At 40.4% G+C, this 72,089-nt stretch overlaps 3 protein-coding genes and 1 long non-coding RNA gene across 5 annotated transcripts; 3 read left to right on the top strand and 1 right to left on the bottom strand.

The window, feature by feature from the left end:
* Window positions 1-17,988: 17,988 nt before the first annotated feature.
* On the top strand, window positions 17,989-24,360 carry LOC148374364 (transcription factor HES-1-A-like). The gene is made up of 4 exons (XM_088335610.1): window positions 17,989-18,225; window positions 19,251-19,346; window positions 19,419-19,506; window positions 23,857-24,360. The coding sequence occupies exons 1-4, from the start codon at window positions 18,133-18,135 to the stop codon at window positions 24,276-24,278; spliced, it is 699 nt and encodes a 232-aa protein (XP_088191736.1). The 5' UTR covers window positions 17,989-18,132; the 3' UTR covers window positions 24,279-24,360.
* Window positions 24,361-34,993: 10,633 nt separating this feature from the next.
* Window positions 34,994-40,572, bottom strand: LOC148374363 (uncharacterized). Its single transcript, XM_088335421.1, has 2 exons — window positions 40,517-40,572; window positions 34,994-38,980 (listed from the first exon to the last, which is right to left on the bottom strand). Exons 1-2 carry the CDS (start codon window positions 40,538-40,540, stop codon window positions 37,406-37,408), a joined length of 1,599 nt encoding a protein of 532 aa, XP_088191547.1. The 5' UTR covers window positions 40,541-40,572; the 3' UTR covers window positions 34,994-37,405.
* A 3,108-nt stretch (window positions 40,573-43,680) lies between these two features.
* Window positions 43,681-54,882, top strand: cldn1 (claudin 1). Of its 2 annotated transcripts, none has more exons than XM_088335335.1 (4): window positions 43,681-44,068; window positions 49,944-50,108; window positions 52,070-52,154; window positions 52,234-54,882. In XM_088335335.1, exons 1-4 carry the CDS (start codon window positions 43,846-43,848, stop codon window positions 52,379-52,381), a joined length of 621 nt encoding a protein of 206 aa, XP_088191461.1. In that variant the 5' UTR covers window positions 43,681-43,845; the 3' UTR covers window positions 52,382-54,882. The 2 variants fall into 2 exon arrangements, with proteins under 2 accessions (XP_088191461.1, XP_088191469.1); XM_088335343.1 differs by lacking the exon at window positions 43,681-44,068 and adding an exon at window positions 48,776-49,086.
* A 2,914-nt stretch (window positions 54,883-57,796) lies between these two features.
* On the top strand, window positions 57,797-59,158 carry LOC148374361 (uncharacterized). The gene is made up of 3 exons (XR_015852921.1): window positions 57,797-58,017; window positions 58,115-58,203; window positions 59,005-59,158. It is a non-coding gene; the product is annotated as an uncharacterized LOC148374361 (long non-coding RNA).
* The last annotated feature ends 12,931 nt before the right edge of the window (window positions 59,159-72,089 follow it).

Below are 72,089 nucleotides of genomic sequence, written 5' to 3'. Positions count from 1 at the left end.
GAGCCACCCAGCAAGCATTTGAGTAGTGAAACCAGGGGCTTGGGCCTGGTGCTTGTGGCTCACATGCGCTAACCAGGGATTATCTGCATAACCCATCAGCTTTAAACTGGCAGGTGAAGAAGGGGAAGCTTGGCTGCGAGGAGGCCGCTCTGCAGCTCCCTTTTCAGACCAGGGACTTTTTCCCAAGTGGGTCTGAGCTTTCATCTGAAGGGGACTCGGCCAGAGGTCCTCTAGTGCTGAAAGGGCAGCCCCCAGGGCGCCATTCAATGTATAAGTGGCCTAAAACGCTGGTCTTGTGAGTCATCTTGACAGCCAAGAATGAGCCATCTTCAGATTCATAAATCCTAAACAAACACACTAGGGTATGTGGCCTAAATATGTATGAGGATTTGACAACGCATGCCGGGTCCTTTCTTCAGTAAAGGTTGGTCATGCCAAAAATAGAGGAGATAACTTTATGATATGATGGAAAAAAATATTACATAAATTTGTGGACTACAAGGAGCACCCAAAATACTCAATTTGGAAAGAAATCTGTGCCTTATAACTCTGTGAGCCTTCTAGACAGCAGGTAAGATCGGAAATACATACAGTGAATATACTTGGGTGTTACTACGCCACGTTTTACAGTATACTACCGTATTTGTGGAATGATTGATCCATCGAAATACGTTGCCGACCACCATCGCAAAACATTGTATCCAAGATGAATAGAACCAGTGTTGCTGCAGTGAGTGAAGCAGGTTACATATGAAAAGGCATTGGATCTTATCTCATTATTACACGATCTATACAATGCCAGCAACGAATGTTGGAGAATAGAAAAACTGAAGTTTAGTCCTAAAGTATATACTGTAAATAGATGCAAAGTCCAATTCGTCGTCAGATACATCAGAGTTTTTTCGTTTTCAAGCTTTTTTTGCGTTTATTTATATCTTTCAGAATTACTCTGTTTTCTCAATTCTCTAGTATTCTTTTTTTTTGTTACCGTGAGTAAAAAAAGTGTGATAGTGATGTTTGATGCAACCGTTCAATCTACTGAAGCTCCTCCAACAAGTTTCACACCCTTAAGCTTTATAGTAACGTCATTGTACATAAAGAAACAAAAATGAGAAAGACATCACCACCCTAACACTTAGTGATTAACTAGCAGTCTTATTTGTAGAGTCAACACATCTTCTGTGTAAAGAGAAAGGCACGTGTTTGAATCAGGTTGAGGCAAGACTGGGCTAAAAATAAATCCAGCACGACGAAACCCAAACCTGCAAGTGTTAAAGCCCGACCCAGCCCGAGCCCGACTAATTACTTTGACTTGCAGGACTGATCCCAAGGCAAAATCGAAATTTAATATTTAACCTAAGAGGAGGAAAGGTGACTTATGATAACAAATAAAAGCACATCTTTTGTAATGAAATCTAAGTTAAACAAAACTGTATAAACATTTACACTTTTTCTATTTATTTAGAGGTTACATAAACTGACATATTTTCCATCATTGACGGATTTTTTTAAGAGTTAACAGAAAAATTTTAAGGCCGGCCGTCATTTTGATGGGTTGAAAAGTGAGCCCATGAACCACAGCAGCAATTCGTCCTTAAGAATCAAACGTGGCACTTAAGATGAGAGAGAGACAAAGAAGAACAATGACGGGTGGATAGTGGACAAAAAGGAGTTCTTTGAATTGTCATTGCAAAAGTTTAATACAGTATATGTTGTGATGAGACAACTTCTGTTTTCTATTTTAGTTTACTATCCATACATCATTTTACTCTGAATTTTTATAAATATATATTTATTTATTTTTAAAAGTCAGCTAGGGGGAAGCCCGACCTGACCCGAATGTAATGATTGACATTTTAGGCCCGACTCGGGCTGAAATTCTGATCGGGACGAACTCAGAATTACTGTGAGTCTGAATAATAGCACCCAATGATTACGTTAATGTAAAGAAAGTTGACCAAAAAAAACGGCCATTTTTTGGGGAATACAAAAATGTTGCAATATTCTAATGTCGGGTTTTACATGGATCAAAAATGATAAAAAAAAAGCAGCATTCCTCAGCTTCATAGGGATTTGAGAACTTAGCACGGCACTGTATTTCTCATGAATTCCCGAGGAGGGATCTCAGGTTCAAAGGTTAGCCGACGACCGGGACTAGCCGTGAGTGTCCAGGAATGTGTTTGAAGGCCTTCAGAACAAAACCCCTTCCGTCCCGTGAAGCAAAGACAGAAAAGCGCATTTAATCAGCCTCCCAAACGTACTTTTCAAGGCGACACGATCCCTGAACATATTAGCATGTAAATTCACTCCAGTGAAATGCATATCATCTACATGATAAGTAACGAGTCTTTTAAAGACCCCTGAATGCGTCGCGGTAATACTTTCATGTCTAGGTTTTTAAAAATTAAACACAAGGCCTCTATTTGACGGCGTAGAAAGGCGTTTTTTAATCCCATGAGGGGGAAAGTGACGAGTTGGAGCCGGTGAAAGACTTCGAGAAGATTCATTACTGTGCTGATGCTGGATTGAATCTGTGTGGTCACCGGGGCAGACCGTGCATTTTACACATAGGCCTTCAGCCCCACTCTGAATTAGTGATGCGTCGTTCGCTAACGGACCCCCTCTATGAGCCGACTCTTGGAAGTTAAATCTCCCAATTTATTTGTGAGAACTCTGGTGGAGGAGAGGTGAGTTTGAGCAACCTTGTGCGCAGTTCGCTGGATCCCCTGCCGCCGCCAGCGGCAAGCACGGTCCGCTTAGGGAGCCAGCAAAGCATACTCCACGAGAGGGGGAGGAAGAGTAGGGTGACACAATGGGCCCTGCACTTCATGGACGCGTGACACACTAAGCCTGTCTTTTGTAACAAAATCTAAGTGAACCAAGACTGGAAAAACAGAGACAGACCAAAACAATGACGGGTGGATGATATATCCCAAAAAAAGGGGAGAGAGAAGCTCAGACTGACCTGAATATAAAGATGGTCATTTAGGGTCCGACCTGGCCCGAAATTCGAATAAGATTGGGCTTAAGATCTTACCTTTAGGCAGACAAAACTTTTTCCCACGTTCGAAAGGCATGTTTGTTTCGGGGTTGTCCAACTTTTGGCTATTAAATCAATACAATATATTTCCTTGTGCACCTCGGTCTCTTCAAGTTTAACGGCTGTTAGCGCAATAGCATTGGTGCATACCACCCAAACATAGTTTGTAAAACCAGTGACATTTCTTAAGGCCCACTAGCAGGCGCGCCAACAGCTTTCTCTGAGACTCATATTACAGTGCACAACCTTCAGGATTTTTTTTCCAATGCTTCTGGGTAGATTTCTAAACCTAGCAACAACTAATGGCTGAAACTAGGAGACAAAAAATATATTCTTTGTAATTTTTACCTATTTATCCTGATTTTTCTTTTCACTTCAGTCTTAATATTAAATGTTTTACCCTGGAGGGCCATGTCTAATCTCATTGCATACAATGTTACACAACGTTGATATCAATGACAACAGAGACAATTACAATTCTAAATTGAGATTGGTCAAATGCTTAAATATGAAAGCACACATCTGGAAGCAGCGCGAGCAGGGCGAACTAATGAAGCTGAATGACTATTTGCAATCATGTATTTAAGTATTGATGGTTGGAATATAATTAACATCACATTGTTCAGATATTTTGAGGCCAGCAGAGAAGGCCTTGCAGGCCCTGACGGCCCACCCCTGTTTCAAGAATAGTCAGGTTGGTGTTGACAAATACGAGCGCAATGAGTTTCCTAATCCCAACCAGTTTCTTTGACACCAATGGACCCCCTTCTCATCTCACGCACGGTTTAATCTTTTTTTAAATGTTCATGCCGCCGCTAAACTCCACCATATTTTGGATCCAACCCGTTGCCATGACATTCAGTTATCCCCTCACTGTCGGCTCTTATTCATTGATATGGCAGCCGGCCCATTATCCTTTTTTTTACAGATAAAACAAAGCCTATAGTTGAATGTGCTCTGAGGTAGGTAAATGTATTCAGTGACATCAGCCAGGATGATTCCATTTCGCCGGATTCCTGTACCACTTGTTTCCAGTCTTGTCTGGGGGCTGGACACTCTGTTGGGTCCATTGTCCCCTGTGTATCCCACACAGAAGCACAATTAATGGAGGCCTTGTCTAAGGCTTCTGGAGCAGAAACTTCTGCTCGGGAGGGGGACAAAAGGCGGCTGGAGCCAGCTCTGAGAGTTGCTATGGGTGGGCCCCCTGGTAACCCCCAAACCATACTCAAAGGGAAAAAGAGGAACACTGGAAGATATGTTGAAGTCTCATCCCGCCCCTGCTTGCCTGGTCTTCATGCCAGTTGTTCAAAGGGGTCCCTGGTCGTATTTGATGACGGGAATGGCCATTTGCCTGCCAACGTGAAAGTAGAGGATTTTGTTTATAGGCCAGGTAAACAAGGATTACGCACAAAACACTAGAACTGTCAAGACGCTCGTTAGTGCCGACAGTTTAATTGACCTAACTCTTTACTAATATTGACTTGGATTGACTACAGCCCTCCCGGAAAGCTTTTTAAATGTCTTATTTTTTGGGGGTCTAGTGAATTAAATGTAACAGTCCTATAAAATGTTTGTTCGAAACGGAAATAGGCCCTTTTCACGCAGCGCTTCATGAGTGAAAATACTAAATTAAATGAACGAGACAAACACATCAAATATGTTACATTTGGATAAGTAGTGATTGCAACAGGAATCATACCTGGATAATGGTGGTGAGAGTGCTGAATCCTAACTATGATGGTATTGGGATTGTAGGTGACAAAGGAAAAGGCATTAGAGTATAGCTCATCATCACAATATTTTTACAGTACCATGTATTACAACCCTGTAATGTGGAATTATGGGAGAGAGTTCAGCCAAAACAACGTTGTGCAACGTGGTACTGTGAGTAAAAATATTGTGATGATGAGATCAATTCTAATGCCTTATTCCTATGTTATCTAGGTCCGTATTGGTCTAGTGACTGCACAGTGGACTTGGGTTCATCATTGTTACTCATATTATTGTTGAGATGGGTTGTGAGAATATGGTCAGACATTGTACCTGACCTTTATACGAAAAAGGTTATTTGCAGTCCCTTCTCAAGGTTTCTTCATTTTCCTCATGGTGATTTTGAGCTTTTCCTTGCCCTCATGTAGGTTTTAGATTAGGGGGTGGTGTAATAATTGTCTGCAGTTTGCAATAATCTGTGGTCTGTGCATCCATTTGAGACTCCTTGTGATTAAGGGCTATACGAATAAACATGACTTGACTTGACTTGGACCAATGCATTAGATTAAGTGGATTAACAAAAGTGTAATTTTTTGTGTGTGACAACACCCGTCACCTTTCAGAGTGATTCATTTTTACTCAGAAATAGTGTCACTTCAACACCAGTACATTGATGAAAAATGAACATTTGGGAACACTGAGTAGTGTTGGCAGTATTTTACTTGGTTGTCAACGTTATAAATTATTCATGTGTGTTGTACAGAAAGATACTAGGTAGTGTGAGAGTTCCTGTCTCTCTGTCATCTCAATTAATTATCACACATATACAGCATGTATTTTTTACACAGTAATTAAAGAAAGTGTAGATTTTAGTACATAGACAATTGCACTCTATTGCATTTTAATACAGTTATATTTTACCGCTTATCCTCAGTAGGGTCCCGGGGGTGCTGGAGCCCATCCGAACTATCTTCGGGCGGTGGGCAGGGGACACCCTGAACTGGTTGCCAGCAAGTCGCAGGGAACACAGAGACAGACAAATCACTTGCTCATTCACACCTAGGGACAATTTGGACCGGCCAATTCTCCTGACATGTATGTTTTTGGAATGTGGGAGGAAACCGGAGTGCCCGGAGGAAACCCACGCAAGCACAGGAAGAACATGCAAACTCCACAAAGGAAGGTTCAAACTCATGACCTCAGAACTGTGCCACACACGCTCAAACCACTGCACCGCCGTGCAGTGAATGAGCGAGTGAGTTGTCAGTCTCTGTGTGCCCTGCAACTGGCTGGCAACCAGTTCAGGGTGTCCCCTGTCCACTGCCCGAAGATAGCTGGGATAGGCTCCGGCACCCTGCGACTCTACTGAGGATAAGCGGTAGAAAAAATTGTACTTGTGTGAATTCAAGTGGAGCCGTGTTTATTTGTATAACCCCTAATCAAAAAGAGTGTCAAAGGGCTGCGCAGAACTCAGATTTTTTTCAAACTATAGACTATTAGTACACCATCCCCTGATCTAAAATCTACATGAGGGGAAGGAAAAATTCAAAAACCTCAACATGAGGAAAATGAAAGAAACCCTCAAGAAGGGACCGCAGATGAGGTAATCCCCCTTCCAGGATGACCAGGCTGCAATGGATGTTGAAATAACAAATAATACACAGATATAGTCAACATGAAATATAGTTCACTCATCGGCTATGGAATAGAAGTGTGTTTTAAGCCTAGATTTAAACAGTTCCGCTTAGTTGCAGATTGAATCTAAGGGGCAGAGCATTCTAAAACACCGAGGCCCGAATCTACAAAAAAAAATAAGATACAAAACAATTTGAATCCTATTATACGCAACAAATTTAAAATCAACATCAGTGAATGTTCAGGGTGTCCGCTGCCCACTGCCCGGAGATGGCTGGGATGGGCTCCAGCCCCCCCGCGACCCGAATGAGGATAAGCGGTACAGCTAATGAGATGAGATGAGATCACTGAATCCCCCAGAAAATGCATATTGACCAAACACAAGATAGAATAGAATAGAATAGAATAGAATAGAATAGAATAGAATAGAATAGAATAGAATAGAATAGAATAGAATAGAATATACCTTTATTGTCATTGTTACAAAATGGGTTAACATATTGTGATAAGGAAATTGGGCATGACACACCAGTTTCACACATTCACAGTGAGGTAAAAAAGCCAAGAAGATAAAGGAACAGAGAAGATAAGGTTATAGAACAAGGAGGATAAGGTTATAGTTATAATTCACACAATATTTACACAAGAAATGTTGGCATGTAGGATGTTGTATACAGTTTTGTATCGTAATACAGTTTGGTATCGTAAGGGTTTGAGTAATTATACATTTGGTGCAAAAATAGTCATCATAGTGCAAAAAAATTGTCAACATATGCATTTGGTGCAAAAAATGTTCAAAATGGCGGCTCGCGCGACTGCAGCGGCTTCACATGTCTCTCCAGATAAAAAATGGCATCTCGGAGGGAACCTGCTGGCAATTGTTGGGGAGCCGGCTCCTGTAGTTCACTTCCAAGAGCCGGCTCATAAGGTCGTTTTGTTCGCGAATGACACAAAACACTTGCACATCCACTAATATCAAGAGCACCGGTGGCTCACAATTTTCGCGACTCCATACCTGTCAACATGTACACTTTTGCCGTACAAAGTACGTTTTTTTATGCATTTTAAGATGAGTATGACGTACAAGGAAATCTGTACGGAAAAACGCAAATTTGTCAATGATGGGTATACACTGACTATCACGAAACGGCAAATCAATCAAGTCAAACGAGTTCGCCGCGGAAGCCTCTATCTCGGTATCGTTTTTGTTGTTGCAAACGAAGTGAGCGGTTTGATGCTACTGAGTGCATGCGTCTGCCGCCTGGGCATTTCCCATTATGCATCATTCCGAAAAAAAAAAAAAATATGGTGTACGATTATTTTGTATTTTGTACGGGAAAATACGACAGTTTGTACAGGCAAGCCGCCGTGGAGGTTGACAGGTATGCGACTCGGACCTCATTTTCCTTTTTTTTTTTCCGCTTTAGAAACATGATAGTAACTATTTTGAATGGTGACGTGATAAGAAAACAACTTGGGAGAGCTGAAAACCGCGCCGTCAGGTGCAGCTATAGTAACACACCGCTTTTGAGCGCCAGTAACGGTAATGGCGTTGCAACAGAGGTAAAAACAATTAGTCAGCTATACCCAGTTACTGAAAAAATAACGCCGTTATGTAATTCCCAACAATGGTAATCATGTGTTATATTTGGGTGTCCTTGTAACATCGCACCAAGGTCACATAGGAAATTGCGTGCCAAGTACTCAAAAATGTAAACTTACCAAATAAACCGACCTTCGCAAAAAGTGTCCGGTCTCTGAGCACTGTTCGTTGTTTTTGAATGGCCACTGTTTAATTTTTTTTTTTTCATGTATCGAAGACGCATTCAGCATAATCTTTGTACCATGAGGTAGTAGCCCGCTTTGACCATTTTCCACACTTATCAACTGTTAGCGGAGAAATTTGATTTCACCCATCACTCCCAAGGCATAAGCGAGCTAAGCGGCTGCTTAGGGTCCCGCAACCACTAGGGGGCCCCCAGGAGTGGTTCACTTTTTTGTGGCCAACATTGTCCCTGTTGTCACTTTATGTGTCCACTCGAAAATACTTCTACAGAAATACAAGTCAAGTCATGTTTATTTGTCTAGCCCTTAATCACTAAGAGTCTTAAAGGGCTGCACAGACCACAACGCTGAAATTACAATTCATGAATTTGTTACTTCTCGTCTCAATTATTGTAACATATTGCTCTCTGGTCTCCTGATGTCTAGCTTTAAATGTTTGCAGCTGGTTCAAAACGCTGCAGCGAGACTTTGGATCAGGAGAAGAAAATTTGATCGTATTCCCAAATTTTAACTGACCTGCACCCCCTGTCAGTTAAATGGAGTGTTTGTCATGATTCCCGATTGAGAGCACCTGCGAGGGCTTAATTGGCGCCAACAGCCTGGACTGCTGATTGGCTGATGCACTCTTTTTAAACCCCCAGCTTCCAAGAGATAGCCGTCAGATCGTTAGTCGAACTGTTGCCTCCGGCTCAGTAAGCCCTTGCGTCCGACTCTGTTCCTGCCCTGCTTTTCTCTGCCTGATCTTCGTTACCAACATGTTTCCGGACCTGACCTTGCCCCGTTCTGCCTGCCTGTTACCTGATCTGTTTTGCCCCGTCACCTGCCTGCCTCCCGTTGCCGACCTCGTTTCTAAACTTGACACCGCCTTTGCTCTCCAGTCCAGGCCAGCGACTTGTAATTCCCGCCTGTCTTCGATCCTCCTCGCCCGACACGGAAGTGCTACTCCCACGTTCCCGCCAGCTGCTACCCGTGTTCGTCGATCCTTGGATCGTGGAAGCAAGCCCTTCTCTCTCTCTTATCACTAAAAACGGAGAAAACAAACGCTCCTGGGTCCTGTCTTCGTTCCTGGTTCGTGGCAGTGTTGCTAGTAGAGGCCATGTCTATTTTAAATTCAGTTGAAATTTTGTTTTTTAGCACAATTTGGAAAATAAAGAAAACCAGTTCCATCTGAAGCCTCGTTGCTCTGTAAAATTGTACTTGCTATCCAGCACTTATGCTGATCTTGATCACCATGTACATTATTTTATTTTGTTTTTAAACCACCAACCTTGATGAAAGCGAGGAGGCAACATCTATGAAGCATTTTGCTTGGGACCCATTGTCATCATGGTTGTTCGGAGAATAATCTGTATCCTTCCCTTCGCCATAGTCTTCAAATTTTTCCTCCCCTCACAACAAAAATACTACACAATAACTACAAAACTAAATATCAAATATAGTGCTTTAAAATAAGGACCACATATATTATTTTGCTTTCATTTTGAAAATAAATAGTATATAATTACTCCAAAAATACTACTACAGTAATACTATATTACAAAATACTACTACAGAATTATTTACTCCATAAATACTACCAAAAAAAAGACAACTACAGTAATATTACAAAGAATACTAAAGAAATATGACAAAAAAACGACTATGGAAATACTACAAAAAATCAACAACAAAAATACAAAATACAGCTTTGAAAATACATCAATTATACTTCTACCAAAACACTAAAAAATACCAATACATAATACCATAATATAAAAAACTATTTGAGAAATATTACTACAAAAATACTACAAGAGGTTTACAACAGAAATACTCCACTTTTAGCAATACTACAAAAATTATCCTATGGAACTATTACAAAAACACTACAAAAATAAAATGACAGTAAAACTGTACTACAAAAATACTATAGAAATACTACAGGTATTCAACAAACATTCCTATATGGTAATACTACAACATACAACAGAGATAGTACAAAAATACTAAGAAAATACTGCAGTTATAATACAAAAATACTATAATCATAAAACTAGTGTAATAATACAAAATACTACTACGGAATGATTTACTCCAAATAGTACAAAAAAGACAACTACAGTAATATTACAAAAAATACTAAAGGAATATGACAAAATTACTACTATGTAAATACTACAAAAATTCTACTAAAATACAGCTTTGGACATACATCAATTATACTTCTACTGAAATACTAAAAAAATACCAATACATAATACTATAATATAAAAAAACGATTGGAGAAATATTACTCCCCAAAAAATTCTACTAGTGGTTTACAACAGAAATACTCCAAATTACACCTATAGTGATACTACAAAAATTCTCCTGTGGAACTATCACAATAATACTACAAAAATAAAATTACAGTCACACTGTACTACAAAAATACTATAGAAATACTACAGATATTCACAAACATTATTTTATGGAAATACCGGTACCACAAAATACAACAGAGATAGTACAAAAATACCAAAAATTGTAGTTATACTACAAAAATACTATAATCATAAAACTAGTGTAATAATACAAAATACTACGAAAATACTAGAGATATACAACAAAAAATATACTTTTGAAATAAATACAACAAAAGTGCTAGAGAAATACTAAAAAATACTTCTATGGAAATACTACATAAGAATTACTTCAGAAATACTACAAAAATAGTACAAAAGTAAAACTACAGAATCACTACAAAAAACTACAGAACTTCAATAAAAATCCGACTTCAGGACAACAACAACAAAAAAACCTGAAAAAAACCCTAAAGTAATAATTCAAAACAAAATAAAATATGAAACGCTTAAAACAGCGACCTAATACACTATTTTGCTCTGATTGTGGTCGTTTCAAAACCAATTTGATGAAGTATAACATGGCACGTGCGGCCCCTGACTCCAAATAGTTGCCCACCCCTAGAGGAGGACATGGAATGAGTTCTAGTAGGTATGCAAATCAACAAGTAAGGGGGCCCCAAATCTAATTTTTCTTAGGGCCCCATGAAGGTTTGGGCCGGTCCTGCATCCCTTGCTCTATGTTCCCAGGGATTCTTGTTTTCAATGTGACAGTTGCGCTGGCCGTGTGGCTGTGCCTCCCCTGTCGTCATGAAAGTATAAATCTAAGAATATATTAAACGGTTATATTTATTCAGTATTAAAGGTCCTTCACATTTGACTTCACATTATTTTGTCTTTTTCAAAATTGCAGAATTTTCACATTATACTATACAGGGAGTGCAGAATTATTAGGCAAATGAGTATTTTGACCACATCATCCTCTTTATGCATGTTGTCTTACTCCAAGCTGTATAGGCTCGAAAGCCTACTACCAATTAAGCATATCAGGTGATGTGCATCTCTGTAATGAGAAGGGGTGTGGTCTAATGACATCAACACCCTATATCAGGTGTGCACAATTATTAGGCAACTTCCTTTCCTTTGGCAAAATGGGTCAGAAGAGGGACTTGACAGGCTCTGAAAAGTCAAAAATAGTGAGATATCTTGCAGAGGGATGCAGCACTCTTAAAATTGCCAAGCTTCTGAAGCGTGATCATCGAACAATCAAGCGTTACATTCAAAATAGTCAACAGGGTCGCAAGAAGCGTGTAGAAAAACCAAGGCGCAAAATAACTGCCCGTGAACTGAGAAAAGTCAAGCGTACAACTGCCAAGATGCCACTTGCCACCAGTTTTGCCATATTTCAGAGCTGCAACATCACTGGAGTGCCCAAAAGCACAAGGTGTGCAATACTCAGAGACATGGCCAAGGTAAGAAAGGCTGAAAAACGACCACCACTGAACAAGACACACAAGCTGAAACGTCAAGACTGGGCCAAGAAAAATCTCAAGACGGATTTTTCCAAGGTTTTATGGACTGATGAAATGAGAGTGAGTCTTGATGGGCCAGATGGATGGGCCCGTGGCTGGATCGGTAAAGGGCAGAGAGCTCCAGTCCGCCTCAGACACCAGCAAGGTGGAGGTGGGGTACTGGTATGGGCTGGTATCATCAAAGATGAGCTTGTGGGGCCTTTTCGGGTTGAGGATGGACTCAAGCTCAACTCCCAGTCCTACTGCCAGTTTCTGGAAGACACCTTCTTCAAGCAGTGGTACAGGAAGAAGTCCGCATCCTTCAAGAAAAACATGATTTTCATGCAGGACAACGCTCCATCACACGCATCCAAGTACTCCACAGCGTGGCTGGCAAGAAAGGGTCTAAAAGAAGAAAAACTAATGACATGGCCTCCTTGTTCACCTGATCTGAACCCCATAGAGAACCTGTGGTCCCTCATCAAATGTGAGATTTACAAAGAGGGAAAACAGTACACCTCTCTGAACAGTGTCTGGGAGGCTGTGGTTGCTGCTGCACGCAATGTTGATCGTGAACAGATCAAAGCACTGACAGAATCCATGGATGGCAGGCTTTTGAGTGTCCTTGCAAAGAAAGTTGGCTATATTGGTCACTGATTTGTTTTGGTTTTGTTTTTGAATGTCAGAAATGTATATTTGTGAATGTTGAGCTGTTATATTGGTTTCCCTGATGAAAATAAATAATTGAAATGGGTATACATTTGTTTTTTGTTAAGTTGCCTAATAATTATGCACAGTAATAGTCACCTGCACACACAGATATCCTCCTAAAATAGCTAAAACTAAAAAAGCCCCACTCCAACTTCCAAAATATTCAGCTTTGATATTAATGAGACTTTTGGGTTCATTAAGAACATGGTTGTTGTTCAATAATGAAATTAATCCTCAAAAATACAACTTGCCTAATAATTCTGCACTCCCTGTACATGTTTTTTTAAACAATTAGTATATAACGTATTACTGTGCTGGGTATCTGCAAATGCAAAATGAGGCAGGAAATTCTTTTGCCTTATGGCAGAGGGCGGGAGTGAGACCAAGGATGGGATGCATGGCATATATTTGTAGGTTTTTATTTATTTACACCAGGGGTCTCAAAGTCAATTGACCTGAGTGTTGCCTGAGGTAGGATCCATGTGAAGTTGGGCCAAATCGCAGAATACCACAACAAATAAGGTCAAATAAGACACACTGTCTCTTTAACCACCTTATTGAGGCTGGGGCCTCAAATGATCATTCTGAAGGCCACAGATTTAATTATTAACATTTATTTCCATATATGGGCAGCTTTATCAGTGCTTTTTGGGACTTTTGCAATTAGTACAGTCATTGTTTATTGAAATTATTTGAATGGAATTGTCTTCATTGTCCATACAGCAACTGATTTGTTGAATCAATAGTTACTATGTTTAAGTTAAAAATAGAGCGAAATAATACTACTTCTGGAAAATAGTAAGGTCGGGGTTCTTGTGTCACTTCCTGCTCTATGTTCGAGTTGTCATCAGTAGTCATAAACAGGCTGACAAGACAAGTGCATGTTCTAATCTGTCTCCATCCAAGTTGAAGGATTAACAAGGCATTGGCGTATGTTTGTAAAAGTGTTTACATGATGTATTAACAACTATATCTGGTAATAGTTGACAGATGTTAAGTTTATGTACTTAATTTTCGTGAACTTATTTGCACATGGACTAAGTGCCTTCTAATGTACTTTACAGTTTTCACCATTTGATGAAGGAATTAAAACTTCAGTTAAATGTCCATTGTGGTCAAGTTATTTCTACTGAGATTTAGCCTGGTGTCAAATGCAAATGGCATTAAAGTCATTGATAACAACGTAGCTGTCATGATTTGCCAATTGCCCTCACCTGCGCCCACTCGTTCAGCCCCAGGTGCCACTCGTTCCCCAATTAGTCCTCCTCCAATTTAAAACCGTCATTGTCGTTCACTCCTGGTCAGTCCGTCTGCAAACATCAGCGCAAACAAGGCAAGCACTTTTGACTCTGGCTCCCATTTTGATCCCGACCTGATTCCTGTATCGATCCCCGATCCAAGCTCCGTTCTCCTGTCCAGGCTACCCGTATCCTGATTCTGTTTCCTGTATCGATCCCCGATCCAAGCTCCATTCCCCTGTCCCGGCCACCCGTATCCTGATTCTGTTTCCTGTATCGATCCCCAATCCAAACTGCGTTCTCCTGTCCCGGCTACCCGTATCCTGCCCGATCCTGTTTTCTGTATTGATCCCCGATCCAAGCTTCGTTTTCCTGTCTCAGCTACCTGTATCCTGCCCTATTCGGTTTCCTGTATCATTCCCAGATTCCCTGGCTTCCCGCTCGTTGGCTTCCCGACTTGTACCGATCTCCAACCACGCTCCGTCTCACGTCCCAGCTGCCCGACTTGTTACGATCTCTGACCACGCTTCGTTCGTGAGGGCTTCCTGTTCCTACTGCCCAGCGAGCACCAGATTGCTGTCTTTTTCCTCTCGCCCTGACTTCCCTGATCCCTGAATAAAGCATTGTGTCAAAGATTACGCTTTTGGGTCCTCTGCTTGTACTGGTTGTGACAATAGCAGATATTATAAGCAAGAATATTAGACATGACACTCCAGGGTAAACATGTAATAAGGACTTTTGAAGGGTAAAAAAAGATAAAAGGCAGAAAATAATCTCTACAACATGGCCTGGAAAGGGATGGGCACCCCCTGGCTGTACTTGCCAAAGACACACCAAGGAAATGGCGCCCCTACGAACCGTGGGATTAAGAGATCCAACCAACCGACCAATTTAGAGACTGGCTTTACTTATAATTACAGTGCAATGTTTGTGAATGAAAAACAAAGCGCGTCATAACAAAAGTGCAATGAAAAGAAGGGCAATAACATTTAGTAGCAACAAATTCCCCAAAATAACACAACATTTTTACAGTTTTGTGCAATAACATTCAGCAGCAACAAAAACAGAAAAAACATTTGCAAGATTAGTTTGGCTGTTTTGTGCGCTCATTAAATGTGGTGATGGCCAGGGTTGGGTAGTGTTACTTTAATTTGATTACTTTTAATTACTTTTAATTACTTTTGGATTACTCCAATACGAAATATGCTAATAAAAGACAAAAAGAAACTAAATATGAATAAAATTATGACTCACAACACGGTGTAAGCTTTCTCTCCTGGCTTTGATCTCTTTGATCTCCGGCAAAATTAAGATAAAATGTGACAGAAACAAAATGAAAATATCTCCAAACATCATTTTTGCCGTTCCGTTACTCCCCAAGCCTGCACAAAATTTAGTAATTGTATTCATATTTAGTTTCTTTTGTCTTTTATTAGCATATTTGGTATTGGAGTAATCCAAAAGTAATTGAAAGTAATCAAGTTAAAGTACCCCTACCCAACCCTGGTGATTGCTCTGGGGAAGAATCTGTCTCTGAGCCTGTGTTGTGATTTCCTGTGGACCCAAACGCAGGAAGCAGGAACCATAGAAACTTCTTTACACACACACACACATAGGGGCTTCAAGAAGATAAGGTTAAACTACGCTATCATGTGGATAGAAAAATGTTGTGCATGCAATAAAACATTATCTGAATACAATTTATTTTAGATACATTTTATATAAATCAAGTGAAAATGTGAAATAAGAAGGTAAAATAAAGTGCTTATTTTTGTTTATTGAAGTCATTCAAAGTCAGATGTTTTTCCCAGTTTTTGGACTCAGTCAAGTTAAGAGTAATACATAGCATTGCTTTGCTGCTTTTATTTTGAAACTACACTCAAACCTAGCAAATCATTTCCTGAATCAGTCGTGCGGTAAACATGCTTCGCAGGGCTTCAAACGTCACCACATAGGTCATCAATGCGCTGATTGACTCACCGTTCTTAAACCACTCATCATCTAGATCAGTGTTTCTCAACCAGTGTGCCGGGGCACATTAGTGTGCTGCTGGAATTTGCCCAATTTTATCTTTCCAAAAAAACAGCCCATTATTGAGTATTTTTGCTATCTTCAGACGAGGAACTGTAATAATCATCCATATCAGTAGGTGGCAGTAGATTTGTATACACTTATTATGTACTAATTATCTGCTCATGAGGTAGCACAGTACATTTAATAACTTAATTTGTTTAACAAAGTGGTTTAAGATTGCACTGTAAAAAATAAAAATATGAATAAAGCACATCATTCTTTTTTATTTTAAGTATTATTTTCTTCTCTTTTATACACTAATTATCTGCTTATGAGGTAGTACCGTGAAGTATTTGACATTACTTCATTTTCAAACATTTTCGACAGACGGTGTGCCTCGGAACTTTTTGTAAATAAAAGTGTACCTTGGTTCAAAAAAGGTTGAAAAACACTGATCGGAATTACTCTGCACACGCTTCAGGGAGTCCACTTGAGAAGTACATCACTAGAAAATAATTAACAAACTAACAGCAAATGGTCAAACTCTATAAAACTGTCTAAACTGGAAAAACAAAACCTCTCAAACCAGAGTAAAACTAGATAAAGCTAATCGATATTGATGTTAATGGTCAATGGTCATCCCTAAGAAGGCTTGGGTGATGTGACTGGACACACCTGTCCCAATTCCAAACTCTTTTAGCGCCCTCTGGTGGGAAAGGGCCGTCAGCGCACCTGTTTTGAATTACCGTAACTCTGCAATCGTTGGCCTAAAGAGAAAATTCAAACGTTCTTAGAATAAGAGAAGACGGGCTTTGCGGCGATATATATGAAAACAATCAAATTCAATCAGAGTAGTTTTCCAAAACACCCACAAGGTGGCAGCGAGTTCCCACAATAGTTTCTTACAGGCATCCATGTGTGGTAACAGACCAATCACAGGCAAGAAATGACGCATAACGAGTAATGCATTTTGTAAAGCGTTTTTTAAAAAAAAAGAACATTTGAATTCTTTGAACATTCGGTCATTCTGTTTTTTTTTTTTTTTTATTATCAAGGGGGCAATGAATGAATGAATGACTATCCAGGAATGGCTTCACCATCTACCACACAGGCCCTTAAAACGCCAGGTCATGGTGAAAAATAGTTGACAATATATGGACCCCTGAGAGAGTAGCACTCAAAAAACATTTTTGGTATATATTTATAACAGTGCATATATTTAGTCCATGCTGTCTTACAGGGTGTTTTGTTCGGTTCCAGTCTCTTCTTCATTTTAATCCTGAAAAATCGAAGTCCGTTTTTTGTTTTCATTTTCAATTGTTATTAGATTATCTTAAAACATATCTATGGTATATCTCATCTCATCTCATCTCATCTCATTAGCCGTACCACTTATCCTCATTAGGGTCGCGGGGCAGTGGGCAGGGGACACCCTGAACTGGTTGCCAGCCAATCGCAGGGCACACAGGGACAGACAACTCATTCGCACCTAGGGACAATTTTGGACCTGCCAATTCACCTGACATGCATGTTTTTGGAACGTGGGAGGAAACCGGAGTGCCCGGAGGAAACCCACGCAAGCACGGGGAGAACATACAAACTCCGCACAGGAAGTCTGGAGCTGTATTTGAACCCACGACAGGTTCCCATGACATGAACTGTGCCGCACAAGCGCTAACCACTGCACCGCCGTGCTGCCTCTATGGTATATATTGCCAGATATTGGTTTAATCAGTCATAATTTCTGACTCTTCCAGTGCCAAAAGAACAAAAAAGAATTCCAGGTGGCCTGTGTGATACTTGGTTAATGACGGGTTAGCTAATTGCCAAATTGTTTATTTAATCTCAGAATGTCTTTTTTTGCAATTAATGGAATTATTTGGACGCGAAAATGGACATCAAGTAAATTGACCAGTGTCGGTGAATGCTGCGCGGCATGAAGACCTCTCATTGGTCGTCTGGAGTGAGAAGTACCACGAGCCATTCGCGTGCGCTCCCTCCGCTCCTATAAATAGAGCCCGTGGCTCTGTTGACGTAGTGTCATGCTGGCCAGCGGCAGAAATTTGTCATCATCAAACTGCACCGAGCTTTGCCAGGAGAAGGCGGGACTCGTTTTTTTTTAAATCACCCCCCACCGGTTTCTTCTTCGAGTGGAATTACTTGTGAAAATGTCGAGCGATACTTTGGAGCGAACGACTTCATCAGCATGCATTGACAACTCCACTGTGGAGAAATCACGCAGTCAGACGACGAGCAGAAAGGTAAACAATGTTTTAAGTTTTCTTTGAAGCAGGCGAGAGGTTCAGAGCTTTGAGGGACTGAGCATCCAGAGTGTCTGGATGGTTGAAATCGTTATTTTTGTTTTGTTTAAAAAACACTTTAAGTCATATAACAGGCAAAAAAAAAATTCGGATAACATTTTGAGTAATGTATTTTACTAGAGGCTTTTAAATTTAAAAGTCCCTTTTTGTGAATTGAATTTTCGATTTAGGGCCGTTTTTATTAATTGAATCTTCCATTTTTCTAATTGAATGTTGGCACTCTTGGGCTTCCATACTAACGCTCTGACCGTAATACGCAGACTCTGCCGCTATGCTGCAAGTGAAGTCAGGATTATTTCTATAGCCCTTCATCACGAGCAGTCTCAAAGGGATGCACAGATCACAGATTATTGCAAACTACTGACTATTATGACACCATCCCCTGATCTAACACCTACACGAGGGCAAGGAAAAACTCAAAAACCTCAGCATGAGGAAAATGAAGAAACCTTGAGAGGTAATCCCCCTTCCAGGATGACTAGGCTGCAATGGATGCTGCCTTAACAAATAATAAAAAATAATAAACATTTATGTATAATATGAAATATAAATTAAAGTATAGTATAAAATAAAAAAGTCACAATAGCTTGGTTTGCAATGACTTGTGCAGGCCTTTGAGACTCTTTGTGATTAAGGGCTATTTAAAAAAAAATGACTTGACTTGACTGAGTGAAAGCGGGGAGAGGGGGCGAGAGCGGTCCTAGGAATCAGATGGGCTGAACTATTTAAAGGCAGTGGAGTATTTCCGACGCTGCGTTGTTCACATTTGTTTGGTTTTCTTTTTTTCATATTTAAGCTACAGTTTGTCATGATACTTAAGCCTTTCCTGTCTTTTAATGAAAAGAGTTTTTAAAATGCTGTAATTCTTGGGGTGTGCCCAAGTTAAATTGGTTGGCTGGTTACCCCCATACTTTGAAGACAGTTTAAAAGATGCATATTAAAGTTTAATATGTGTGACTTGAAAGTCTTCCAAACCTATCATGGAAAAGCGGAGGCGAGCGCGAATCAACGAGAGTCTGGGCCACTTGAAGACTCTCATCTTGGACGCTCTGAAGAAAGACGTAAGTTTGCTCACTCGGGATTTAAAAACGAACACCTTGAATTTTAAATTCACTATGATTAAAATCTCTTAGAGCTCCAGACACTCAAAGTTGGAAAAGGCGGATATCCTTGAGATGACTGTGAAGCATCTCAGGCACCTGCAACGACTTCAGATGACAGGTATAATATTGTTTCAATAAATGCATAGCGAAACGGACTTTGGTGGCATACTCTTGAAAAATATAAGTTACCTTCACAAAGGGTGGGAGGTCACAATGGGTTACAGCCGGGGTCTCCATCGTGGTGCCTTCGGGCACCAGGGCAATTCCTGAAGACATCTCAGGTACACGTGGACACCAGTCCAGGGTCATTGTGTTGGTTTTTTTTTTTTTTAGCATTTTTTCTAGTGATTGATTGTGTCTATTTAACACTACAATCAATAATTAACCTGGTAATAACATAGTAACAGCATAGTATTAAAATTATTAGTTGTTATTTTAGAAATGCACAACAAACAGGGTGACCTTTGTGATAATTAGTCACAAAAAGTTCTCAGCTTGAAAAGGTTAAGAGACCCCTGGGTTAGAAGATTTGGCAAAAGGGCAGTTAATTAGGAGTGTTGAGGCACATTTTTACTGCAATTTTTGTCCAAGATAATGGTTTTCAAACAAGGTGCAAGCAAAGTTTTTTTTTGGACAAACGTCACAAAATTCTGCAAACTGGGATACCAAAGTATTTACCCTCAGTGCAGACAGCGCTGGGCGAGGAGGAAAAAGTGCAGCGGCCCTTGGTATAGCTTTGCCCATTTCTACTGCTCACCCAATCAAATTGCTCTAGGTGCTTTGCTATTGCTTTTGGTTAAAAAGTTTGTTTTGGGTTAAAATTTGTTCTGTGGCTTTTCTTCATAATGAGTCTCAACAATGAACTTAGGTAGTTTAATGAGTTTAGATTTAAAGGATTATTTAGAGATTTACAGCCACAACCGGGTTTGTTGGTGTTACACCTTGACTGTAAACCAGGGGTGTCAAACTCATTTTAACTCGGGGGCCATGAATATAAACATTCGCTTGAGGGCTGGACTAGTAGATTAGAGAGAAAGAAAAAAGAGGGAGGGAAAAGGAGCAAGGGTGTTACAAAGAAAGAGAAAAAGAGAGAGAGAGAACCTGATAAGTAGAGAAATAGTGAAATAGAGGGGGAAAGAAAGAGAAAGAAAGAAATCCAAAGATAAATAGAAAGAGAGAAGGAGAGAAAAGAGAAGGGGAGAAAGAGAGAAGGGGAAAGCAAGAGAGAGAAAAGGAGAAGGGGAGAAAGAGAGAAGGGGAAGGCAAGAGAGAGAGAGAGGGAGAGATACAGCATCTTTGTGAGAAGCACCTGGCTTTGACAAGACCAAGTTGACATATTTCGACCTGCAGCTGGTTTAACTCTTTGCTTCTCTCAGTGTTATCTCGCGGGCTGGATTCAATCCCTTAGCGGGCCTGTTCCGGCCCGTGGGCCGCCTGTTTGACACCCCTGCTGTAAACTGTAATTAGCTCAGCTCAGTAGCCTAGATGGTAAGGCGCCCGCTTTGAGACTGGGAGGTCGGTGGTTCGCGCCCCGGCCGAGTCATTCCTAAGACTTAAAAAGTGGTCGGCGGCGCCCTCTGTTGGCTGCGGCTGCATCGGCTCGCTACAACGGGTCAGGTGCAATCGACATTTCGTTCTGTGTACATTGTTACACAGAATGACAATACAAGGAAATTATTATTATTATTATTATATAAACCAGCCCGAACCCTTTGTTCATATGTATTGTTCGGCTTTGCATGTGTTACAGTTGGTTTTGCATGTAACAATATATTGCACAGGTTATATTTGATCTCCAATCCATATGTACTCATAAAAAGAGCAATGAATATGGCTCATGAGCTATAGGTACCCAACCCTTGAGTTAGGGGTTTCACTAATGAGAGGATTGAATAGAATATACCTTTATTGTCATTGTTACAAAATGGGTTAACATATTGTTACAACGAAATTGGGCATGACACTCCAGTTTCACACACTCACAGTGAGGTAAAGAAACCAAGAAGATAAGGAACAGAGAAGATAAGGTTATAAAACAAGGAGGATAAGGTTATAGTTATAATTTACACAATATTTACACAAAGAAATGACGGCATGTAGGATGTTACATACAGTTGGTATCGTAAGGGTTTGTGCAATATGCATTTGGTGCAAAAATAGTCAACATAGTGCAAAAAAATAGTTAACATTGTGCAAGGTGAGCAGTAAACCTAGTGCAGTCAACATTGTGCAAGAAACATAGACATGAGTACCATTTTACGTTCGTATGAGGTAGTGTGTTTGCAAGAGTTTTCAGTTTTTTGTGCGGTGTGTGTTTAGGGTGGTAATGGCTCTGGGGAAGAAACTGTCTCTGAGTCTGTTTGTTTTTGTTTTGTGTGACCTGTAGCGCTTGCCGGAAGGCAGCAGGTCAAAGAGGTGGTGGCCGGGGTGAGAAAAGTTCTTGATGATGTTTTCTGCTCTGCTGAGGTAGCGAGAGCAGGAAATGTCTTCCAGACTGGGCAGAGAGCAACCAACGATTTTCTGGGCTGTTTTGATGACCCGCGTTTTCTTATCTGCTGCTGTGCACCCAGCATACCACAACGTAATGCAGTATGTTAGAATGCTCTCCACTGTGGCTTTGTAAAAGGACACCTGTAGCTGCGGTTTTAGATTATTTTTCCTGAGCACTCTCAGGAAATGTAGTCTCTGCTGGGCCTTCCCTACCACCGCTCTGGTGTTTGCAGACCAAGAGAGGTCGTCGGAGATGTGCACACTCAGAAATTTGAAAGAGTGGACTCTCTACACAGTCTCCTTTTATGATGAGTGGTGCTGGATTCCTGCCATTCCTTCTGATGATGAACTAAAACAAACCAACACTTTTTAATATAAGTATTACGTACTTTTTCTGTAAGCTATCACAAATCTACACCTACCGTAGTTGGCGCAAGCTGTGAAGCACTACGGCAACTAAAGATGGAAATGAAAGTATGAATAGTTTTTTTTTTTTGAGGCATTCAAAATATTTTGCCTTTTTCAAAAGAGATTCCTGTAACGCTGCTGCACCTTCAGTATGGCGGACTGCTTCTGCCATATGTAGAAATAATTGTATTAATAAAGGAATACCTACAAATATCAGCCATATAAATCTATGGAGACATGTATGAATCACATGATGCCTAAATATATATACATGCAATTTATTATATATTTATGCATTTTTGTCAGTTATTTGGTGTTTTTTTCTCCGGTATTTATTTTGTCTTGTATTCTGTCACAACAAAATATTATTCAAATGAGGGGGTCGAACTCGCTGAGCTTTTCACCTCTCAATAATCAACAAGCGCACCTCTCTACTTCAATTCCCCTCTTGGTCACTGATCAACCAATAGATGGAAATCTCAGGCAACTAGGCGGCCTACTCATTTAAATAACATTATGGTGTGACAAAATACACGATGACAAAATACACGACAAAATACCTATATAATAAAAGACAATATGACAGGATGCATGAATAAATAACCAAATTGCATTTATGTCATATATTTTGGTAGTACGTGATTTATGTGTTCAATTGTTTGTATGGTCATTTCGATATTTATCTAGTTATACATTCATCAGTCCTCCATACTTCATTAACCGGTTAGCTATGATAGGTTTTACACTCACAGATTCTATTCCACCTTCTACAGTGCTTTTTCACAAACGATTTCCCTCAGTCATGACACTTAGAAACATGTGACAAACTTATGGCCTGCGGGCCAAATGTGGCCCGTCACATTTTATGTGGTTCGCGAGACAATGTTGAGAGAAGCACGAGAAATAAATGAGCTGTTTCACATCAACCAATGACTTACAGTTTTAGATGTGTCCACCAAAGCCAGGTGCCACTTGTAAAAAGCACACCGTAGTTGTACTTGCTGACTACCATTAATCAACCAGAGAATATTGAGGAAACAATGTTTTTTTTTTTAATAAAAGTAACAGACACACTGTTTAAGGCAATATGAAAAATACAAAATAAAAACTGCAAAGTTCCTATATTCAGCTTAACATTTTCATTTAAAAATTCAAAGTAGAAACACTTTTACATTATTAAATCAATCATTTAAATTAGTATTTGTATGTTATTTTTGTAAGTTTCCAATTTGCATGAGTTTCCCCAAGTTAAATAAACCATAAAGAAAATGGGTTCAATTGTTGTTTTGCTTTTTTTTCTATAAATGCAATGTTGATAAATCCTACAAGAAATTACATTTCAGTAAAAGGAAAGATAACATTAGTGTTCCTTAAAATTGCTATTGGTGTACCTGTACACACAACAGCTGGGCATGTTGTTTTGTTAAAAACGCAACTTAACAGACAAATCTTCTTTCACTCCATTCAAATTAGTACTGCTACTCCTGCTGTTTTGGGTAAACAATGTGCTAATCCGGTGATGTTGGCTGGAAAGCGCTCTATTGGCTAATCTTCCCGTTTCTTTCTGTAGCTGCCGCGACCACGGACCCATTCTTCCTAGGCAAGTACCGGGCCGGCTTCAGCGAGTGCGTCGGCGAGGTCACTCGTTACCTGTCCTCGTGCGAAGGTGTCGACTCTGAGGCGAGGAACCGCCTGCTCAGCCACTTGGAAGCCCGTGTCTCCCAAATGAATGTCATCAGTTATGACGCACCTCATTCGGGCCCGCTCGGATTAACTGGTATCCGTCCCCATCGAGTTCCATGTAAAAGCAACTCAAAGGGTCGATCCCTGACGGACGGCGGCAAACTCCAAGGGGTCTTCCAGGTGGTGCCAACGCCAGATGGAAATTTAGCCTTTCTTGTTCCCAGTGCTGCTCTCTCACCTTTGGGTGCTTCAAGCAGCAGGTCTCCAATTGCACCTCCACTCACAGACTCTGTGTGGAGACCCTGGTAGGAGAGAAAGGCATAAATGGACCGTCACACGATTTGACTTCAGAAGAGATCATGTTTACATTTTATTAAAATTTCCAAAAGTAGTGATTTGACTTTGTTATATCATCTTTTTTACTGTTCCTCCAACTTGTTTAGGCCAAGGCACAATATCAACCAAAAATGCTGCAAAGAGTGCAAACATACTGATATTATTGTGTTGTCTGAATAGCATCTGGGTGGCTTATGCAGAGTTAAATCTTAAACAGGATTTCTTTTGTATTGTCTGTTATTATAATGTTGCTAACAATGATTTGATGAACAAGAATGCATTTTTTTTTTCAGTGTCATAATTTTCAATCAATCAAATGAGATGGCTCTGAAACAATATGGCCCTAATTGTTAGTTAAATGAGTAGATCAGAAACACTGTATTTTTAATGATGAATAAAGTGGTTCATTTTTTTTTTAATCTGCCAAGTGATCGATTTTTTTTAAAGAGATGTGAAACTAGTTATGTTATTTTCTTTTTCTAAGAGGCTTCACAGGGTTGTATATCCAAACACGATTCCAAAAATGATCTAAAAAAAAAAATTCCGATATGAATGTTCAATGTTTCAAGTATGTCACCTGTTTTAGTGCAACACCTCATGCTCTATATGTTTTTCTTTGAGTAAAACAGAGATATACTGCAAGTATACTGCTAGAATAAATTTCTTATTCCTTTAGTAGAAAAGTTTGCTCATTTTATCTATGTGTTTTGTTATTCCAAGACAGGGGTCTCCAACTTTTTTCAAACCGAGAGCTACTTTTTGTTACTAAATAAGCGCAAAGGGCCCCCGGTTTATATGCATTTCTGAAATGTCAACTTATGTCATTACTATATTCTAACTGTTATTATGAGCTTAATTATTTGAAGTAGGGTTGAATAGACTAAGTCAACAGCTCAAAACATTTTTTACTAAAAAATCAAAATGACCTAGAAATGGTATGCTATTTTAAGAACAGATCTGCGGGCACCTCAGCTATCTTTTGGGGACACCCTGGTGCCTGAGGGCACCATGTTGGAGACCCCTCCTATAAGATAACATATACCTAAATAAGCGCACTTGTCATGTCTACATCTAGCAGATAGTTGATCACTTTGCTCATTTTAAGTAGTTTTTTATACATTGAAACTTTTTTTTCCTGATATTTGTTTTTGTTCCCTTTAGAAAATGGAAATGCAGTATTTCAAGATTGGAATATAATACTTAAAAGGATCAAAATTCTCCTGTCTGCTGGTTTCTTTATCAATGTTAAGCCGTTTGGCTAGCTTAGGATAGTTGATGAAATCATTTCCCCCCTATTTAAGTTTAAAACCTCTTCAAAGGGGCATGGGAAAAATAAACCATTGTTGTAAGAGTTCCGATACAATTCCAATTTTGTGAATCATCACTTTCCCTACAATTTAAATCACCATTTTGCCTGATAAAAGCACCCTAAGAGACAAAACAAGCACCCCTCCCACCGAGACAATCTTTGAGAAGACCTCCAAAGTACAAAAACAGAGGTAGGCCCCCTTACAGGCTGAATGGCTCCTCCTTCCATGACCCTCTCCATCTTCATAATGGGCCTTTCCCTTGTTTGTCCAGGAAGAGCTTTAATAGCTGCAAAGAGATGGGGGTGAGCATGCTGTCACTTTAAGAAAAACACGACATTGTCGGCAAAAGAGTCCCAGATTTGTTGACGTCCTCATGCTGGGCACTGCTCCTCAGATAAGAGAAGCTGGAGATACGTGCTAGATTGCCTGAGTCAATGCTGTGCCTGATGTGGCATCAAACACACGATTCTTGGGATTTTTAGTGGGGTCCGACCCCTTCTATCTTTGGTCTTATTGTGTCATCCCCTAACTCTTCGCCCTCCCCACCCTATTCGAGTGCAACGTTTTGCCAAAACAATGCACAGAGAAGAGGTGTAAACATTTGTAGCTGGGCCGGTCTGGCCCCTTTTTGCTGTCGGCTCTGATTGATGGCTCACCGCGGACGGTCGCATACGCCGGAAACTCGTCTGTCTTTTCCACGCCGGATGAATCGGCGCAGTCTGAAGGGTTGTTATGGCGCTCGATGGGGGTCGGCGGAGAGAGACATGTCTGTGTAACGTGAATGAATCGAGGCTCTCGATATCAATGGTAAATGCTCTTTGTGCCATTTTGACTGAGCAAGTTGTTTTGAAAAAACAACTCCCGACATTCCACTGGAAGTGACGCTTCAACATGCATGAATCAAGCGTCGGCCTGACACCAGAGCAATGGGAGATGGGAATTTATCACTTCAAACCCGCACAGAGGGCATAATGGTCACGGCATTCAATGTGAGTAAGGCTGGTGATGCATCACAAGTCATGGAACATTCAAAGGGGAGGCTGGATAGCAGGAAGCACTTGTATGGCCAAATGCCGAGCAAAGTGTTTTAAGAAGTGTAGAAACGTCCCATAAAAATTACAATGTCAATTTCAGCCAGCCTAAAAAAAACAGAAACACAAGGGAACTTAAGCGCTTTCGGTTTTTGTTGTAGTTCATGGACACGAGTGCGGGAAGCAGGATCAGGAAGGCTTAAAAAGGTTTCTAAATTGGAAAAAAAAATCTTCAGGTTGGTATTTTTCTAATTCATCACGTCCAATAAGGTTTATGTTTTACTCTATTGTGCAAAAAAACATAAACATTTTTAAACAGGACCTTTATGGGAGACAACGGAGTGGAAAAGAATCACTATTTCAGCAACAACTTTGGAGCTGACTTTCAAATAAAATACAAAATAAACACGGGAAATATTGCCAAATGTTCCCACATACCAAACAGAGGGAAATTAATCAAATTGGAACTTGCTAGATTAGGTGAGGAAAGTTTTGATGTAGTAAAAGTTATTTGTACTATTTTTTCCTAAGACTCCTGGAAGAACCAAGAATAAATCTGCGGACTTGAGAGCTTTTTCCATTCGGGCCCAGGTGCTGTTGAATACTCTGACCCCTGCTGTAAGATGTTCAAGCTCAGTTGAAGTGTTTTAATCTTGACTTTAAACACAATTACACTGTATTTTCAATGGCTTACGATTAATGCCAACCTCATACTTTTCTTTAACTGTCCGTTCCGGCTGCCTGGCTGGTGCCAGAACGCAGGAGAAGGAAAAACTTGGATGAGTCAGTGGAACTGCTCTTGGACCTAAGACATGTCATCATCTGCATTGACCAGCTGGTTGAGATGAGGAGCTTCACTGTCACCGTTTTGAACTCCTTGAACAATTTACCTATGTTTATTGCTGTTATCCAATGCATCATTTATTGCAACCTGGTCATCCTGGAAGAATGATCACCTCTTGTTTCTTGTTTCTTTTCTCCTTGGGTTTTTGAGTTTTCCCTTGCCTGCATGCCAATTCCAGATCGGAACAGAGTCTAATTGTGATCTGTGCAGTCCTTTGAGACATAAAGGTGACTTGACTAACACATTCCTGCCATGTTTTTGCAACACAAATAGTATCACTAAGCTGCTATCTCAGTGGCAAGAATTATACAAACGGTTTAAGAAGTTTTTCAAAATGTTCTTAAAGCACCGCCGAATTCATAATTTCATACTATTATTGTAAATATTGTGAAAAGCTAGCTGTATGGCAGAATCTAGGCACTTGTTCAGAGTTATTGAGCCAATTAGACTTATCTCTGGTTTGTGACAAAGACCTCTTGAGAACTCACTCGTAATTGGACAGCAACCACTAAGTGAAGAACTTGCATGAATAACAAAACCCATCTGAAAGGCGGAAAACAAAAGAAGGACGTATGCATCGCAGGAGCGAGTCTTGGGTCTCGTTAGGGGTGGCATCATCATCTTCCATACTTGTTATGTGACGATAAGGAGCTTATGGCCTCTTGTTATCCTCAACACAAAGGGCCGTGTACCAGAATACCATTCTAAGGACATCCCCGCATCCACTTAACACCCGCATCAGGTCAGCTGTTGATAATTTGGGAAGCCAACCCAAGAATGGGGTCCACATGCATTGTGTGGGAATTGTTGACCCTAGTTTGTAAGCAAGGCTCACATTTAGAGTGCGCAAAATGGCCTGTTTGTAGTCTCCAGAAGTTTGGGTCACCACTGTCACGGAGGCGGCGTGCGAGATCTAATTGCTACCTGGCAATCGTAATTGCAGCTCGTGCTGTTTGTTGCTTCACACATGATTGAGCTCTTTCAAGAAAAACATGGATTTTAATTGTTGGCCTGGTTTTTGAAACGCAAAGGAGTTAGTGAAAATGAGTTATTTTTGACTGTCAAACTAACCGTTTATTTATTTTTTATTAAAAATACACGGTCAATTGTTAATCTAACACTGGATTTTTTTACTGTGTGTACCAATAGGGACACAGTGTCAGAATTGACCAGTTAATGTCGCTGCATTGTTGCAGTATTTCTAATATTTAAACACCAATTTAGCTTAACACTAGTCTAGGCTAGCTGAAATTTTGGAAAAAAATATTCGTATCTGAAATACAGCACAGAAATGACATATTTTGTTAGGTGACATGTTTCTTTTTTTGGTGTGTTAGATTTCATGCTCATTCAGTTTTTTTTTCGTTATTGTAGCCCTACGACCTGGTGGTAAATGGATCTCAACAAATGTAAGGGTGAGGGTAAATAAACAATGAGCCTGAAATGGTAAAAAAATGGAAAAGGCCTGTTTTAAATACAGTCCAAACGTCAACACAATCCCACAAAAAGATGAAAAAATAAAAGTTCATTTATTAGTACCTGTACATGAGGAATGACTCGATTGAGGCTGCAAAACATGACTTTAAGATTAGAGATGGCGACAGAGAGTAGCTAAATTTCCTTTAAAGAAATTGATAACAAAATATATCAAGATGAGAAACATAATAAAGTTTGCAAATAAATTTGGATTGCATATTGTATTCTTATTGTGTTAGATATTCCAACAATGCTTTAATTTCCACTCATGAAAAGTACTATTAAATAAAGAAAGGATACATGCAGTATTATAAAATAAAATAACTGATAATCTTTCCAAGTTAAATTTTCTTATTCCGTGCTCATTTTATGGAGTAATTTTCTTTGCTATTATTTCTTATCTGATTTTATTTTATTGCTTTGCCAATGATTGCAGCGCCATGTTGCAAAATATGCAAGTGGACATTTGTATTTCAGCGAAATGAAATAAGATTAAAAAAATACAAATACAGACGCTGCGCTACTTGCGAACGAGATCGTTCTTGAGATGTATTTGTTCGTAAGTTGCTTTAGTGCTATATTTTTTATGTTTAAGGTTTATATAAGTATGTTTAAGGCTTGTAACCTGCATTGTTTTGTACTAAAGAATAAACATTTCATAAAATAATATGCTCTATAAAGATAAACAAAGTCTAGTTTAACTTACTCCTGGAAGATGCGCTTCAAGAGGTTCTCCTCCAAGTTAGAGAGTGGCCAGAAAAAAGCGATTCAACCATTTTCTCAACCGCATCAATCTTTCTTATTCCACTTTTGTTTCAAAAGAAACGGCTCACCTTTACTTTACACTCTACACCAACCATATTGAATGGATGCACGAGATATTGAACAATAAAAACGTCAAAGTTATTGGCGTGCTGGTGATAGTATAGACATAGACAGTTGCAGACTCAAAGTGACCATAAAGCCCAGCCTTTTGCCAGGTTTTTGTTTTTTTGGTTACCCGTAACAGCAAGATGGTGGACTATCAAGTCAGATCCATCTAGTTTTGACTCATGTTATTGTCATGATTACAGTATTTTCCGCATTATAAGGCGCACCTAAAAGCCTTTATTTTTTTCAAAAGCTGACCATGCGCCTTATAATACAGTGCGCCTTATTTATGGATCAATATTAATTCGCAAAGTCTTGCAACTAATGCAGCAGCCGCCGACTAGATTTTCCCCCGAACGCCAGTAGTCCGCGGTGTATGCTGGGATTTATTTACCGGCATTTCATTGGCTAACCAATGTGTCAATCATCATTTGAATCGATCACTATTGGCTTAAGTTATTTGGAGGTAAAGGGGGCGGATCGTTTTTATCATTTACAGGCTCACATGGGCTAAGGGGCAAAACAAAGCCTGCAATTGGCCAAAAAAGATGTGTCAATCATCAGTTGAATCGATCACTATTGGCTAAAGTTATTCGGAGGTAAAGGGGCGGGTCCTTTTTATCATTTACAGGCTGGCATAGGCTAAAGCGGCGAAACAAAGCCTGCAATTGGCCGAAAAAGATGAATGTGAATAGCAAGTGTGGTTGTCTACGGCATAGAGGAAACATGTTAAACCATTCTGAATTTGTAAATATTTTATTCTCCTGGATTTACTACACTCACGGATATAAGAGGACCTTGGTTGCACATTATTATTGAACACAACGACTTCGGTGAGCTACTCCGGCTATATATTTTCCCAGTATCTTGTTTCAGACTGAACTCGATGTTTCTGTGATAAGCGGTGCAGATAATGGATGGATTGGAGTGTCTATTTTTAAATTAAACTCAATTCCAAGTGTTTATTGCCATATGCACAGTAAAGTTGCGAGCGAAAAAGAAAAAAATAGAAAAATAGAAACTAAGTAATGGTTGGCATTTCTTGAATCCCAAGACTTTAACCTTCCGAATGATATTTGGAACGATGCATTTGAGTGACATCGTACGGACACCGCATCCGCACGTGTCTACGACACGTATTTGCTTCTTTGCAAGCTTTGGGAATGTTAAGGGGGTAATAAGTTTGACTGAACTATCTGACTGTTTTGTCCACGTTCCCATTGTAGCGCCTTATAATCCGGTGCGTCTTATGTATGTCAAATATAGGACCAAAAACTATTTTTTTCGAGGTGCGCCCCATAAACCGGTGCGCCTTATAGTGCGGAAAATACGGTACTGATTCGGGACACCTGCGTCTGACCCTGTGGCGCCAACAGCCCTGGTCGCTGATCGGCTCCTTGCCACTTTTTGAACCCCCCGACTTCCGAAGCCTTCCGAACCTGACTCCCTGTTTTTGACTCTCATACGTTTCCCGGCTTCGACCTGTTTCCGTTTGATCACGTCTCCGCTCCTGCGCCCCGGTAACCCGACCTGCTTTTCCCTCTTCGACACCGCTATCGCTCGCCAGAGAAGTTCCACTTCAGCGTCCCGAGCGACCTGCTCCCCACAATCAACGATCACTGGATCATGGGTGCCAGCTTATACGTCTCCCCCTCAATAAAACTAAGAAACTACCGCAATTAAATAGACATTTCTCGACATTTCGAGTATTTAAAAACAAAGAACATCTACATGATAGTTTGTGTGTTGTTCCTTCTTATTTAAATCACTATTCTTATTTTAATGGATGATGGAGGCACTGAATTTGGATTGGTGGTATGCTGGGAGAGCGACAGCGGACAGGAAAAACCTACAGAGAGTAGTCAACACAGCCTTGAATGAAGATGGTTGGCAGCTCCCTGTCCAGTCTAGTCCTCTTCTTCTGTTACCCGTTTTTGAATTTAAAGGCATACAAAAACCACATACTTTTGATTGTATGACCATCGCTTCCTGACATTGTCAAGAATATCTATTTCAACAAAATAAAGAAAAAATATTTTTCACTCCAATGTAAAAAAATCTCTAAATGAAATTAGGGTCGGTTTCGACCCGGCTATAAAAACAAGTTATAAAACATTAATTACACCCCAAACTGAAATAATAATTGGACTGTCAGTCAACACAGTCCCAGCCAGCACCTTTTCCACTCGATTGAGCTTTATTTTGGATTCTTTTGTTGCTGCCAAAGGTTTTTCTATTGCTTTTCATTGCACTACTGTTACAATGCACTATTCTTTCGTTGCACTATTATAACTTAGGCGAAGGGTCTCTAAGCACTTCTTTATAATTGTTTTTGCCTGTTGAGAATCTTTACTCTCTTTAAATTCCTTATTGCAGTTTACCCTGGATTGTTATGTCTTATTTTGATGCATGCAATGCTTTACAACGTTGATATCAAATCGAATAATACACACTCTCTTTAATTACTGATGGATTTCTTTTTTAGTTGTTTTTTTCATCTATTTAATTTTGTGTAGGGGTTAAAACATTTTTAAAAACAGTGGAAGGTTCGGCAGATCCCAGGTAAATTGCCCCAGGTTAATTGCCCGTGTAGTGTCATCTATATGAGACCAAACTAGACAACCAAAGAAGGACCATGACCACAGGGCACGTGTGTTTGAAGCTTAATTCCTTCTCCGGATGGTGAAAACTGCAAAAGTACAATACAATACATTGAGACAATGTGCCAATAAGTTCACTATTGCAAGATATAGTTGTTTATACATTGTATAAACATTTACGACACTGCCCTTTTAATCGCTCAACATAGGTGAGGATGGATTGGTCATGCAACAGTCCTGTCATCCACTGGCCGAGTCTCTGTTCATGTTGAGCTGGTGGAACCAGGAGTGACACAAGAAACCCGGACGTAGTATTATTTCGTTACCATTTTCAACTTGAAGCTCAAAAAAACACAACATTTTTATGTAGGACACATACTGATGAACTTAGCTGTGTAACACTATTTAGATATTCTATATAACATTTGCACGTCACACTGGGTATTTGTATATTGTATTCTTTTTGCTTTATTATTGTATTGTTCTCAGCTCAGGGATGCTGCTGGAAATGTGAATTTCCCTTCGGGGATGAATAAAGTATCTATCTATCTATCTATCTATCTATCTATCTATCTATCTATCTATCTATCTATCTATCTATCTATCTATCTATGTATGTATGTATGTATGTATGTATGTATGTATGTATGTATGTATGTATGTATGTATGTATGTATGTATGTATGTATGTATGTATGTATGTATGTATGTATGTATGTATGTATGTATGTATGTATGTATGTATGTATCTATCCATCCGTCCGTCCGTCCGTCCGTCCGTCCGTCCGTCTGTCTGTCTGTCTGTCTGTCTGTCTATCTATCTATCTATCTATCTATCTATCTATCTATCTATCTATCTATCTATCTATCTATCTATCTATCTATCTATCTATCTATCTATCTATCTATCTATCTATCTATCTATCTATCTATCTATCTATCTATCTATCTATCTATCTATCTATCTATCTATCTATCTATCTATCTATCTATCTATCTTACAGCACACTAACATATTCGTTAAAGAAAAACAGGAACCGTAAGGGCTACACACTACTAACTTGGCCTCGTAGGCCACTATAACTAAACTTTGCAAGCGGGCAAAACAAACCTTGCTTTAAAACCCTCAGGTTTCACATTAAAATGTACAATCTAGCCATTAATTTTCCCCATGAGGATTCCTCACCAAACAAAAGCTTTGCAAGACATCTGAAACCGCAACTAACTTTCTTCACGAATCTATTAGGACCAGTAGGGAAGGTCATATTCTTGCCCGGGGCACTCAGGCTCGGATGACCTCTTTGTGGCCTTGTCACCTCACTCCACGCTGGACACTCTAAACTCTGTGGGAACCTCCTCCCTCCTTGTACTTCTCACAGCTTTGTGTTCTTTCGGACATTGTTTGTCCCGCCAGATAAAGTGTCCTGCCCTCTTTTCTTACAGAAGCTGTGCGGAGCGCTTACTGCCCACTGAGCGGGTTCGGACCAGGGGGTTAACGTTCGCTTTTTATCTGACATCACAGGAAATCTCTCGGGACCTGCTGCCACAAGTCGGGCCGGTGACAAGCGCTGATGGATGCCGATAACTCTATTGAAGCCTTTTCAGTAAAACTGTATCATTCTCAGCACTCTTTCGGAATAAATATACTGCATGAGAATGAGACAATACTCTGAAGTGACGTAAGGGACTCTTGCTCTTTAAAATTCATAAATCACACAAATGGGCCTTGTTGAGTTTTCATATATAATGTTAAACGGACACTGCATAATATTTGACCACTAATGAGTAGTGTTACCCACAACAAATGCTACAAAGCACAAGGAAGAATAAAAACTAGGGAGACTCAAAGTGAGCAAAAAGCACAATATTTATTCTCATTCCCCCCCAGCCTTACCAAAGTTTTTGGTTTCTGGTTGTACCAGTAGCAGTAAGATAGCAGACAATCATGTCACCTCCTTCTATGTAGGCCTAATATTAAGTAAAATAAATTGCAATTTCTTAACCCACGTGCATAAAAATGCACTTTTTTATGAAAGTGCATGTATTTTTTTCTTAATATTCAAGTCAGTGTTTTTTAAATAAAAGAAGTTGGTTTTACCACTAGGAGGCACTAATTGATACACTATGTTCCTTAAAAAAAGGTGAAATAATCTATCTAAATCTATCTAAAGTACTTTATAAATCCTGGTGTGTGTGTGTGTGTGTGTGTGTGTGTGTGTGTGTGTGTGTGTGTGTGTGTGTGTGTGTGTGCTTTTTAGCACTCGTTTTTGGTTGTACTACTTAATACAGCGACATTAAGAGGTCAAATTTACACAGTGTCCCATTAAGGGGGAAGCCAGCCCCCCAACCAAAAAAAATCTTTACATTTGAAATATATGTTTTTCTCATTGTTTTTGTTTCACAGAGTGAATGAACCAAAATTATCTATTAAAATAAAAATTAAAATAAGGTGGCGGGATATTTCAAATACATTTAAATTCCATTTATTTCTCAGTGGAAAACATAACAAGATTTTCTAATTGTAGTTATTGAATAATTTCTTGGTGTTTTAACATTATTAATATATTCAAATATTTTTTAAACACATGTAAATTTTAATATTTTTTTAAATGAAACCGTTTTCAAATAAATCCAACCATTCAAAATGTATATGAATCCATTTTAATAAGTATTTTAATGAAACTTTAATTCCATTTTTTCATTATGAAATACATGCAAAATATATAAATGATATTCGGTTAGTATAATACCATTCTCTTCTTTCCGAATCAACGAAAAAGTTGTGAATTGGATTTTGAGTGTGCACTTCTCTGGTCGAGTAAGGATTACGTCCTGCGGAGGTCAAGCCTTCACACTTGTTTTGTCCTTTGAATTGCGATGTCATTGCGCAGGACAGACGAGCCAATCCACCCCTCTGACCTTTGTCCCTTATTAAGCGCGGGTTAGCATGCCGTAATCGAGGTGGAGCCATCTGTGTGCCTTGTTGTGTCCATGTTTGTCTCCTCCCTGCTGCCTTTTTGCATCTTTATACCTTCTCGCTATTCACAAGCACCGGGCTGAACAGAGAAGGTTCATGGGATGATGAGAGGCCAGTTGGACCTTTTTTACACAGGATTTTCTCAATGACATTACTTTGTTTTTCGAAAACAGACAGTCCTACTCGGGTGGAGTTATTTATTTTCCGTTGACAAACAGATTCTCTAAAAAACTCAAACCAAAGTCAGCCGATGCTGCAAAAGGAGTAAAAAGGGAGCCAGGGATAATGATTGCTGACAATGCTAGCTTCCAAAGTGTTATGTACAAGTAAAGAGGTCTCCAATGAAAAAAACAAAATCTGAAGAATCATTTTGGAAATAACTTGCATAAAACTGTCCGTATTCATGCGTGGACAGCATCAAGTACCAGTATAGTCAGGTTTAGGGTTAGATACTATATATTGATAGATACATTTAGTTTTTTTTTCACTGGTGCCATGAAGAACTGGACTTGTAAGTGCAGGATTGTATAATAAATGCTAACTCTGGTGTACTGGCTAAAAATGTGTACTGGTCGATTTCTTTGTGACGTTTCCATTTTAATATTCTGACCCCATGGCAAAGTGGCCATGGTTGTATCCATCAATATAAAGTATAAGTCCATGCTTCCAGCAAGCAACGTACAGTCACAACTTGAGGAGAAAAACAAGCACGGTACTTAGTTGATTTTGGTGAAATAGTGTTTTATTTAATGTCAAAATTGCAGAAAACGATGTCTATCTATCATCACAAACGCAACTTATACGAGCTATTTGTTAGTCACCCGTCCTGTAAACGATAAATTCGGCTTGGTCCAAAAATCTGATTTCTGATTCAAGTTGCACTATTACATACACGTAAATGTAACCACTATCTGACCTTTTGAAACTTGTAGAAAAAGGTTCATCCCCCCACCCCCTTGTGCTTCTAATCTGCATCTTTGTTTATTTGCAGAATTGAGTGAAACTCGGAATACATCTGGCAACTCTTCACAAAACCTTGTATGAAAACCAATTGTAAAGGAATCTATCGAGTAGAGTTTCTCAACCTTTTTGACCATGGCACACTTTTGTTCATTGAAAAGCTCTCAAGGCCCGTCAAAAGCAAAAACAAATAAAAAATAAACTATTCGTGGCTCCATGTTATCTATTGACTTTTTTTTTTTTAAATTAAGCCAACATTAACAAAAGGTTAGCAACATAAAGTTGCTCTCATTATTGGTTGTCACCTTGACTAATTGAGGTAAAACAGGTTTCTTTGTTTTGGTGGGAAATTGTTTTTGTCTGGAATCTGGATGGATGTACTCACCACTAGAGGCAGCTATTGTATCACTATTAGTGATTCTTCACTTGGAACCAACTACTGCGCTTGCCCTGATGACTGTTATCTGCAACTCATTCAGGTTTTGTGTGCCAACTATTGCAATTATATAACATTTCTAACACGTTAGTATACCATCTTTTTACCTTTTGGGGAAGAGTTCAGCAGGGCCACATGAGCAAAATAATTTGCCACTGGAACATAAACAGGCTATTAGTCACTCATATATATTGTAGCATTAATTTACTCCTTTTTTATGGGATCTACAATATTAAAAACTAGCATACTTATCCGCCAGTGGAATCAGATTATTCTCGTTATTTTGGTGTTGTTTAGCAGTTCAAGATCAAAAGTCTTTATTGAGCAACATAACTACCTCATTAACAGTTATTTGTTAAAAAACAAACAAAAAACAATCCGCTACAACCTCCTGAGACAGAAGAGTATTATGCTTACAGGAAGGTACTCCAGTTAATGTAAAATAACAGAGACACTCAATAAAGGCTTCTTTTTTTTTTTTTTTTGCAAATGATTGAATTTGTTGTCACCAACTTGATAAAATTGGTCAATTTCCTACTGCACCCCTGGTATCACAGAGCAGTGGCATAGCAATATGGTGGTTGAGAAACTCCGGTCTATGGCATAGGCGCTGTAAATTCTGTCGAATTGGTGTACTGAGAACAGTTTTTTTTCCAAATGTGCTCTTGAACACTGCCATTGCGCTCCAGAAATTGTATTTTTACCATCAGCGGAGAGCATATTTCCACTTGGCACTTTATAAACAGTGATTCACCAGACTTTCGAAGGATACAGCCGCTCAGGTCGGTCGTTTCGTTTAACGGCAAACGGCACAGAAGTTCGTCTTTGCCTAAGGACGTCACTGGTCTCCTCCGCAGGAAGTCTGGATTCTCGCACTGCACTCGGTCTGGCATCTCAATGTCTTGGTTGTTGTTAAGCACCAAATCATGAACATACCACATGTGGCAGTCGCACTTCCAAGGGTTTCCGTGCAGTCGCATGATATGCGGGAGAGTAAAGTGGTCGACGAGGCCCAACGGGAGGTTTTGCAGTTGGTTGTCGGACAGGTAGAGTTGCTGAATGAACTCCTGGTCGTGGAACAATCCGGAATCCAGCTGAGTCAGACGGTTCTTATGGAGGTGGATCGTTTTGATGCTTTTGAGGTCGGCGAAAATCCTGTCTGGTAACTCTGTCAGCTGGTTTTCAGAAAGATCTAGATTTTCTAGCGAGGTGATGTTTCTAAAAACGTCTTCAGGAAGTCTCGACAGACGATTGGATGACAGGAGAAGGTCCGTCAGGGATGTCAGTGTTTGTAAAAAGGACACATCTGCCAATCTGTTTCCTCTGAGATCCAGATAAGTCAAATTGGACGCAGCATTCCCAAACACTTTTCCACTGAAAGTTATGAGACTGTTTCTGCGGAGATTCAGCACCTTTAGTTTGGTGAAAACGGGAAAGACTCCATCAGTAAGTTCTGATATTTTGTTTCCCTCCAAATGGAGCTCCATCAGCTGCCCAAGGTCATAGAAAGTGTCGGATGAAATATTTCTGATTTGGTTGTTGTTCATCTGAAGAATCTCCAGGCCAGACAAGCCAGAAAATGTGTCTCTTTCCACTGCCATGATTTTATTCAGCGATAAATCCAACATTTGCAGATTTTGAAGGTACCTAAACAATAATGTGGGTAAACTTGATACCATGTTACCCTTCATCTGAAGGCTTTCTAAAAGTTTTAGCGAGTTAAACATACCCGGGAGAATAGTCTGGAACTTGTTATAGTTAAGCTGTAGCTTGGTGAGATTGCTCTGCTTGAAAAAGGTCCCCAGAAACAAACGGTCCAGCCAAGGGTTCCCGCTAATCTCAAGTTCTTCAAGACCCGAAAGGTTTCGAAAAGCCTGCGAATGAATACTTCGCAGTGGGTTGTTGAGCAAAATAAGTTTGTTGAGTTGGGGACTTTCTTCAAAGGAGGTGGGGAGCAAATACTGCACAGCTGATGTCATGATGATGACCTCTTTCGCCTCTCTAGAAATGTTCTTGGGCACCGATGTCATGTGTTCATCTGCACAGAGGACTTGGGCCGGCGTGAAGCACTGGCATTTCTGTGGACACGTGATGTGGGACAACACGGTGAATTTAGGACACAGAAGCAAAAGCCAGACCAAAATTGGATATGGTCCGCTTTCCATTTTCCCCTAAAAAACAGAAGGTTTATTAACAGGTATCGATTACGTAGTTTTTCCCCTTTGCCTTTTCTCTTTTGTTTTTCAATTGCCAGTTTTTAATGAGATTTTTAAGTTTGGTGGGCGTGATTTTTTTGAGTGTTCAACCCAAACTGCTTTAAATCAGTGGTGTCAGACATTCGGCCCGTGGACCGGGTCAGGCCCGCCAACAGGTTCAATCTGGCCTGTGAGACAATAGTGAGAGAAACACAACAAAAAATATGACCTGCAGTTTTATATATGTCCACTGAAACTGACCAAAGATAGGCCATTCCATCCATCCATCCATTATCTGCACCGCTTATCCTCAGTAGGGTCGCGGGGGAGCTGGAGCCCATCCCAGCTATCGCAGGGCACACAGGGACAGACAATTCGCTCGCTCATTCATACCTTGGGACAATTTGGACCGGCCAATTAACCTGACATGCATGTTTTTGGAATGTGGGAGGAAACCGGAGTGCCCGGAGGAAACCCACGCAAGCAAAGGGAGAACATGCAAACTCCACACAGGAAGTTTGATCTCACGACCTCAGAACTGTGCCGCACACGTGCTAACCACTGCGCCGCCATGCTGCACCAAAGATAGGCGCCATTCGCAAAACAAACTTTGAAGAATCACCCAATGTTATTTTACTCAGAATATAAGTCACAGACACGCTTTTTAAGGCAAAACGATTGCACTCTTGTGTGGTGGGTGCATGCCTCTTTCAACTGCAGCATTTGCTACTAAACTTCTGTATTTTGACGCCCACGTGTGCACATAAAAGTCTCAGATTGTCTTCAAATTGTAGGGCGCGCCCTATCGGACAGTGCACCCAGTTTCTCATGAAAAGCTGCATATGGAGAACTGTCCAGTGCCCTTAGGTTTGGACACACGCTCCAGAGAATGGGAAGTCACAGGTTTGAGCCTTGGCCAAGTCAAGACTTACGCTAAAATTGGGTGAAATCTGATGTTTTTGTTCACATTTGCAGCTAAAAGTAAGTAAAAGTCTGCTACGTTGCGTTGCTCACAGCACTCAAACGGTAACATGTTTTTACACACACTTACGGAGTAAAGCATCCATGAATTGCAATTGGCATGAAATTAGGGTCTCGTCTCCTATCTCTATTTGGTGACAGTGGGCTGTCGGTCCAGTACCCTTTCTGGTCTGTAGTCGCCCTCTAGCGATTCATGAAAGAATCGTTGGAGCCAATGTACAACTTATATACTGTAATATTTGTGGCACAAGCTGGCAGTTCCGATGTATTAAACTTTCGAGTACAGTACATTTGAATTAAGTCATTTGAACTGTGTTAAGAGTACGAATTCATGAAAATAGCACATAATGTTGAAGCAGTGTCAGCTTTCAGTAGGAGTTATAGTACAGATTCATTATAAAGTCCATATAGTTTAAAAAAAAAGCGTGAATAAATGCAATCAGAATGCATTTGTATTTTGTCGTTTGCCACAATTGTTTCACAATTGTATAAGTTTCACAATTGTATAAGCTACGATACAGTTCAACTCACCTTTCTTGCCTGATCTTGGAGCATAGAAATGAAATTCAGCAAGCAGCTGACTGAAAAGCAAATAACACACAGCAAGTCGGAATTGGGCAAGAGCAAACCTTTGGTCGCTGGCCAGTCAGTCAATTCCTTTTACCCTTAATACAGCCACTTTCAATTACTGTATTGGTTACGAAAACGAATATGACAAGCTTCAAAAAGAAAACATTTAACAAGCCGATTGTTTGCAGTTTTGGTCACTACTTTGACGGAGTACTTTGTAATTTATGATTTATATTACAAAGTGAATTTACCTTGTTATCAGTGTTTAATCCACTGCCTTATGAAGACAGCGTCAATGGTTATGGTATAAATCAGGATAGGTCTAACCATGGGCCTAACCAGCCTGTTTTTGGGGGTGGTTTGTAGTGGTGTTTTTGTTGTTAATCAAGTCTTTACGTGCAATCACGTAACAATTTGGCTGGATTTGGTTTCATTGTGGACATCACCAGTAGCCACATTATAAGTCACCGAAACAGATTCAGCGTTGTGGTGGAGTGTCTATCTTGAAACTAGGAGGTCAGGCGTTTAATCCCTGACCAAGTACTACCAAAAACACAAATGCAATTAGGTAATAATATTTACAAGTACAAAAAACTGCATTTTATGAAATTACTCACGTTTTGTGAATTTATTTATTTGGATGCATCAGACAGTTCTGTATCTGATAAAAAAAAAAACATTGACTTAAGCAGTTATGGCGGTAAGGTCTGTGTCTGGTGAGGCACAGTCAGATTTCCAAATGAATGAACAGAAATCTTATTCATCATTTGACTGTAAGAGCAAGAAAGCAATATATAAATTCTAGCATAGAGAAGAACGTGTTATTGTCTTGAGATCCAAGACTGCTTTGTTTTGAATAAAAGCATCAATAGATAAGGTAATTCTTTATTCAGAAAAACATACACACAACAAGAAAAAAATGTATCGAATGGCTTTACCTACCGTTAGCTTGCTAATACTATCACTAATAATATTGTTTTTGGCTGAAGTGTGGGCGAAATCAGAATCATTAGTGTCACTATTGCCCTGTGCCATGAAGCAAAGGAATTGCGTGCCTCATTCTGCATCTTCGATTTTCAGACCGGTACTATGTTACATAGTAATAGTTACATTGTAATATTAATAATATACAGTGGAACCTCGGTTCTCGACCATAATCCGTTCCGGAACCCTGTTCGAGAACTGATTTGTTCAATCACCAAAATCGATTTTCCCATTAAAAATAATGTAAATCGTTTTAATCCGTTCCAACACCCTGAATGTTTACCATGAATGTTTAACGTAAACATGAAGCTAACCAAGGCTAATCGTACGTTCGCGTTAGCGTGATCTTCGGTACGAAAGATTACACTGATATGAACGTGTAAAAATAAAAAAATCAGGTCGTTTACAAGTCATTTAGCACCACAAGTGGCTAGCGCTTCATTGGAAAGGGGGCTCCGTTCCAACACCCTGAATTTTGGGCTCAGTTCCAACACCCTGAATGTTTACCTCGAATCAAAAAGCTAACCCAGGCTAATCGTACGTTCGCGTTATCGTAATCTTCCGTGCGAAAGATTGCGCTAACACGAACGCTTAAAAAAAAAAGATAAAGAAAAGAATTATGAATAGGATTTCTTACCTTTGTGGTGGTCAGCAGAAGGCGCATGCTGTATTCCCTCGCAAAATCGGAAACTCTTTCATATTTAGCTATTATGTCTTTCTTAAAGGCAATAGTTTTCCTTTTTCACCTGTCCTGCTTGCACCGACCTTCTTCTGAGGCATAGTTAGGGGCTAAAACACTCCGTTCACCGATATTAAAAGCGAAAGCAAAAAAAGGGAAGTGCGCACGTGATAACAGTTGGTCACGAGGGGTGGGGGCGATCCACACGATCTACACCCGTACGCCACTCAGCATCGCACTCTAGCGTACGCACTCAGGTATTACCGGCGTTCGAACTCCAAATTTTTGACCGAACAGCGAAGCAAGAATTTCTCGAAATTTTTGGTCGAACTCCGATTTGTTCGAACTGAGAGGCGTTCGAAAACCGAGGTTCCGCTGTATATAGTAAAATGTGAATGTTAAAAAAGTGTGACATTAATCAAGAGGGAACTTTAACAGAGTATAAATATTACCATTTAATATACTTTGAAATTTGTATTTCCATTTTCTCTCTCTCTCTCTCTCTCTCTCTCTCTCTTGGATCAGTGAGAAAAACTTGTCAAGTTTGTTGATGAAACATCAGAGCCATCATAAAAAAGGTCCTGCAGTGTCTACACTTCCTGAAAGTCCTCGGGACTGACAACCTAGACAGTAAGCTTCTGATGACCTTCTACCACCCATCCTTTGAGAGCCTGCAGACCGGCGGCATTTTCACCTACAGTAGTATTGGAGCTGAACTGGGGTGCACACAATGAGGCATTGAAAGCAGCCCTTTTCCCTCTCTGATGGACATCTACTCCAATGGTGTCTTAGCAGAGCCCAAAACATCATTCAGGACAGGTTACATCCAGCTTCCCCGATCTTTGATCTGCTGCACTCTGGAAGGTGCTTCAGGTGTATCAGAGCAGGAACTCACAGAGTGAGGAACAGATTGCTTCTGAAATCCCTTACCACCTTGAACTCCCACCTGAAGCATTCATGAGCATGATGTTCCATACATCTGCCTCTGTGAATATGTACCTATTTATATATGAAATGAAATGAAATGATCTGCATCTATATAGCGCTTTTCAAGTCAAGACTTCCCAAAGCGCTTTACATTGTGCTTCACATTTCCCAATAGCGGCCGTGCAGCCATGTAAGGCGCTAACCTGCTTATTGGGGGTATTAGGGCTTCAGTGTCTTACCCAAGGACACTTCGACATGCAACACTATTAACATATTGGTTTTTAACGTTTTTGATAATTTTTCTCATGTTTACCGTTTTTATTGGTTTTATTTGTACTGAAACTGCTGCACCGTCACTCTGTAGATTTGTATTTTTATTGGCTAGCTTATAATGGGGAATAGGCCAATCACAGTCACCTACAGGCACAAAATGGAAAATAAGCAATTTGATTCCTTGCAGAATGCCATCATGGCCACTAGAGACTCATGCACAACTAACCTGAAATGCACCTCCCTTTTTTCCAGGTCACTCCCCAAGAGGCACAGCTCAATAAATCAAAAGTGTGTGCTAGTGTGTGACAAAGAAGGAATAGAAACACCTAGCTCATTTGTTTCATATTTCCAACTCTTGTATTATTTCAATTTATACCTGAATTTGATTTTGTTTGTATTGATATTTTTTTTTCTGTGGATTTGCAAGATGGCCAACTCTGGAATTCAACTTCTTGGTTTCTCACTGGCCTTTGTGGGCTTCATTGGCTCCATTGCATCCACCATCATGGTGGAGTGGAAAGCATCGTCCTACGCAGGGGACAACATCATCACAGCTCAGGCGCTTTACGAAGGCCTTTGGAAATCCTGCGCGTCCCAGAGCACGGGGCAAGTTCAGTGTAAAGTGTATGATTCACTTCTTCAATTACCAGGTAATATTTTATTGCATGACATTTTCTTTTCACAAATATAATCTGATTGCAAGGGAAGAACTAGGTTGAAATGCACACTTTTTGGGAGCAGAGGCATGTCCCATGAAAGAATTCTATGTGCTTTTAAACCTTGCTTTCAATCTGCATACATGTAGAGACATGTCAGTCGAATACCTCATCCAAAAGCCCCAGAAGTGGGTGGGTAAGAGAAGGAAAATGGAGAGCAAAGTTGAAAAAAAAACAAAAAACAAAACCTTACTATGTTCTCCTCATCTTGACCCAAACACAATACAGTGACCCCTCGTTTACCACAGGGGTTACGTTACAAAAAGACCCTGTGATTAATGAAATTCGAAAAGTAGAAAACCTTTAATTTTTTTACAATTAATAGACAGTAACATACAAGATGCTTAAGGTTGAAATCAACGAACAAACTCTTACATGCCCAAACATTTCCTCATCCAATACAAGTGCTCTATACTGTGCCTGTAAACATTTATTTATTTGTTTTTACCAATTCGTCCTCTTTTGAGGAATATTTAGCCTACGGGTCACCAAACTACAGCCCATAGGCCACATCAGGCCGGCCAACGAATTTTATTCTTCCCTTAACACAATGCTGAGAGAAGCATGAGAAAAAAACAAGCCTCTTTAATCCAAACAATGAGTTGCAGTTTTTAATACGTCCACTGGATAACAAAGCCACGCGCAACTCCTTCCGCTATAGCTGTATATGCTGAGTACCATTTATCAAACGGAACATTTGTGCTAGGTTGAGAAATTTGTATTTCCTTTACATAGCCGAATCCATACCTGGAGGTCACTGCCATGTTTTTCTGCCTTCTTGCTGCTAAGCTGTGCTCATTTTCATTCACATTAGGCTATACAGTGCCATTTAGTAGTCAAATTACACAATATACCATTAAGGCAGTAAGATTGCATTCTTCTGGATTTCTTAGACTATGTCCCTTCGTGTAACATTGAACATTGAAGTAACTGTCTACATTTTTCTGGTATTTTAAATTAATTATATTTATCAAGAAATTAAATTTCATACAATAAAATACGGGCAGCACGGCGGCGCAGTGGTTAGCGCATGTGCGGCACAGTTCAAGTCATGGGAACCTCCTGCGTGGGTTCAAATCCAGCTCCAGACTTCCTGTGCGGGGTTTGTATGTTCTCCCCGTGCTTGCGTGGGTTTCCTCCGGGCACACCGGTTTCCTCCCACATTCCAAAAACATGCATTTCAGGTGGATTGGCCGGTCCAAATTGTCCCTAGGTGTGAATGAGCGAGTGAATTGTCTTTCCCCGTGTGCCCTGCGATTGGCTGCCAACCAGTTCAGGGTGTCCCCTGCCCACTGCCCGGTGATTGCTCGGATGGGCTCCAGCACCCCCGCGACCCTACTGAGGATAAGCGGTGCAGCTAATGAGATGAGAGATGAGACAATAAAGTACTTCTGAAGTAGCCCTATTGCGTTGAGTTTTTCAATGCAAATGATCAAAATTGGTGCTGGACAAAACATGCTGACTGCAAAAGGCTAACAGGAAACAAACACTGTGAAAAGGTGAAGCAACTGGAAGTTTCACAATATCCTGCAAGTCAAATGAAAATACTACAAAGGCGAGCTACAATAGTGTCAAGAACTGCAAATATTTCATGGAGGGTGAATTTATTGAAGACTCTACAAACAATGCCCGGCTGATTAGTCGGCCTTCACAAATCTGGCGGGCTTTCTGAAAAGGTTGGACACCCCTGGTTTAAGGTGTTCGATGAGAAATTCTAAATTTGGGTAATCTTGGTTTACTAAAACTGTTTCATTACTATTTCAGTTTCAGGACAGGTCATCTACTCTGATTTAGTTTGATAAAACCATTAGTAGTTGCAAAATTTACTTTTTATGCGTACCGATAGAATTTTAGAATCATCCTAAATCTGTTTTTGTGTCAGAATTTAAAGTCACACAATAATACACTTCATATTTAATCTTAAATGAAAATTCAAATAAATTTCAAGAAGGTTCATTCAATAAGCAAAGAAAACACTATTTCAATGTGCTCCAGATTGGAGAATCCCGAATCCATGGGTATGTGCTTTAAGCACACGCTGGTGTCTCAAAGTTTAGCAGCCCACAGTCAAAACTAAAGAAATAATTCAATTCAATTTTTGGATTCCTAGTTTGGGTAATCCACCACTTGGTTAACCGAGACCTTGATGTGGAGTTTTATGATCAATCAGATCCTTTTTTGTCATGAACCAGAACAGACTCACGGATCCAATAGCGTTAGTTTCTGAGTTTTTATTAGAAAGGATCGTTGGAGCAGGCGCTTGTTGGTCGATAGCCTCATCGGGCGGAACGGCAGCTCCGTGACGGAAGACGTAAGGTGCAGCGTAGCGGGTAAGTCGATGGCCGGGGCGGGAGAGTAGGTCGCAAAACTTGTAACGGAAATAGGTCAAACAACGAGAGGCAGGCATGAAACAGGCAAGAGAAGTCGTGGGTACTTTATAATCTGGAGTCACACTCAGAGATACGAGGAGTACACTCGAACATCCATCTCTGGACGCTGACAGCTTAAGTGGGGAACACCATTCAATCAGGAAGCGCGCTCCAAACGATTGCCCCAGGTGGCTTCACTTAGGCAATCACGACAGAACCCCCCTCTCAAGGGACGGCCCCAGAAGTCCCCCAGAAAAAAAAAATAATCCAAGACACGTCACAGGGAAACACAGGTAATCCAAGGGAACAACATGTCATAGGCAAGTCACAAGGAATTCCCCCCCAAAAAATACGTCACCGATAATCCAAAATAGTGCGTCCAGTAGTCGTCCGACGAACCACAGAAGGTCCACAAATACCACACCGGCGATCCCCAGGAATGGATAAACAATCCGTTGGTTAGAACAGAAAAAAGAAATTGCACAGGTAAACGGAGGAATATGTAACAGCACAGTACCTCTCAGAATTCCTCTGAAAGGACGGACACCCCATCGTCAGCATCCGGAGGGGCGGCAGGGGGTGGGTCCGCAGGTGGAAGAGTAGCAGTGCCAGACCCACGAGGACGACCACGGCACGGCGCTGGTTGGTCTGGATGTAGTCGATGGAACTCCGCCACGAGAGATCGGTCCAGGATCTGCCGGGTGGGGACCCATGACCTCTCCTCCGGACTGTATCCTTCCCAGTCGACCAAGTACTGGAACCCCCGACCCCTGCGTCGGGAGCGGAGCAGGCGACGCACCGTGTAGATAGGTTCCCCGTCCAGAAGGCGCGGAGCCGGGGGAGGAGGTGGTATGGGTGCCAATGGGCACCGGCTGACGGGCTTGATTCGGGAGACATGAAACGTGGGGTGCACTCTCATAGACCTTGGTAGGCAGAGACGGACTGCTGAGGAGTTGATAATCCTTTCAATGGGAAACGGGCCTAGATATCTAGGAGCCAGTTTCCTCGACTCAACCCTCAGTGGCAGATCAGCGGATGAAAGCCAGACACTCTGGCCCACATGGTAATTTGGAGCAGGACTCCTCTGTCGATTAGCCCCGACTAAATGAGCCTTGCCTGCCCGGAGAAGTGCGGCCCGGGCACGAGCCCAGGTTCGTCGACAGCGGCGTGCGTTAGCCGTAGCTGACGGGCAGGAGGCTTCCACTTCCTGGCTAGGGAACATTGGAGGTTGGTAGCCATATACGCACTGGAATGGGGACATATTTGCTTCAGCGCCAGAATCGATCAGGGCATGTAAGGACTGAGATGAACCGGAAAGAAGGAGATCGGTCCTCCGGGCCAGTCTATCAGTCTTGGGGGACGAAACTAAAGCTGAGCTCAATCAGACGTCCCCTATGTCCGACGAGCGTTGGCTTTTAACGGGCAATTGACCACCCTATGACCCTCGCCGCCACAGTAAAGACATAGCCGTTCGGAACGCCTTCGCTGGCGCGCTTCAACCGAGAGGGAAGTACGATCCACCTCCATCATCTCATAAGATGTGGTGGACGTGGTTGAGGGGTTCGGTACATTAATAGCTTCTTGAAATTGCCTGGTGACGAATGGGATGGGACTTTCCCTCTCCCAGCGTCTCGCCTGAACCCTACGGTCGATCTGGGCAGTCAAGTCGATAGCTTCGTCAAGTGTTGCCGGAGGAGCGTAGGATACTAATTCATCCTTGAGATAACCGGACAAACTGTGAAGGTAGGCGTCGACCAGCGCCTCTTCATTACAGTGACTTTGGGCTGCTAGCGTAGGAAAGTCGATAGCATAGTCGGCAATGGAACGTCTCCCCTGGCGGATGTTCATGATCGAACGGGCGGCGTCGGCCGATGAGGAACCAGAGTCAAACACTTTGATCATTTCCTGGGCCAGAAGGCTAAAGGAGGTGCATGCTGTCGCCCCCCGTTCAAATGCGTCCGTTCCCCAAAGGCGGGCTCTTCCAGTCAAATGATTTATTACATAAGCCACTTTCGCCACTTCGTTCACGAAATTGCAAATATCAGTCGGCAATTTATGAGGAAGGGGCGGATCTGGGCGGGATCTACACCGAATTTCTCGGGCGAACCCACTCGCGGTTCAACAATGCCGGTGCCGGACTGATCGGGAAGGGGCGGAGCCGGGTTTCGTGGCCGGGTTGTTGGGGAAGTGTTGCTTTGCCCTGATGTTGTTGTTTGCTGTGGAAACATACCGGGAAAACTGGCCCAGTGTTGCTGGTGCTGCCCGAACAGTTGCTGGTGTCGTACTTGCCGAACCAGGGTGGACACGTCATGGGCCATTTGTTGTACCGCGCCTTCGGTGTGCAGTAGGCGCTGTAACGCGGATTGCTGCTCGGCATTTCCACATTCTTCGGAGGCAGGGGAAACTTTCGCTGGATCCATGTTATGGTTCGAGTGTTCTGTCATGAACCAGAACAGACTCTCGGATCCAATAGCGTTAGTTTCAGAGTTTTTATTAGAAAGGATCGTTGGAGCAGGCTTGGGTTGTTGGCGCTTGTTGGTCGAAAGCCTCTTCGGGCGGAACGGCAGCTCCGTGACGGAAGACGTAATGTGCAGCGTAGCGGGTAAGTCGATGGCAGGGGCGGGAGAGTAGGTCGCAAAACTTGTAACGGGAATAGGTCAAACAACGAGAGGCAGGCATGAATCAGGCAAGAGAAGTCGTGGGTACCTTGTAATCTGGAGTCACACTCATAGATACGAGGAGTACACTCGAACGTCCATCTCTGAACGCTGACAGCTTAAGTGGGGAACACCATCCAATTAGGAAGTGCGCTCCAGCGCGCGAAACGATTACCCCAGGTGGCTCCACTTAGGCAATCACGACATTTTTGGATTCCTAGTTTGGGTAATCCACCACTTGGTTAACCGAGATTTCCAGTCGTCGAAGAAATCAAGGAATTTTCCGGGGAGAGGAAAAAAGCCCGGCCAAAAATCGTCTAATTTAGGTTTCATTGTGAATCACACTGTCACACTGAAAATGAGAGATATTGTTTTCCAAGCAACGTCTTGTTAATAATTGCTATTGATAATCAAAGTTCCTGTCTGCCATGTACGCTGGAGTTCAGGTTCTGCCCGCTACGAGCAATCATGAAAGAAATGCTAATGACACTAGCTATGATGTCTATGATGTCTTTTTTTGGCAAAACTTTATTGAAACTGGTCGATAGTTAAAATAATTTATTTCATTAAATAACTTCTCTATATGATCTAATATTTATTACAGTGTGTTTCATTTTAAATTTGAGTATTTTGTTTGAATGTTGATTTTTTTTTTTTTTTTTCCTAACTTGCTTTTTATAACTCACATTTTAACAGCGGTTACAGAAACATCTAACAAAGTTTGCCACAGCGTTTTGCAAACAAGCTCATCCCCACTTTTGTGTGTTCTTGTCCCTTTTACAGCCATCGTTGTGGGGACACGAGGACTCATGTTGGCGGCCATCTTTCTCTGCCTGATTGCCCTCTTAGTGGCCATGGTGGGCATGAAGTGCACCAAGTGCTTGTCAGACCAACCAAATCAGAAAGACAAAGTGGCGCTAACAAGTGGAATCATCTTGATTATAGCTGGTGATTTGCTCTAAGCACCTGACTTTGGGTAGTTGGCTGGAAGTAGCTAAAGTGGTACCTTACGAGCTTAATTTTTTTCCAGGGACGTGCTCGTAGCTCGAATTATTCCATGATGAAATAATGAAAAATTATATGAAACATTCTCGTTTCTCAAGTTAACCCTAACTACATGTAAAACACATCTTCCTGATCACTACGAACATATCATAGTAATTAACCATTAAAACACAGCAATAAGATAAAAAATATAATGTTACGAAATAAAATGCGAGTTTGTTTTGAGCACCGTAATGAATGTGTTTGCCTGCTGTGGAGGAGGGGCTCCCTCTGGCAGTTGCAAGGAGTCCTGCAGAGCACACACTTGTCAATCACTGTATAAGTATTCCCCATATTTTATATGTGTTTTGTTGTTTTACAATGTGTATGCCATATAATACTTTTTATACGGGAAATAAAAAAAAAAAAAGACTAATCCCATTTTGCACATTCCGGCTCTAATCCGTATCCTCTCTGTCACCTGTAGAAGACGACAACGTCATCGTAGATTGCTAATACTGTATAGCAGAGGTCGGGAACCTATGGCTCGCGAGCCATATATGGCTCTTTCTATGAGTACCTGTGGCTCGGAGACAAATTTGATTGCATGCAAATTTTCTCCATCTCGTCCAAAATGTAAGCTACTAATCCTGTTCAGGTACACACAAAGCCAAACCAAAGCTGATATTCAAGCAGTGCTTGGCAGAATATATAGGGCACGTTTTTTACTACAATTTACAGTCAAGGTGTCACACGAAAAAACAAAAAACAAAAAAACAAAACAAAAAAAAAAACTCGTTCTGGCTGTACATCGCTAAAGAATCCGTTATATAAAACCTCACTATATTATCTCTCTTCAGTGTTCAGATACCTTATGATGAATCCACAGAACACACTGTAAATACGCCAAAACACCGGAAGAGAACTTAAAGTTTTTTGATTGGGTGAGTGGGAGGGATGGGTGGAGCTATGCAAAAAGTGCAAGCACTCCCTCCCATCTCTCGCCCTACGCCGTCTGCACCATAGATAAGCACATCAGGCTCCCTGTTTGCAGAATGTTGGGACGTTTTTACAAAATAACTGCTTACATCTGGTTTTGAAACCAATATGTATGAAAAAAAAGGGTCAAAATGAGTTTAACCGATCTTGAGTAATTGCAAGAAAGACACAAGTTTAAAGTGGTATGTTTGTTGATTTTGGGACACGGGCTCTGGCATTATTCTCTTTTCATTATTTTTTAAATCATCAAAAATAAATGTGCTGAAGACTAAGCTTTTGTCTGGGGCGCGGGTTTAGCAATTTAGTAAATTTGTCTCATAATATATGGTGTGGCTCGTTCCCAAAATAAAATTAATATATTTTGCTTTTATGGCTCTCTGAGTCAAAAAGGTTCCCGACCCCTGCTGTATAGTCTGTCTTGCTGTGAGTAGGTACCGGTTTGTATTCATAAGGTTCATTATCACTTAATAAGGATGATTTAAAATGAATAATGAGGAGAGCAATTGACGAGGTTGACAGATATGAGAGACTGTTGATGATATGTAAGCTTTTACTGTACACTTAAAATGAAAGTTACTATAATTTTAGATAAACGTACACACCAAAAAAACGAAAGCATTATTTTTAAATATTTTTTTTTTGCCTGCGGTAATTTGTATGCGTAAACTGGACAAGCTGATGCTGGCGGTAAGCAGTCACAAGCGGTGAGCTGTCTTGAGTGGTCTCTAGTGGTAGCCTCTGGGACTGCGCGTGAACTGAATTGTCCTTCCCATAACGAGCGAAAATGTTGTTAAAAAAAAAAAACAATGCGGAATTTTGTTTAGAAGTGCTCGTCTAAAGAGGTACCACTGTGTATGGACTTGACTTGCCTTTGGACTTTACTTGACTTTCGATTTTTAAAATATTCCATCCCATTACATTCCAAGGTCTCCTCGCCCTTGTGGGAACGTCCTGGTATGGCCACCGAATAGCTCAAGACTTTTACAACCCTTTCACACCAACCAATTCCAGGTTAACAAACAAAAGTTTTCATACAATGCTACTGTATATTTTGGTCTATGACCTCAATCATGTACAATTTCAATCGCAGGTATGAATTTGGGAGCGCCCTATTCGTGGGATGGGGGGCCGCGATCCTCATCATCATCGGCGGAGGTTTCCTGTGTTGCAACTGCCCCAAAAAGGACTCCCTCCGCTACCCCAGGAGCACCCCCGGCAGCAACAAAGATTATGTCTAAATTAACCTTTTTTAAGCAAAACAAATAGACCATTGCAAATTGAAGCCCATGATTTGTTGTTATAAAGAAGATTGCTTTTATTATAGCACATTATTAAGTTTTCATTGATAGTGGCACTTGAACGCAAGAACAGTTTTTAGGTTCTCCATTGTCATACACTACCATTCAAAAGTTTGGGGACGCTTAAAAAATGCCCCTATTTAAAGGAAAAGCGCTTTTAAAAAATTAAGATAACTTGAAGTTAATTAGCAATACACCTCTTACATTGTTAGCATGGTAACTCACTATTTTAGCTGCAAATGTCTGCTTTTTAACCAACATAGGTGTATAGACGGCCATTTCCAGCAACCAACACACTAGTGTTCTAATAGTACAGTACATTGTGTTGCTAATTACCTAAAAACGGTTTAGCTAGTTAGAGAAGCTACAGTATAAAACTGGTCTTCCTTTGAGCTCGTCAAGTGTCTGAAGCATCACATTTGTGGGTGTGATTATACTTTCAGAACGGTCAGCAAAAGAAAACTTTCATGTGAAACTAGACTGTCTAATCTTGTTCTAAGAAATTAAATAGCCAAGAAATTGGAGATGTCCTACAACGGTGTGTACAACTCCCTTCAGAGACCAGCACTAACCAGGCTCTCACCAGAGTAAAAAGAGAAGTGGCAAGATGCCAAGTACATTAAAGTCTCTAGTTGGAGAAATGGACACTCTAAAGGTCCTCAACTAGCACCCTGGTGATATGGTACTCACAGAACACTAGTGTCAACATCTACAGTGGAGAGGCAACGTCGACATGCTGGCAACAAAGGAAGAGTAGCAAATAACTGGTCAACAAGAGGAAGAGATTCATATGGGCAAAATAACACAGGCATCGGACAACACATATGATAAATTAAAGTGTGACTTTTTCATGGAAAACAAAATTGTCTGGGTCACCCAAAACCTTGGAACGGTAGTGTACATACTGCAAAGGTTGCAACATCAAAAATATAATTCGTAACATACTTTAATATAAAAGACAGAATCATCATCATTATTTTTTACTTTTTAATATTTTTCTCTGCCAAAATCAAAATCATCAAAACAATTGGACAATTTTGCTTGTTCTCAGTACAAATATTCATATTTTATTCCCAAAACAAACTTTTTTTTACAATTTTCTTTTTAAAATATGGTAAAATGAGAAAAGGGACCCTCAACAAAAACAACATATTCTGGCAGTTTGCTAACTTTAAAAATATATATAGATATTTATGTTTGCTTTTTACATTATTCCCTCACTAATTATTGGAATAGTTCGGCAGCAACCTGTACATTTTTAAACTTGAGATTGAGATCATTTTAATCTAATTACGAATGAGGCCAAAAAGTAGGGTGTCACGTATTTATATTTTTTAAAAGCCTTTCATATCCCTAAAGAAGGGAATTGCTACCCTGCTACCTCCTGGTTCGTATCATCATAGCAGCCTCTGTCAACTCATTCATATTGCGTGTGAAAATGCGTGAGTTTCTCAGATGTGTTTTCTTAGATGTGCTCAAAAAACACTTGTTTTTTTTTTCATTATTTTGGACCATACTTGACAATGGCTTCTTCTTACTTTCAACATTTTCAGTCATGTCAAGTCATGTTTATTTGTTTAGCCCTTAATCACAAAGAGTCTCAAATGGCTACACAGACCACAGATTATTGCAAACCACAGACTATTATGACACCATCACCTGATCTAAAACCTACATGAGGGCAAATAATACACAGATATTGTCAACATGAAATCTAGGTTATTTATTTGCTATAGAATAGAAGTGTGTTTTAGAACCAGCAAACAAAAATAAAAAATACGCACGGGCAAGCATGACATTACTCTCAAGCACTCTCTTCCACTCCCCCATTTCTCCTACCTGTTTCGTTTTGCCCAGTACAGCTTTTCTAAAAGTAGGATAAAAGCAGATAGGTGCAGTGCAAAGTAAAGTATAAGGGCTCTTTGAACTCAGTTGGGCAATCCTATCACATACTTGATAGAGAACATATTTATCTTTGGAAAAACTTTGGGACATATTTCTGATTAGTTAAATATTATTTTCATTGAAAAGAACAGTACTTTTCTTCAAAAATGAGGACATTTCTAATCGACCCTGATCTTTTGAACAGTAGTGTGATTTTTTTTTCCATTCAAAGTGGACTGCAGATGAGTTGTGAGGGTTTTCCATACATTTGCAAAGACTTTGTCACATTTATTCCTTATGGCCAAGGATTTATTAAAAGGAATAATACACACATGCACAGTATTAGTTGACAGCATCATTTACCCTCATTATTATTTTTTTTTTGTTTGGTGTTTGGCAATACCCATTGGAATTTGAGACATGCTGTGGTCAACATTTAAGTCAAATAAAGACCACAGCATTTATAGAGCAGGGATTGGTGCATTTTTAAATAAAACAGACTCAAATAATTAATCACGTTATAATTTGTTTTTCGAATAAACAAGTTTTAGTTGATACATGATTGCTCTTTTCATGTTATTCTACTTATTTTTAATATTTGCTTTTGCAGTTATAATGTGCCGAATGACACTGTATCAAAAGCTGGGTTACATTTTCTTTAATGAGGATCTGTGAGGTTTTTCCGTTAACATTGAGTGCAATTGCAGAAGTTCTGTGCTAAATTGGGGCCCTTGGCTTTGAGGCTGCCGAAGTGTCCTGGGAAATGGGAAGGGCACCTGACAAAGACTGCAAACATACCTCGACCCGTCCATTCCTGTCCAGGCACGCCAGTTCACAGCAAAAATAATGTTATGGTACAGAGCCGAGTCACTTGATCGCACACGAGATTTTGTGCCAAACAGAAGTTGCCTTCCAACTTTAACGTTGTCTTACAAAGATAGCACACAAAGGGGAGGAAATCATTGGCTTCCATTATCAACGGGTAAAAAGTACAATAGTTTGTAGTCCCGGTTCTGATGGTTGATCAAGTCAAAGTTAATTCATGTTTATTTGGTTATTGTAGATTGTAGTATTTGGTTTTATTTTTATATATATATATATATATATATATATATATATACATATATATATATATATATATATATATATATATACATATATATATATATATATATATATATATATATATATATATATATATATATATATATATATATATATATCCAGCTACAGACTTCCTGTGCGGAGTTTATATGTTCTCCCCGTGTTTGCGTGGGTTTTCCTCCGGGGACTCCGGTTTTCTACCACATTCCCAAAAAAACCCATGCATTTCAGGTGAATTGGCCAGTCCAAATTGTCCCTAGGTGTGAATGAGCGAGTGAGTTGTCTGTCCCTGTGTGCCCTGCGATTGGCTGGCAACCAGTCTCCTGCCCACTGCCCGATGATTGCTGGGATGGGCTCCAGCCCCCCCGCGACCCTACTGAGGGCAGGACAAAGACTAGGAACCTTCCCGTGGTGTCCTGCGAAGGGCTCTCTCCCGGGGGAGCCTTACGAATCCAACTCAATCCACTCAGACTCGCTCTCTCTTTCTTTCATGGTCCTCTCTCTTTGTCTCTCCTTTTCTCTCTTCCCCCTTTACACTCTTGTCTCTCATTTTCTCTATCCCTCTCTTTCCTACTCTCTCCCCACCTCTCTTACTCTCTTTTCCCCCTTTTGCGTTTTACTCTGTCTGACTTTCTCTCTTTCTATCTGTCCCTCCCTTTCTCTTTCTTCTACTCTCCTCTCTCTGTTCTTCTTAGGACGGGCAACTTCGAGAGCGACCCTGGCCCCCAGTCCAAATGCCAGTGGTGCTTTCGAACCATTCGCTGGGACCACACCCCAATCACCTGTACTACCTGCCCACGGGGCTTCCATAAATCATGCACCGGCCTGTCCGAATGTACTAAGGACTTCAGAGGCTTTGTCTGCTTGGTTTGCTTGGGTCGCACCCCGTCAGGCGTGGCGGCACAGGACAGTCGCAGCCCCCTCTCCTTCGGAAAACTCGGGAGCCTCCCACGAGCGAGTCTAGCGCTACTAAGGATTACCTTAGGCGCCTTGAGTGACTCAACAACGACGACGACGACAACCCTACTGAGGATAAGCGGTGCAGCTAATGAGATGAGATCATGATATATATATATCTCATCTCATCTCATTAGCCGTACCGCTTATCCTCATTAGGGTCGCTGGGGGACTGGAGCCCATCCCAGCCATCTCCGGGCAGTGGGCAGGGGACACTCTGAACTGGTTGCCAGCCAATCGCAGGGCACACAGGGACAGACAACTCATTCGCTCATTCACACCTAGGGACAATTTGGATCGGCCAATTCACCTGAAATGCATGTTTTTGGAACGTGGGAGGAAACCGGAGTGCCCGGAGGAAACCCACGCAAGCACGGGGAGAACATACAAACTCCGCACAGGAAGTCTGGAGCTGGATTTGAACCCACGACAGGTTCCCATGACATGAACTGTGCCGCACAAGAGCTAACCACTGCACCGCCGTGCTGCCTGTGGGTTGTTGTGGTAAATTTTTCTCTTGTGCTTCTCTCAGAATTGTCTCGCGGGCCACATAAAAGAACGTGGCAGGAAACATTTAGCCCATTACAACTCATGTCCTCCTGATATCCAAATTTGAGTAAAATCGCTAATTTCCTTTGTCAATCCTACAATCAAATAATGCAACTAGAAAACATATGTTACAAGTCGTGCGATCCAAAAAAACAAACAAAAAAACAGGCAAAACACAATGCCGCTCCCCCCGTATTTGCAAGAGTTGCAATTCCTCCTGTAGTTCCATGTCTTTCTTTTCACATGTGGTTGCAGTGGGAAAACCAGCACGGTGCCGAGAATATATATATATATATATATATATATATATATATATATATATATATATATATTTTTTTTTTTTTTTTTAATATATATATTTTTTTTTCTTTCTTTCCTGTTGATTGCATGTATTAATAAATCGTTTGTGTTAAATTTTTAAACTTCTCTGCCTGATTCATTGGTTCCATCTCTTGTTACGAATATATATATATATATATATATATATATATATATATATATATATATATATATATATGTTTGAATGTATGTATGTATGTATGAGATTGAATTATATCCTTTTTTAAACTTATTTTATAAATTAGTAAATTTGAGCTTGCTTTGTAAACACTAGACACACACTGAGGCTGCAAGAAAAAATGAATTGGCATGTTATGTTAATGACAATAAAGACAGTCTTGAACCTTAAGAAAAAACAAAACTAACAAAAAACTTTAAACGGAACTGTGAAAAGTATATTTTGCATTTATTCATCTTGTTACAGTCCAGCTGTCTGGTTAGGTTTCTCTCTCTCCACCTCTCGCTTTCCCTTGCGTTTTAGTCACTTCCTCCTGTTGTCAATTGCCCTGATTGCACCTTAATCACCTCTCCTGCTCACGATCCCAGCACTTTTGTTTTTGGGCACGTTTTCCAGTCCGTAGCAATTCTTATCTCATTCTAGCATTGTCTCAGCCTTGTCTTGTACTGAACCCTTGCCTCCTTTCTTGACCACAAATTCTGACCGCCAAACATTTGGACGGTTGCTTTTGCCATTGTGAGTGAGCTGGACCTTGCCCGCCCCTGGACCATGACAACTGCCTCTGGTGATCAAAATACTGTTGCCTCGATTATTTGTACCCAACTTGGACCAAATAAACAACCCATTGTTGCCTTTATCCTTGCTTTTGCATTGTGTCTCAGTGCCACCCCAAACGGCGTCCCTGACACATGTGCTATCTTCGATTGCATAGAGCTTCATCTTATGGTGGCTCTGCATTTAGCTGAAGGCCGTAAGTAACATGATTGAATCTGTTTAAATGTCTTTTTTTGACTGCTGAAGTCGTATTGGTAAGCATTATGGAAAAGCTTATTATATTTATGATTGTGTATGGAGTCAGAGAAATAAAAATCAAACCTAGTTTTACTTACTGTATTCTTTTAGGAATTTAAAACTCTTAAACTGATGAATATAAAAATATGTTTTATTCACAATAGAAGAGAACTTATTATCATAACCCCTCACATGTCAAATGCACAAGGAAATTAAAAAGTGTCATCCTAATGCTGTAAGAAATTTTACAAGTTAAAAAAAACATCTAAGGGATGGGCGGCGCACCCGTATGATGCGGTAGGGGTAAACCAGTGAAAGTTGTCGGGCCCTGCTGTTAAACAAAAGAGTGTGTTGCGTCACCCTGACCCGAGTGACATGGCCGCTTTCTTGTGTCCCGTTTCCTCTGGAGGGACGAAAGCATGAGCAACTTGGGTGCCCAAGTGCTTAACTTGTTTGAGTGTTTGGGCATTTGGGTTGGCCATGGTCCAAAAATATTTGTTTTTTGCTTCTTTTTCCCTTTTTTATTTATTTTATTCATTTTTATATGTGTTTGTCTAGCTGTCGGTCACCCTTCTCGAGAGATATGACCAGGGTAGATGGATGGATAGAAAAAAACACAGTTTAAAGTAATGAGTTAAAAGTATGAAAATAAGTCCTCTTAAATAATAAAATAAAGAACTGAATCATTATTGCCCAATTCTTGTCTAAAGTCTGGTTAACCAGTTTTTTTTGTTTGTTTGTTTTTTGTTTTTTCTTCCAGCATGGATGGTGACAATTACCATTGGGTAGAAGCTGTCTTAAGATAAATTAGTTCTGGACTTGATGGCCCTAAATCATCTACCTCAGGGCAACAGTTCAAACATGTAATGTCCAGGGTGGAAAGTGTCCTTCACAATTTTCTGATCTCTGTACAGTTTATCAAGTGAAGGAAGGGGCAGTCAACAATTTTCTGTGCTGTTCTGAACATGTTATTAAAGGGACAGTGTGTCATATTTAGTGTTCCCTTTGCTGTAAATTTCCTTATAGGTGCAGCAGTTTTAGATGACATTTATTTGAAAAGAATTAGACATTTCCACTGTAGAATTCCATAATCCTCATACAAAAACCTAGAGACGGTCGATACAAAAAGAGTAAAGTAACGTTTATCTGTTTAGCCTAAATCACTGAAGGCCTCAAAAGGCTTCCCAGACCAACATGTTATTATACCTTAATCTGAAACTTACATGGGGACAAGGAAAATCTCAAAAACCTCAAGATAAGGAAAATGAATAAGTGGTACTAAAAACATTCAATCAGTAAAAACAAACACAAAAAAAAACATTTCATGTATTTTTGCCTTTCATACCCATGTTATTTTTTTTTTATAATCATTCATCGGTCGTGAAATTTGTTTTTATTTTACATAGCAGAATTCATACTTAGTAGTCACCGTCATGTTTGGCTGGTATCTCTCTGCTACGCTGTGCTCATTTTAGGTGAGAATGGCATCGAGCAGAAGCCGGAATGGGAATTTGTTCTATTTTGGTTGGTATCATGATGCAATCAATCAACATTGGGTGCCTAATTGCGACGGAACCATCTGGGGCCAGCAGTGAGAGTTAGACATTATGCTGTCATGAAACTGATCGGGAAGTAGGAACTCATTTGCGTAGACGTCCTCACACTTTAATTGAGAAAGACAAGTTGTCCAAAACACAAACGGACCAGACCAAAAAACAAAACGGGTCAAACACAGGCAAAACGACAAACTAGACATTTCCAGAAGTAAACAGAACTTGCAAATCTCTCAGAATGTTACACCAAAGTGCAACAAAGTCCAACAAGTATAACCAAGCATAAACAAGTTTTCAACAACGATCTGGCAAAGCGCAGTTCAAAAGAAGCACGTTTAAGTACCCACAGGAGTAATCAGAAAATGCGAGTCAGCCGGTGTCAAGGGGCGGTGCCAGCTGGGCGCCATGGCAACCGTCCAGAACCTGACATATACGTCTGAAGGGAGTATGGTGCAGTGATGTCAACTTTTAAAACATCAGGGCAGCACGGGGGCGCAGTGGTTAGCGCTTGTGCGGCACAGTTCATGTCATGGGAACCTCCTGCGTGGGTTCAAATTCAGCTCCAGACTTCCTGTGCGGAGTTTGTATGTTCTCCCCGTGCTTGCGTGGGTTTCCTCCGGGTACTCCGGTTTCTTCCCACGTTCCAAAAACATGCATTTCAGGTGAATTGGCCGGTCCAAATTGTCCATAGGTGTGAATGAGCGAATGAGTTGTCTGTCCCTGTGTGCCCTGCGATTGGCTGGCAACCAGTTGAGGGTGTCCCCTGCCCACTGCCCGGAGATGGCTGGGATGGGCTCCAGTTCCCCGCGACCCCAATGAGGATAAGCGGTACGGCTAATGAGATGAGAGATAACTCAGCTCTTATTTTTGTGATCTTTTGGCCCTATATTGGGAAAATGGTCAAGTTTTGCCAAGAGAGCGCCCTCTACGGCCTTCGGTGAACCATGTGTCTCTTCAAGTCTTTCCTAGATGAGTTGTAGTGCATCAGACGGCTGATTTAGATTTACTGCCTTCATGCGACAGCATGCTTGACCAACTTTGGGCCCACTGATTTTATCAAAAGATCAATTTATTCCCCAGCTTTAAGACTCACACTCTCTGTAGCATTAATAAATGATGATTTCCAAGCTTCATAGTTTTCTGGTTTGTATCGTCAAATTTGGCGAGTGCAGATGTTAAAAACATGCTCATCGGCAAGAATTTGACAAGTTCACTGGTGTCACTAGAATAGTATTGGGCAAGTGAATGGCACTGAGTGTTGCCAGTAGAGGGCACTCTATACAAGGGGAAGCTATTGCTGTTTTGCTTGGTATTTTGGGGTATACACCCGATAGGCATGTTTCTCAGCTGAAAGTTCATTTTGTTCAAAGTCACTTATTTCTGGAGGTCGTTTGGACCAGTAACCCTTTGAGACGGGGTATATTTCTCTGATGCATGTCTGATTCCTTTAATTGGGCGTTTTGCATTCTTTCATCAGGTACATTATCATTTTCTATGATTTTTTTCCTGTTCCTTAGTTACTGGATGAACTGTGATCTTTATCATATTCTGCTGTTCGTTCATGGGCACTTTGAGATAAGGGCAGACACATAGGGTGTTCTATTGGTGTATCCAAAGATGCAACGGCCGCTTCCATTATTTGTGCTTCCGCCGCTGCTGCTTGCGCCTCACCTTTTTCTCTAGTGCATTGAGTGTTGCATCTATCCATCCATCCATCCATCCATTATCTGCACTGCTTATCCTCAGTCGGATCGCAGGGATGCTGGAGCCCGTCCCAGCTGCCCTCGCGCAGTGGGCAGGGGACACGCTGAACTGGTTGCCAGCCAGTCGCAGGGCACACAGAGACAGACAACTCACTCGCTTATACACACCTAGGGACAATTTGGACCAGCCCATTAACCTAAAATGTCTGTTTTTGGAATGTGGGAGGAAACTGGAGTGCCCAAGAAACCCATGCAAGCACGGGGAAAACATGCAAACTCAACATAGGAGGTTCGATCTCACAACCTCAGAATTGTGCTGCACACACTGTAACCACTGCGCCGCTGTGTTGCATCTAATCCATCTTTTTCGGGTTTTTTTTTCAATTTCCTTCTTGGCAAATGGAGCTTTGGCCTGGGCTTTTTCTGCGTCGATATGTGCAGCTGCTAATGTTGCGCTGTTAGAGGCATCCGATGTATTGAGCATCCTCTAGATAGCAGCAGAGGACATGACAGTTTAATTGGGCAGTCCAAATTGTCCCTACGTGTCGATGAGCGAGTGACTGGTTTGTCTTTGTGTGCCCTGCGACTGTCTGGAAACCAGTTCAGGACCCCTGCCCGAATACGACTGGGATCGGCTTCAGCGATGCAGAAAATGGACGGATGAATGTAACTTTCCACTGTAGAGTTCAGTGAACAAATTTAATTCTATGGTCCTCATGCAAAAACCTCGAGACAGTCATTACAAAGTAAGTCAAGTCATGCCTTTTTGTATAGCCCTGATCACAAAAAGCCTCAAAGGGTTGCACAGACCACCATTAAAACATCCCTAGATCTGAAACCTACATGAGAGCAAGGAAAATCTCAAAATGGATGAGGAAAATAATGAGACCTTGAAAAGCAGCCACGCAAGAGGTAATCACCATGTTGCAATGGCATAGCCAGACAATACAAAAACATCATCAACATTAATTATAGGGAATTACAGAATGTGAATTCAACAGCTTCTTATTCCAAAATCATTACAGATGCAACGGTTTCTGGATGATGTCGTATATCAAGTTGAAGTGCCGGTACGATGGCTCAAAATGCATGCACTGTGCAACAACCAGGGTCATCCTTATTCCTCAAGGACAAGAAGACAAGAGTATGAGGCCAACATCACTTAATAAGCTACTCAATATATGTGTGTTTTAAGCATATATTAACACTTCCACTGGGTTGCAGATCGAGTCTCAGAGGGTGGAGCCTTCCACAGCACTGGGCTCTGAATCTAGAATACTCTTGAATCTGCAGATTTCTTCTTGGATCTTGGAATCACTGGTAAAACAGTGTTTTTCTAGTGAAGGCTCAGAGCAGCAATATAGGAAGATATTAACTCTCAATTGACAAATACCTAGCATAGTAATATAAAAACAAAGTAAATAGTAACGATGTGACGCAGTGTAACTAACAAGTGCGTCTATTCAAAATGATTGAAAATATAGAAAACCTAATTCTGTTATCTATTTTCAAAGGGCATCACTCAAAGCATAGATGAATTGAGAAAAGTTGTTTTGTTTCATGTGTGATGTGTAAATTCATCAAATTGGTAAATGATCGCAGCAAAACATGTTTTCAAAAATCTAAACAAAACCATTAATCTATATTTTTTGGTTTTGATGTTTCAGGGACTTAAAGATCATTGGAAGTGGAATAACTTCAAAGGGCTTCTATCAGAGTAAATAAAGTTGCGTAACATTTGGTCAAGGGGTAGCGTTTAATTCAAATACTTTACAGTATTTAACTCAGTTTCCTCCCTTAATCGATTTAGCGTAGTTGCGTAAGTGTGTCCAAATGTACTGCGGATATGAGCAAGCTTGCTGCTCTTGCGGGAGATGGGCATGGATCAAGTTATAAAACTGATCTAAAAAAGAAGAAGAAGCTCTGAGGTCAAATCAAACCCATATACCTGTTCTGCTGGAACTCTTTACCAACATTCCCAAGAGCATTTTGGGTACTGTTGGAGAAAATCCTTACAAAAGTGTGTATTTTGAGAGGTGTCAAACGTATTTGAGCTCAGGGGCCACAAGGGAGGAAAAAAAACATCAAAAGGGCCGGACTTCTAGATAAGAAAGAAAGAAAAGAGAGGGACATTATATATATATATATGATATATATATATATGATAGATATATATGATATATATATATATATATATATATATATATATATATATATATATATATATATATATATATATATGTATGTATGTATGTATGTATGTATAAGGGCAGCGCGGCAGATGAGTGGTACAGTGTCCGCGAACAGTTCTGAGGTAATGTGTTCAAATCCAGCTGCCAGACTTTCTGTGCATATTCTCCCTGTGCCCGCGAGGGTTTCCCCACATTCCAAAAACATGCATGGCAGGTTAATTTGTGACGCTAAATTGGCCCTTGGTGAAAATGTTCGTGTTAATGGTTGATTGGGCCTGTGTGCCCTGCGACTGTTACGCAACCAGTTGAGGGTGTCCCCTGCCCTGGGATGGGCTCCAGCAACCCTGCAATACTTCTGAGGATAAGCAGTGCAGATTATATATACCTTGTGAATTATATTGCATTTTTCAAAATTACTGCTCCTAGATCACGGGTGTCAAACAGGCGGCCCGCGGGCCAGATCAGGCCCGCTAAGGGATTGAATCCGGCCCGCGAGACAACACTCAGAGAAGCGCAAGAGAAAACAAGCTGCAGGTTGAAATATGTCAACTTGATGTTGCCAAAGCCAGGTGTCTCTCTCTCTCTCTCTCTCTCTCTCTCTCTGTCTCTGTCTCTGTCTCTGTCTCTTCCACGCCTTTTCTCCCACTCTCTGTCTCTTACTCTCTCTTTGTCTCTCTTTTTCTCTTCCTTTGTTGCTCTTTGTTTCTTTCTTTCTCTGTGTCTTTTTAACTTATTTTGCTCTAACTTCCTTTTCTCTCTTTTCTTTTTCTCTCTTCCTACCCTTTGCGCTTTCCTTTCTCTTTTCTCTCCTTCTGTCTTTCTATTTCTCTTTGGATTTCTTTCTTCCTATCCCTTCCTTTTTCCCCTCGCTTACGACTTTTTATCTTTTGTTTCTCACGCTCTCTCCCTCTCTCTTTTTCTGTCTTTGTCCTGCCCTCTCTTCTTTTATCTCCCTCCTTCTCTTATTTGTTTATCTTTCTTTTTCTTTCTCTTTAATCTACTAGTCCAGCCACCGACAGAATGTTTGTTCTATCGTGTGGCCCCCGAGTTAAAATGAGTTTGACACCCCTGTCCTAGATGTTCTCGGATTTATATTCATTGTCTTTTCTCTTTAAAGTCTCTTTATTACATGTTTTAAACTGGAGTGTCAGGAACCAGGAACGGAGACGGAAACCCAATTGCGTTATTTCTTAGTTTTATTGAAAAAGGAGACCTAAAGCTACTAGTCCAGCCACCGACAGAATGTTTGTTCTATCGTGTGGCCCCCGAGTTAAAATGAGTTTGACACCCCTGTCCTAGATGTTCTCGGATTTATATTCATTGTCTTTTCTCTTTAAAGTCTCTTTATTACATGTTTTAAACTGGAGTGTCAGGAACCAGGAACGGAGACGGAAACCCAATTGCGTTATTTCTTAGTTTTATTGAAAAAGGAGACCTAAAGCTGGCACCCACGATCCAGTGATCGTTAATTGTGGGGAGCAGGTCGCTCGGGACGCAGAAGTGGCACGTCTCTGGCAAGCGAAAGCGGTGTCGAAAAGGGAAAAGCAGGTCGGGTTGTCGGGGCGTAGGAGCAGAGACGTGATCAAACGGAAACAGGTTGAAGCTGAGAAGCGTATGGGAGTCAAAAAAACAGGGAGTCAAGTACGGAAGGCTTGCCTTAGTGGGAGCTGAAGGTTCGCAACGATCGGACGCCGGAAACAGGGAGTCGGGGGGTTCAAAAAGTGGCGAGGAGCCAATCATCGACCAGGGCTGTTGGCGCTACCGGGGCAGCCGCAGGTGCCCCGAATCAGTAATCATGACATGGAGTGCCTTGTCATGTCTCATTGCATACAATGTTTCGCAACCTTGATATCAATGACGATAAAAACTATTAGATAAAAAATTCTAATCCTTATATATATTTCTAAATTGTAACACTGAAAAAGAAATAAAGGAAACCAATATCAGGGAGCTGCATATAGTGCAACAAAAAAGTACAATTACACCACGCAGTATAGTGAAATCCATCCCTTATCTGCACCGCTTATCCTCAGAAGGGTCGCAATGGTGCTGGAGCCCATCCCAGTTAACTTCGGGAAGTGGGTAGGGGACACTGGTTGCCAGCCAGTCGCAGGGCACACAGACATACAACTCAGTCGCTCATTCACATCTAGGGACAATTTGGGACGGCCAATTAACCTGACAAGCATGTTTTTTTTGGAATGTGGGAGGAAACCCACTCAAGCACAGGGAGAGCATGCAAACTCCACACAGAAAGGCTGGTACCTTGAACCCATGACATCAGAGCTGCGCCACAGCTGCGCTAACCACTCATCGCCGTGCCGCCCGTACTATAGTGTGTCGACCAAAAATAAAACTTTCACATGGTAGATAAGCCATGCTTTGTTTTAGTTCACATTAAAAAAACAGTATTATTTAAAAGACACGAAGGGTTCACGTTCTTATTTCAAAACAAACTCTGGGATGTCTTGTCATCTCTCTTTGTCTCGTATTAGTGATTGAAATGATGATATACATAATTCATCTATGAGTACATTATGTATCTGTAAATATAAACCACATGTGAACAAGTGAATGCATGGATGCTTGAAAGGATGTCATGGAATAGGGCACATGCTCCCAAGCATTAATTTGCATTCATCATTTCATTTCATGTGACTTCAAATGTTTGCACATGTTTGTTGATTTTGTCTCGTTAGTTCCACTTTTCTGTTAGTTTTTGTTCATATCGTCATGTTTTCTACCCAGTCATGTAAAGAAACTACATTGCCACAAATCCATTTCCCCATACTTTATTTCAAACACCTATAAAACCCAACAATTAATTCACAGGAAGTGATTAGACTCTCCAGTTGTATAATAAAAAATTGAAACCCCAAAGTGCTCATTTGTATTCAAAAGATTATCATTTGCATATATATATATATATATATATATAAATAAATGAGTCATCACATGTTATTTTTGTCACTTTTTAGTTTGCATGAGTTTCTCCAAAATAAAAAAACTGTAGCGGAAATTAGTTTTATTATTGTTTTGCTTTTTTCTATATGAATGCACAATTGATAAACACTACAAGAGATTTAATCTTAGTGATGGAATCAAATATAGAGGAAAAAAACCTCAATGATCTTTTTCTAATAAAATTATACACTGCTTAATCATAATTGTAATTTAATTGTGGTCCTCCGAAAACCCCCGGCACTTCAGTTAAGCCACACTTTTTATGCCATAAATACAGACGCTGCCCCACTTACGAACGATTGTTTGCAAGTTGAATTTGTTTGTATGTTGCTTCAGTGCTATATTTTGTATGTTTAAGGTTTGTATAAGTAGCCTGTATTGTTTTGTACTAAAAATAAACATTTCCTAAAATAATATTCTCTATAAAGATAAATAAAGTTAAGTGTAACTTACTTTTTTCAAGACGTCCTCCTCTGTGTTAGAGGGTGGCCGAAAGAAAGCGATGCAACCATTTTCTCAACCGTATCAGGCTTTCTTATTCCACTTTCATTTCAAAAGAAGCGGATCGCCTCTTCTTTACACTTTACACTTTACACCCGTGATATTGAAAGGATGCATGACTTGACTTAATAAAAATACTTCATACGTTATATTATATATTTTCTATTCATGAGTCTTTAAATTGTATATTTTTGCCAACTGGAGTGCAACTGTAATCTCGTTATCGAAATACAACGAAAATAACAGTGATTCTAATTCTGATTCTGACAAGGAAGAACACAAACTACGAAGACTCTAAGTAAGCAAAACGTACTCCTGTTCCTCTCATTCTTATGGCCTTTTACAAGGTTTTTGGTTATTGGCGATACCCTTAGCAGCAAGATGGCGGACAATCATGTTAGCTCACTCTAGGTGAGTCTAATTTTATGTAAAATAAGTACAAATGTCTTCACCTACAAGTATTTATACAATGTACTGACATACTGTGTGATAGTTAATGTATTTTTGCTAATTTTTCACACAAATATTGTAATTTAATTGATGAAGTCATTTTTACTGCTAGGCGGGACTAGATAATACGCAATTCCCCTTTAAGTATACTTTTAACTTTTACTTCCATACATTTGAAAAAAAAAGTGTTTGTACTTTTAATCTAGTATTTTTAAAATGGTGTTTACAAGAAAGACGCACTTTTCTAGTTTGCCTTGGCAAATATTAAGTTTGTCCACAGTTATGCACTACTCCAGAAAAAAACACAGAAAAGCACTTAAGGCCTAACAACAAGCAACAAATAACAACCTACCATATCATCGGTCCACCATTCAGAACTGAGTGTTTGGTTGCCAAGAGCTGAGTCCTCTCTGCAATCTTGTCTGTGGATGTTTTTCCTGGAATACAGAAATATTGAATTTTTGATAGTGTTCGAGCCTTTTATTGAGACTTTTTTAACGCTTCACTTTTAAGTACATTTCAAATAAAGTACTATTGTATTTAACTTAAAACAGCAGTGTCAAATTCATATTAGCTTGGGCGGCCATATGGTAGTAAAAAAATTCTCAAATAGTGGGTCTTAGCTGAGGGTCTGGAGGTCTTTTTGGAGGCTCATATTTACCAAATGATTCAACAGTGGTGGCTTATCTGGTCCTGCAAGGCTTTCTCTGCTAGGCTAAAATGTTTTTCCTTGCCCTCATGTAGGTTTTAGATCAGGGGATGGTGTAATAATAGTCTGTGGTTTACAATAATCTGTAGTCTGTGCAGCCCTTTGAGACTCTTTGTGATTAGGGGTATACAAATAAACATGACTTGACTTGACTTAACTTAAGTACTTTCTTCTAAAGCAGTGTTTTTTAAATGTCAAAGAGACAAACATAGCACACAAACACTCATTTGCAGGTTTCATTTAATGATGTAAAAGTCTTTTCAGTTTTCTGGTTTTATTTGATTTTTTTATGAAAACGGTTACTTGGGAACTTCGCTGTCAGATTTCCTGTCTAATATAGAAAGGATCTAAAGCTTCTTTAAACTTCTGCAAAGATGCCTAGGTGCTATTTTCTCTTTTTTTTCATTTTTCATATCGCTTTAAACAGTGCGTCTCTGACTTTTATTTTAAGTAAAATAACAAACGGCTTTTCTCAATGTTCTCTGTTTGATTAATAGTAGTCAGAAAATTCAGCTAAAGTAGTTATTTTATGAGTGGTGCCTGGCTATGGACATATTTAGAACTGCAAGTCATTATCTGGTGTGACACAGCTATTTTTTCTCTTGTGCTTCTCTCAGCATTGTCTCACGGGCCACATTAAATGATGCAAGATGGCGGCATGTCATGTCAGCTCCTTCTATGTAAGACTCACGTTATGGAGAACACATACAAATTTCTCAACCTACGAGTGTATTAAAAATACGCACGTTTATATCATAGGTCATGCATTTTTGCTTCTTATTTAAATCAATATTATTTGTTTCCCACTAGAAGGTGCAAAATAATTACACTGTTCCATGAAGTAGATTTTCCCAGGAAAACTTTGACTTGAATAATTTGTGCTCCTCATCCAGCACCGCAAGTGAATCACAATTGAGTACTTCTTTAAGATATTGATCCAAGCGGAGAACTACAGCAAAGCCGCCACCTGGCTTACACATGGTCATCATCACAAGACACGCAGCGACAAAAATCGAGTTCAGCGCACATGATTTCTTCACTGCTCTCACTCTTGTGTTATATCCACTGAGCTGCTGTCTGATGAGATGGAATCTTTTCGTTCCGCCCGTCACTTTTTCAACTTCTTGTTATTATGTTTCAGTTTGTTTTATTTCAACCTGATATCATGACTATGATGACTGCGTTAAACTTTGATATAACATATAAATACATTTGAGTTGAGTTCAAATAACGCCACTAAACAGATAATACTTGTGACTGTCATCTCTGACTCAAATACTAACTGCAGACTCTGTCAAGCTGTGTCATTTGATCCCGTTTTTTCTTCTCAAAATGCGTTCCAGACTTGCTGCAACAATCTTCTTATGAATGCACCGTTTAATAGTCTGAGACTATGGGTTGGTTTTACTAAACAAGGGATGGACAAACTTTTTGAGTTGCATGCCGCATTATGTTGAAAACGTTTGCTTTAGAAGTCAAGTCAGGTCATGTTTATATGTGACGCCCTTAATCACAAAGAGTCTCAAAGGGCTGCACAGATCAAAGACTATTGCAAATCACTGACTTCTATTACACAATCCCATGATCAAAAACCTACATGAGGGCAAGGAAAAACTCAAAAACTCAACATGAGGAATATGAAGAAACCTTACGAAAGTACCGCAAATGAGGTAATCCCCCTTCCAGGATGACCAGAAAAAAAAGGAAAAAAAAACAATGGCTGATTGATCCATTTATTTTTTTGTATATGCTGATACAAAGTCTTGTATCCAATACCTCAGAGAAACATGTAGAAAAAAAAAGATAACATTAGCCAATCCATTTTTTGGTTTTGCATTTACCTGCACAAGTACATGTTTCATTGTCAATGCGTTTGTAAAGGGGTGGGTATGGGTAAGTACAGGGTTCAAGTCCAACTACAGACGCCTCCCCATTTGGAGTTTAAATGTTCTCCCTGTGTCTGCGGGAGTTTCCTCCTCCTGGCACTCAGGTTTCCTCCAACACCCAAAAAACATGCATTTCAGGTTAATTGGTCGGTCCAAATTGTCCATAGGTGTGAATGAGCGAGTGAGTTGTCTGTCTCTGTTTGCCCGGTGACTGGCTGCCCATTGCCCGAAAATGTCTAGAATGGGCAAGGATAAGCAGTGCAAATAATGAATGAATGTTTATAAAGGGATAATTTCATGCTATTGGATTTTAAATACATATCTAAATAATTATCTATTTTCAAATAAAAGTAAAAGCAAACAAATACCTAAATTTAAGCACTGAATATGATCTTTTGCAGTAAAGCTTCTTTAGAAGTGTGTTATTCCATGAAATTTAAGGTTTTGATAAATAAAGTTGATTTTAAAAAAGGCGAGTATAGAAAATGTAGCCAGCCATTTGAATGGGGGCCATGAGTACAATAAAAGGTAATATTTTTATGGAGGTACACAAAGGGACAGAGGCTAAAAAAATCCAGATGAGTGCAGTCGTTTTGCCTTAAAAAGCGTGTCCATGACTTCTATTTTATGTTAAACAAGATCAGAATGTTTTTTTTCCTCGAATGTTCTTTGGTTGCTAAAATGTAGTCAGCAAATACAGCTGTATCGGTTCGTTTGGAGTGGCGCCTGTCTTTGGTGACGTCCAGTTGAGATATTTAAAACTGCAGGTCATTTCTCTTGTGCTCCTATCAAATTTGTGTCGCGGGCCAAATAAAATCCATTGGTGGGCCTGATCCGGCTCACAGGCTGTAGTTTGCCTAGTTTGCTTTTAGTGACTGAAGGTTCCATAAGGTGCCTCTCCAAGGAGGAAAAAACACATTTAACAAAATAAAGGGTTCGTAGCCTATGAGAACATTTCCAACTTCTGAAACCAGTGGTAGTAGCAGCAAACCTGAGGAAGGAGAAGAGTTTTGATCGAATACTTCTCAAACTTGAAACAGGCGCAACAAACTGGCTGATTTTAGAAGGTCTGCAAGAACCTTTTCTAAAAATCTAAAGCAATCCATGGGCATACAGTGTATATGCTAATCACCACATTGTCCGGGACTACTTTGGAATGGGGGAATGTTGTGCTGCACGTACAAAAGGGAGGGATGCTTACAGGGAGAAAAATATTCAACTGTCATTGCACCTCACAAATCATACTTTGCGTGACGCTAAACTCCAGATGGGATGACCTCAGATAATATTCCTGTCCTCGTTCCAGCTGTGTTTTTCAAATCCTCCAGAGACACATTTGGAAAAAACATGTGAAGATCGCCAATAATAAGTAGCTCCATCCATCCAGCTCTCCATCCATCCATCAGTCTATCTGTTTTGTTTTTTATAAATGGCTGGAACTCGAAATGCAGGGATGTGTGACTGGAGAAGTTTTACAGTTTTTTGCAAGTAAGATACAGGCAGCGCAGGCAGGGAGCGGACTGGCTGGAATCAGGAAGTCAATGGGACAGGAACCTAATCAAAACAGGTAGGAATGGAACTCACAAACAGAAAGTCTTGTTAAGAGCATTGGTCCAAGTCAGGGATTCAAAATACCTTCAGGACGGAATTCAAGCCGATTAAAGTTAAGTGTGTGTCATCAGAACAGCAGCAGCATGCCACGCCGCCAACCACACACTACCTGCGGGAAAACAGAGGGAAGCATAAAACACAAACAAAAGCCAAAGACATAACGCCATCTATCAATCCATTCGTCAAAATATTTATTCAGGATTTATCATGAAATTCCATAGTTGGGTCATAGTTTATCACACAGGTAAACATCTTATTCATTCATTTCATTAATTT

Source organism: Urocampus carinirostris, chromosome 1, assembly GCF_059441175.1.
Source record: "Urocampus carinirostris isolate Australia breed hairy pipefish chromosome 1, RoL_Ucar_1.0, whole genome shotgun sequence".
Classification (NCBI taxonomy): domain Eukaryota; kingdom Metazoa; phylum Chordata; class Actinopteri; order Syngnathiformes; family Syngnathidae; genus Urocampus; species Urocampus carinirostris.
Note: the sequence above shows the minus strand (reverse complement) of the source record. Positions and strands in the feature narration are given on the sequence as shown.

Coding starts and splice junctions, on each gene's coding strand:
- LOC148374364 (XM_088335610.1), top strand. CDS start 18,133: ATGTCGAGCGATACTTTGGAGCGAACGACTTCATCAGCATGCATTGAC. Junction 18,226..19,250: donor GTCAGACGACGAGCAGAAAG/GTAAACAATGTT, acceptor GTGACTTGAAAG/TCTTCCAAACCTATCATGGA. Junction 19,347..19,418: donor TGGACGCTCTGAAGAAAGAC/GTAAGTTTGCTC, acceptor AAAATCTCTTAG/AGCTCCAGACACTCAAAGTT.
- LOC148374363 (XM_088335421.1), bottom strand. CDS start 40,540: ATGCTCCAAGATCAGGCAAGAAAG. Junction 38,981..40,516: donor TCCAAGATCAGGCAAGAAAG/GTGAGTTGAACT, acceptor TCTGTTTTTTAG/GGGAAAATGGAAAGCGGACC.
- cldn1 (XM_088335335.1), top strand. CDS start 43,846: ATGGCCAACTCTGGAATTCAACTTCTTGGTTTCTCACTGGCCTTTGTG. Junction 44,069..49,943: donor TTCACTTCTTCAATTACCAG/GTAATATTTTAT, acceptor TCCCTTTTACAG/CCATCGTTGTGGGGACACGA. Junction 50,109..52,069: donor AATCATCTTGATTATAGCTG/GTGATTTGCTCT, acceptor TTACATTCCAAG/GTCTCCTCGCCCTTGTGGGA.